The sequence below is a fragment of the Hyaena hyaena genome, unplaced genomic scaffold, assembly GCF_003009895.1.
Source record: "Hyaena hyaena isolate Hyena2069 unplaced genomic scaffold, ASM300989v1 scaffold_1903, whole genome shotgun sequence".
In the NCBI taxonomy this organism is placed as follows: domain Eukaryota; kingdom Metazoa; phylum Chordata; class Mammalia; order Carnivora; family Hyaenidae; genus Hyaena; species Hyaena hyaena.
In genome coordinates, this window is record NW_024082537.1 from 29,748 (window position 1) to 91,797 (window position 62,050).

At 39.4% G+C, this 62,050-nt stretch overlaps 3 protein-coding genes across 5 annotated transcripts; all 3 read right to left on the reverse strand.

The window, feature by feature from the left end:
- Nucleotides 1-30,950: 30,950 nt before the first annotated feature.
- On the reverse strand, nucleotides 30,951-32,695 carry LOC120226921 (melanoma-associated antigen B10-like). 3 transcript variants are annotated; one of them, XM_039225094.1, is made up of 2 exons: nucleotides 32,675-32,695; nucleotides 30,951-32,097 (listed from the first exon to the last, which is right to left on the reverse strand). In XM_039225094.1, the coding sequence occupies exon 2, from the start codon at nucleotides 32,050-32,052 to the stop codon at nucleotides 30,964-30,966; it is 1,089 nt and encodes a 362-aa protein (XP_039081025.1). In that variant the 5' UTR covers nucleotides 32,053-32,097; nucleotides 32,675-32,695; the 3' UTR covers nucleotides 30,951-30,963. The 3 variants fall into 3 exon arrangements, with proteins under 3 accessions (XP_039081025.1, XP_039081021.1, XP_039081022.1); XM_039225090.1 differs by lacking the exon at nucleotides 32,675-32,695 and adding an exon at nucleotides 32,558-32,640; XM_039225091.1 differs by lacking the exon at nucleotides 32,675-32,695 and adding an exon at nucleotides 32,551-32,640.
- An 8,706-nt stretch (nucleotides 32,696-41,401) lies between these two features.
- LOC120226918 (melanoma-associated antigen B10-like) lies at nucleotides 41,402-45,762 on the reverse strand. Its single transcript, XM_039225086.1, has 4 exons — nucleotides 45,644-45,762; nucleotides 44,401-44,721; nucleotides 42,354-42,477; nucleotides 41,402-42,253 (listed from the first exon to the last, which is right to left on the reverse strand). The coding sequence occupies exons 1-4, from the start codon at nucleotides 45,760-45,762 to the stop codon at nucleotides 41,402-41,404; spliced, it is 1,416 nt and encodes a 471-aa protein (XP_039081017.1).
- A 5,584-nt stretch (nucleotides 45,763-51,346) lies between these two features.
- LOC120226922 (melanoma-associated antigen B10-like) lies at nucleotides 51,347-54,618 on the reverse strand. Its single transcript, XM_039225095.1, has 2 exons — nucleotides 54,561-54,618; nucleotides 51,347-52,625 (listed from the first exon to the last, which is right to left on the reverse strand). The coding sequence occupies exon 2, from the start codon at nucleotides 52,565-52,567 to the stop codon at nucleotides 51,521-51,523; it is 1,047 nt and encodes a 348-aa protein (XP_039081026.1). The 5' UTR covers nucleotides 52,568-52,625; nucleotides 54,561-54,618; the 3' UTR covers nucleotides 51,347-51,520.
- Between the last annotated feature and the right edge of the window lie 7,432 nt (nucleotides 54,619-62,050).

Consider the following 62,050-nt stretch of genomic DNA (forward strand, 5'->3'; position numbering starts at 1 on the left):
CTTCAATTTTCTTCATCAATGTATTATAGTTTTCAGAATACCGGTTTTTCACCTCTTTGGCTAAATATAGTCCTATGTATTTTATTCTTTTGGGTGTGATTATAAACAAGATCGTTTTTCTTTATTTCTCTAGTTTATTATTGGTGTATGGAAATTCAACAATTTTCTTTATATTGATTTTGTATCCTACAACTTTACTGAATTAATTTATTCATTCTAAACTTTTTTGGTTGAGTTTTCAGGGTTTTCTATATGTAGCATCCACGACAGTTTTACTTCTTCCTTTCCAATTTGGATACCTTTTGCCCCTTGCCTAACTGCTGTGATTAAGACTTATAATACTATGTGAAATAAAAGCAATAACAGTGAACATCTTAGTCTTGTTCCTGATCTTACAGGAAAGGTTTTCAGTTTTTTACCACTTAAGTATGATGTTACCTGTGGATTTGTTACATATAGCCTTTATTATGTTAAGGTACATTCCCTATACACCTACTTTGTTCAGAGTTTTTACCATAAATGGATTTTGAATTGTCAAATGCCATTTTTGCATCTATTGAGATGATCATATGATTTTTATCTTTCATTTTGTTAATGTGGTATATTCTTTAGGTTTAATATGCTATTCATTATCTTTTTGAACTGTGTAGGTGTTATGAATATTTCTTGCTTCCTAATAGATCTATTTAAGACTATAGTCATCCCTCTTAATGCCATTTGGGCTTATCTCACAGAGAGTGTTACAGAGTTTTAAGTATATTCTTTTTTTTTTTTAGTTTTATTTGTTTTATTTTTTATCTTTTTTAACAGTTTATTATCAAGTTGGTTTCCATATAACACCCAGTGCTATCCCCACAAGTGCCCTCCTCCATGCCCATCACCCCCCTTCCCCTCCCCTCCACCCCCATCTGCCTGTATATTCTTTTAAAATTTACAATTTGAATATATTTTCTATGCCATGTGCTAGAAAAGTAAATATAATTGGCCACATGTAACAGTCAAGACTTGCCCAGAGACACAGAAAATTCTCTCTATATATATTTACAAAAAGAATTTAATGTGATATATTGGTTACTCAAAGGATGAAAAAGTCACATAATGAAGGGACACAAAACCTAATATTCAGCAATTTGAGAATGTCACTCCCAACTTTAGGCTCCTGGAGCCTAGGAGTTTATATCAACAAGATCTGTAACTATAGTGGGCCAGTATGATGCGGACTAGAGCCAAGGAAAAGATGCAGTCATTGAAGGAGAAGCCACCTGATGCAGAAAAGGAGAAAGAAAAAAAAAAAAAAACTTGAATTTCTCCTGCATTTCAAGGCTGAAACCTCTTTTTAGTAACTTTTTTTTTGGCCTGAAATGCGATGACAGCCAAATATTGGAGAGGCTAGGATTTACAGATTCAACCCCTGTATAATAGAGAATAGAGCAGAGGAAGGGTGAGGAACAGTTCTGAGGGCAAATAGATCTAGGACCACCATACCACATTGGCATTTACGGATTAAATGAGAAAAATCGTATCTAAATTGATACAGAAAGATATTTTATTAAAGTCAGCATTCATTTATGATAAAGAGGATATGTTATCAGATTAGATAAAGGATATCTACCAAAGACAAAACAAACAGAAACACAAACAGAAAATGACATACATAATGTAGACATTTTAAAAGCTTTTACTTAGAAACTGAAAAGTAGACAGGTATACCTGCTATTGCGATTTCTACACAACATTTTAATAAAAATTTTACATGACATAGAAATGGGAATAATAAGAAATAAAAGGGATAGGGATTGGAAAATAGGAAACACAGCTTTTATAATTAGCACATAATTAGACTGTGTATGATAAAAATCCAAAGAACTAAAGATAAGATATTCAATCACCTAAGAGAGTTTGTCATTACAAGAAATGCTGAAATCAATCAGGCTGAAATTAAAAGACACTGTACAATAATTAAAAGCCATATGAAAAGATAAAGATTACCAGTAAACACAGGTAAATATAAAAACCAGCATTATTGTATTCTTGATATAATATATATGTAGTAATTACTCTTGTTTCTTATATAATTTAAAAGACAAGTACATAAAATAAAAATTATACATCTTTCTTAATGAGCACACAAATATAATGAATATCCCTTATGAATATAGATGTAAAAATCTTGAACAAAATAATAGTAAATGGAAACAAACAACACATGAAAAGGATTGACTGGGGTTTATTCAACTCTGGTTCAACATAAGAAGATCAGTCAATGTAGTATGACCAAATTATAATAACAAAGGGAAAATAATGGTCATCTCAGCAGCAAAACCATTTGACAGAATTTAACATGCTTTCATATTTTTTAATGTTTTATTTATTTCTCAGAGACAGAGACAGACAGTGTGAGCTGGGGAGGGTCAGATAGAGAGAGGGAGATACAGAATCTAAAACAGGCTCCAGGCTCTGAGCTAGCTGTCAGCACAGAGCCTGACACGGGGCTCGAATCCACAAACTGTGAGATCATGACCTGAGCCAAAGTCAGATGCTTAACCGACTGAGCCACCCAGGCGCCCCTAACACCCTTTCATAATAAAAACACTCAGCAAACTAGGAATATAAGAATATAAGGGAACTTCTTTAACATTATAAATGGAATTTCTGAAAACCCCATAGTTAACATCACATTCATTGGAGAAGGAATGAAAGATTTACCACTAAATCAGGAACAGGGCAAAGATGTTGGCCTTATCAGTGATATTCAACATTATACTAGAAGCCTTGGCCAGAGCAATTAGGAAAGAAAAAGAAAAGAAATACAAGGCATCTAAATTGGGAAAGAGTTAACAAAACTATCTCTATTTGTAGATAACATTATTCCATATATGTAGAAAATCCCCCAAATTTCAAAAAAAAAAAAAAAAGAAAGAAAGAAAAATCACTAAAGCTAATACGTGAATTCAGCAAAGTTGCAGATCAACACACAAAAATAAGTTCACAAGCAATAAAGCTGAAAAAAAAAATTAGGGAAATGATTCCATTTACAATAGCATTAGTAAGAATATAATACCTAGGAATAAGCTTAACCAAAGATAGGAAAGAATGTACACTGAAAAATATGAACCATTCTGAAAAAAAATAAAAGAAAAGAAGGCCTAAATAAATGGAAAAACACTCCATGTTCATGGATTGGAAGCCTTAACTATTGTTGAGATGATAATACTTCCCAAAATGATCCTTACATTCAATGCAATTTTTGCAGAAATGTAAAAGCCAGTCATCACATTTATATGGAACTGCAACTGATACCCACCAGTCAATAAAGTATTGAAAAAGTAAAAAAGTGTTGAAAAAGTATTAAAAAATTGGATAACTCACATTTGTTTATTTGAAAACTTATTAGAAAGCTACAGTAATCAAAACATTGTGGTACAGTCATAAGGACAGACATATAGAACAGTGTATTAGAATTGAGATCCTGGAAATAAATACAAACATCTGTTTACAGTTTATGTTCCATAAGGGTGTCAAAAATATTGAATGTGGAAAAAATAGTGTTTTTTTTTCAACAAATGGTGGCAAGACAACTGGATAACCACGTGCAAAAAAATGAAATGGGACCCATAGCTTACTCCTATATAAAAATTAACTCAAAATGGATCAATGGCCTAAATATAAGATTAAAAACTATAAAACTATTAGAAAAAAACATAGTGGTAAATAATCATGATATCAGATTGCCAGTGGAATCTTAAATTTAACACCAAAGTAAAAGCACCAAAAGAAAAAAATACATCAGACTTATAAAAATTAAAAAAGAAAATCTCCATGCACATAATGTCAAAGAACACTGTAATTTTTTTTTTTTTTTGAGAGAGAGAAAGAGAAACAGTGTGAGCACAGGAGGGTCAGAGAGAGAGGAAGATACAGAATCCAAAGACAGGCTACAAGCTGTGAGCTGTCAGCACAGAGCCCAACGCAGGGCTCGAACCCACGAACCGTGAGATCATGACCTGAACCGAAGTCAGACGCTTAACCGACTGAGCCACCCAGGCACCCCAAAGAACATTATAAAGAATGTGAAAATGTAACCTACAAAATGAAAGAAAACATTTGTAAATCATTTACCTGATAAGGGTTTACTATCTGGAGTATGTAAAGAACTCTTCAACTCAAGGACAAAAAGACAAACAACCCAATTAAATTATGGGCAACAGATTTAAATGGACAGTTCTCCAAAGAAGATATAGAAAAGGCTATCAAGCCCACGAAGAGGTACTCAACATTATTATTGGTATTTAAAACCAAAATGAGTATCACTTCATACTCACTAGAATGGCTTTAATATTTTAAAAAGGAAAATAAAATAACAAGTGTTAAAGAGGATGGGGAGAAATAAGATTCCTCATACATTTCTGGTGGGAATTTAAATTGTGTAACTGGTGTGAAAAACAGTTTGGCAGTTCTTTGAACAGTTAAACTTAGAAATACCATATGACCCAGCAATTCAACTCTTGGGTATATATTCAAGAGAAGTGGTGACATATGTCCACATAGAAACTTGAACACAAATACTGATAACACCATTCTTCATAATAGCCAAAAGGTGGAAAAAATCAAATGTCTATCAATGGATGAATGGACAAGCAGATTATGATATATACACACAATGGAATATTATTCAGCCATAAACAAGGAACAAAGTATTGATACATGCCACAATGTGGATGAACCTCGAAAACATTATGCTAAGTGAAAGAAGTCAGACACAAAAGATCACATATTGTTAAAAATCTATTATATGATGAATCCATAATAGATGAATTTATAAAGACAAAAAGCATGTTAGCAGTTACCAGGGGTTAAGGAAGGGAATAGTGGAATGTTCTTATTTAATGGGTACAGAATATTTTCCTAGGGTAAGGAAAATTTTGAAACTATAAAGTGGTGGTAGTTACACAATATTTTTAATACACTAAATTCCACTGAATTTTATGCTTAAAATGGCTAATTATGTGATATAAATTTTACCTCAATTAAAAGGGCAATTATAATGTTGCCCAATGTGGTTCTCAATGTATATATTAGAAATACATAAGCCAGCTCTCTCATAAAATGGGGAGGATTAAAGGACCTAATAGTAGTAAAGTTTCTATATCCCACATGAAGTGATTAAAGGTTGATACTAGCAGAATGAGATATTACATATTAATATTGTAATCCCTTTAGCATCCATTGAAAACTTTAAAAGAAATATACCAGGGCACCTGGGAGGCTCAGTTCGTTGAGTGTCTGAGTTCGGCTCAGGTCCTGATCTTGCAGTTTGTGAGTTTGAGCCCCGTGTCAGGCTCTGTGCTGACAGCTCAGAGTCAGAAGCCTGCTTCTGTGTCTTCTTCTCTCTCTACCCCTCTGCCTCTCACACTTTGTCTCTGTCTCTCTCTCTCAAAAATAAGTGAACATTTAAAAAAATTAAAAAAAAAATAAAAGAAATATACCTAAACCACTATTTATTTAAATTAAATAAAATTTAATATTTACAATAACTTTATTTAAATTAATATGTTCAAGTAACCCACAAAATGGTAGGAAAGATGAAACAGAAGAGTGTAAAGCATAGAAAACAAAGAGAAAATGGCAGATATATCAATAATTATATTAAATCTAAATGGTCAGATCACAAAAACTAGAAGTTAGTAGAATGAATAAAAATATATGACCTAGTCACTTGCTGTCTACAAAAATCTCACTTCAAATTTTGTGGTATATATAAGTTAAAAGTAAAAGTATGGGAAAAGATGTTATTCAAACTGAAATCAAACCAAAACAGAAATGGCTCTATTGAGAGCAGAAATGAATTCAGAATAAAGAAATTGTCAGGAGAATATTAAATAATAATAAAAAAGACAATTCACCAAAAAGATATAATAATCTTAAGTGTGCAGGTACCTAAAAGTATAATTTCAAAATAGCTAAAAAACTGACAGAACTGAAGGGAGAAAGAGATAAAGCCATGATTATAGTTAGGGTCTTCAATGCCTCTGTCAGAAATCAAAAGAACCACTAGAAGAAAATCATCAAGGGTATGGAAGTGAACAGCACTCACTATCAGACAAAAGGATCTGGTTAACACTTATAAAAAATTTGACCTGACTACAACAGAATGCATGTGTTTTTTTATGCATACATGGAATATTTACAAACAATGTAAAATAATTGAAATTGTATAAATTATGTTCTCTGCACTCAATGGAATTACTCTACAAATCAATACCAGAAACAAAACAGGAAAATTTCCAAACAATGCAAAATGAAGCAATATACTTCTAAATCATATGTAAGCCCATGAGGATTTCTCAATAAAAATTTAAAAATATATAATTGAATGGAAAGGAAAATAAATCATTTAAAAATTAATAGAATGCAGATAAATGAATGCTTTGAGGAAAATGTATATCAGTAAATATTTATATGAAAAACAATAATCCAAGCTTCCCTCTCAGGAAACAAGAAAAGGAGGCAGATGTTAGGAAATATGCCATAGTAAGGTCAGAAATCAATGCAACTGAAAATAGAAGAACAATAGAGAAAATTAATAAAAATCAAACACTTGTTCTTTCTTTTTTAAAATGTTTATTTATTTACTTTGAGAGAGAGTGAGAGCATGGACATGAGCTGGGGAAGGGCAGAGAGAGAGGAGAGAATCCCAAGCAGTCTCCACACTGTCAGTGCAGAATCCGATGTGGTACTCAATCTTATAAACCTGAAATCATGACCTGAGCTGAAATCCAGAGTCAGACACTTAACCAACTGACTCTCCCAGGTGCCCCAGACACTAGTTCTTTCAAAAGACAACATAAAAATGATAAACATCTAACATGACTGACAAGGAAAAGCCTGTGAGGATACAAACAATATCAGAAAACAAAGGGGGATTTTTACCACAAACCCAAGAGACATTAAAAGGAATATAAAGTAATATTATAAACCTCTCTAAAATGTAAATTTGATAACTCAGAAAGAAATGATCTAATTCCTTGAAAGCTACAAGCTGTCTAAACTCTACCAAGTTAAAATAGATAGCCTGAAAAATTCTATAAATATTAAATAAATGCAATTGAAAACCACATACTTGTATCAATTGAAGCAAAAAAATTGACGAAATTCAGCTCTCGTTCATCATAAAACCTTACAGCATACTAAGAATAGAAAGGAATTTTCTCAAGGTAACTCTCTCAAGGTGGTGAAGAGTGTATTAAAAAAAAAAAAAAAACACCATACAGTTCATATTAGACTTAATGGTGGAAGACTGAATGCTTTCCCATTAAGGTTGGGAATAAAGTAAGTATCTCCACCCTCATCACTTCTGTTTGACATAACACTGGGAGTCCTAGCCAGTGCAATAATACAGGAAAAAATAATAAAATTCATGCAGTTTTTAAACAGTGAAATAAAATGTTCCTATTAGCAGATGACTGATTTTAAATACCAAGGAAATAATACCAAGGAAAAAAAAAAAAGAAAGCAAATAATCCTCCCCAAATCCCTTAATAAGTTATCTCAGCAAGATATCAGGACACAAACAAGATCACAGAAAAAAAATCATGTTTTTACATACTAGCAATAAATAATTGGAACCCAAAATTTAAAAACACAGTATATTTACAATAGCTGAAAAATACTTAGGTTTAGATCATAACATGTACCATATTTGTAAGCCTCTAAAATACTAATGGAAGAAATCAAAGGTTTAAAGAAATAGAAGTACTATATCCATATATCAAAAGAATCAACATAGTAAATAAAGAAGGCAGCTCTCTTCAAATTGATCTCCAAGTTTAATAAATCTATGACAATCTCAACTGGATGTTTTATCGATATACACAAGCAGAGTTTAAAATTTATATTAAAAAACAAAGGAACCAGAATAGCTAAAACTTTGGATGAAGAAGAGGTACACACACACACACACACACACACACACACACACACACACACAAAATGGAATATTAGCCATCAAAAAGAATGAAATCTTGTCATTTGCAATGATGTGGATGGAGCTAGAGTATATTATGCTAAGTGAAATAAGTCAGTCAGAATAAGGCAAATACCATATGATTTCACTCACATGTGGTATTTAAGAAACAAAGCAGATGAACATAAGGGAAAAAAAAGAGGCAAAATTAAGGAAATAGACTCTTAACTATAGAGAACAAACTGAAAGTTGATGGAGGGGAAGGGGGCAGGGGATGAGCTAAATATGTGATGGGCATTAAGGAGGGAACTTGTGTTGAGCACTGGGTGTTATATGTAAGTAATTACTGAATTCTACTTCTAAACCAGTATTACACTACATGTTAAGTAATTATAATTTACATAAACATTTGAAAAAAATAAAATAAATTTCATATGGAAAAACAAAGGAACTAGAAAAGCTAAAATAATTTTTAAGAAGGTTAATAGAGTTGTAGGAATTATACCACTGGGTGGTAAAACTAGATGTATAACTATATTAATCAAGACTATAGTATTGACAGAGGGATAGACACACAGATAAATTGAACAAAATACAGTCTGGTGATAAAACCATACCAGAAAAGCCAACTAATTTTGGATTACATAGCAAAAGCAGTTCAATAGATAAATGGTTGTTTATTCAACAAATGATGTTAAACAATGAGACTTCTATAGGATTAAAAAAGTGAACTTTGGCCCAAACCTCATACCATATACTCAAAAAAATTTTTTAATGGATCCTAGTTCTAAATATAAAACTTAGACAAAACACAGAAGACTATCTTACTGACCTAAAAGACCTGTGCCCCAAATCAGGATATATAAGAACAATAATGGACAAATTGAACTTGATCAAAATTTAGAAGTTTGGTCTGGGAATGGCATTGCTAAGAGAACAAGACAAGTCACAGTCTAGAAAAAAAATAGTTGCAAGTCACATATCCAACAAAGGACTTGTATAGGCAAAAACTCCTTAAACTCAACATTAAGCAAGAAAAAGTCAAAATTTTTAAAAAGGCATATAATTTGAACATAAGCATCACCAAAGAGGCTATAAGGATGGCAAATAAGCAGATTAAAAGATCGATGTTCAACCACCACTGTGTGTTACATTTAAGTGATGAATCAAAAATTCTAGTCCTGAAACTAATAATATACTATATGTTAACTAACTGAAATTTAAATAAAAATTTGAGACAAAAGATATTCAACATCATTATGCTTTATGTAAATGTAAATTAGTGGGAATGTAAAATGTTCCAGGCTCTCTGGAAAACAGTCTAGCAGTTTTCCTTAAAATGAAACATGTACTTTTCATATGATTCAGCAGGCCCTTCCCGAGTACTTACCCTAGAGAAATGAAAACTGTTCATAGCAGCTTCATCTGTAATAGGCACAAAACTGGAAACAACCCAGATAGCCTTCAACAAGTGTATGGATAAACAGACTGTTACATACACTCATATTGTAGAATACAACTCAGCAATAAAAAGGAATAGATTATTGATACAAGCAACAACTTGGATGGACGTCAAGGGAATATTTCTGAGTGAAAAACAGCAATATTCAAAGGTTACTGAATGAATCCATTTATATAAACTTCTCAAAATGATAAAATTATGTAATAGAGAAAAAAAAAATCAGTGGTTTCCCGACCTAGGATTGCAGGGAGGGCATTATTATAAACAGACATGCCACGGCATTTCTTTGGAGTGTTGGAACAGTCTGTATTGTGACTGTGATCATAGATAGAAAAATTTATACAAATGGCAAGATTTCCTGAACTATATACCAAACAAAACAAAACAACCTGAAACAAACAACAAAATAGCGATAACAACAAAATCCTCTGGTTGCATGTTAAAACTGGTTAAATGTAAATTAGATTTTAGATTGGTTAATACTGCCCACAGGAACTCGTTGTATTATGTTTGCAATTCCTATATGAGTCTAAAAGAATTTCAAAATAAAGGGCTTAAGGACTTCTGGTTTCGGCTCCAGCATATAAAGAACTTAGAAGTCACCAACTCTGTCATATTTACAATAAGAAATAGCTGGAAAAATGGAAAATCAACAACTCTCCTTGGATCCAACACGGAACTGAGGTCACAGAGGTCACAGAACAACCACATTCTTAGAGATACAGTTGTCTGCTTACCTAGAGCAGAAGCTGCTACAAGCTATACAGATAGAACCAATTACTTCACTATTAACAAGGTTGACAAATAGCTGGAAGCTGAATGCCCACTAGTGTGAGATTACAAAACTCCTGGAGGCTGCATTCATGGAGGGGACTCCAAACTTACAAGCTTTCCCTCCAGGCACCACACTAAATATGCACAGTGAGGATCCCAGGAAAATCCGCTAGTGGCTCTGGCTGGGAAAGGGGAAGGGCAACCATTGTGTAATCTTCCCAGACCCTTGTACATAAACAAAGACCTACTCTCCACTGGTAGTATAAAAACCTTATCCCACTAGGGGAAAGACTTTCCACCCTATTCTATCTTACACCAGCCTTTCTGTCTCACCAAAGGAAAACAAAGCAAAGCAAAGCAAAACGAAACAAAACAAAACAAAACATAATCGGCAAGAGATAGGTCTTCAAAGAAATAACCTGGGAATGATGTAGTGAGGTAACCAAGTGTAGGAGACTGGGGTGCTATATTCCTGGAAGAGAAACAGAAATATTTGTGATGGCTACACTCCCTTGAAGCAGGCAAATTAAAATGCTTAGATTTAATCAGAAGATTATAGAACAATTCTCTTACCCCCACCTTCACCTCCGTACAGTACAACCACAGCAACACACCTCTAGTACAATAACAATGGATTACAGCTGAAAGAGGTGAGAAACACAGATTCTCCCTGAGGACCAATGCAAAGAGAAGCTCTAAAGCAAAGACAGGAGACAGAAATCAGACACTACAGGAATTATAGCTACAATAAACATTAAACATAAGCCAACTCCTAGCCGTGTTAATATACATACTTACACTAAAAGCCTATTTGCTTCAGTACCTACATATCTGTCTTTCAAAAAAAAAGTAAGACATACCATAAAGCAAGAAAGAATGTAGCCTGAAAAGACAAAAGCATCAGAACCAGACACACATGATATAGATTTTGAAATTATTAGATTAAGTTTAAATAAACATGATTAGTATTTTAAAGGTTCAAATTGGACAAATAGACAATATGCAAGGGTAGTTTCATTAGAGGCATGGAATCTAAAGTAAGAATCAAAACTAAATGCTAGAGGGGCAACTGGTGACTCAGACTCTTGATTTTGGCTCAGGTCATGATCTCACAGTCATGGAATCGAGCCCCGCATCAGTCTCCACACTGGGCAGGGAGCCTGCTTGAGATTCTCTCTCTCCCTCTCTCTCTCTCTGTCCCTCCCCTGCTTGCTCTCTCTTTCTCTGGAAAGAAAAAAAAAAAAAAAACTAAACTAAATGCTAAAAATAAAAAATACAGTAAGAGAAATGAAAAATGCCTTTAATATGCTCATTAGGAGCGGTGACACAGTTATGGAAACAATCAGTAAACCTGAAGATAGGTGGAAAGCAGCCTCCCCCAAATGAATCAAAAAAAGAAGCAAAGAACAAAAAAATTAACAAAACACCCAAGAACTATGGGACATTATCAAAATGTGTAATATATAAGTTGTTATAATGCTAAAAGAAGAAAGAATGAGGGTAGAAAATATATTTATATAAAGAAAATATTTATATAAAGAAAATATATTATATAAATCAACAACTTTCTAACGTTGGGGGCAGACAACAAATCATAGATCCAGGCAGCTCAGAGAACACTAAAATAAATACTAAAACACCTAGGCATATCATATTTACACTGCAGAAAACCAAAGACAAGAAGAAAATAGTGAAAAAAGCCAGAGGGGTTGAAAATACCTTGCAATAGAGAAAGAAAAATAAAAATTATAGCAAACTTTAAATCAGAAACATAGAAGCAAGAAGGGAGTGAAATGAAATCCTTTAAGTAATTAAAGAAGAATGCTGATCTATAATTCTACATCCAACAAAATTCTCCTTCAAAGGTGAAAGAGAAATAATAACTTTTTCAGACAAAAAAATGAGTCAATTTATTGTCTCAACAATTACCTTGTTGCTATGCAAGAAATGTTAAAATAAATTCATTATGCAGAAGGAACATGATATAGGTCAGAAACTTGGATGTTCATTAAAAAAAGGAAAATCATCAGAGAAGGAATAAATGGAGGTAAAATAAAACCTTTAACTTTTCTCAGTTTTAATTTTGAAAGATTGCTTGTTTTAAGCAACAATAGTGACAATGGATTAGATGATTAGAGCATATGAAAAATTGAAATGAATGAGAGCAATGTCACAAAAGACAGGAATTGGAAATACTCTGTTATAAGGGATCTGCATTACATGTGAAACAGTATATTGCTTTCTGAACGTGTAGTTAGGTTTTTTTTAAATGTGTATTATAAGCCCTAAGAAAACCACTGAAAAGGCTTAAAAGAGTATAACTGATATATTAAAAGAAGAGATAAAAGGGAATCATATAAAATGCTCAATTAATACCAGAGAGCACAAAAAAAGTGATAAAAAAGAACAAATGCACCAGATGGAAAAGTTACACAAATAGTAGATTTTAGTACAACTATATAAATAATTGCTTTAAATGTAAATACCAGTTAAAAGACAGAACTTATCAGATTGAATAAAAAACTTTAAAAAGATTTAAGTATATGCTGTCTACAAGAAACCTGTTTTGTGTATCAAGACTCCTGATAGTTTAAAAGTAAAAGAATGATGGATTTGGGGGCAGTGAAACTCTTCTGTATGATACTATAATGATGGATACCTGATATTGTGCATCTGTCAAAATCTATAGGGATCTGTCCTACAATACAGAGAATGAATGTTAATTTAAACTATGGACTTTAATTAATGTATTAGTATTAGTTCATTAAGTGTAAAAAATGTACCACACTATCGCAAGATGTCAATAATAGGTGAAACTGTGGGTATGTGTTAGGATGGGAGCATATGGGAACGAGAACTTTAGGCTCTTTTTTTCTGTACACCTAAAACTACTCTAAAAAATAAAGTCTACTTTTTAAAAAACAAATAAAATCCATATATATGGTGAATGTTTAACCAGCTATCACTGAACTAAATCTGTACTGTAATTGAACTAAAGCACTGTTGAATCCACTGCTAATCCTTTAATTTGTCTTATTTTTTCACACATTTGATTCCCATATTCTGGCTATTGCCCACAACCCAATTCAGCAGCTCTAGACTATCGGCCACACACTCCTGTTCAACTTCCAGGGGTTACCTTAGAACATCCATGATCAGACCAGCCACTTGGGGGTGATGGTAGGTAACATCTAGTCAGTATTACACAATGCTGTCTTTTTAAAGGAAATATCTGATGGCCTTTTCAGTTCAAGCATTGGTCGGATGCAGAAAATGAACAAGTCTTTAGATGATATGATAGATTAACTTGTTAGCAACATATCTCTTAACCATCTGGTAGATTTCCTTTATTTTTAGCTGACCAAGTCTCAGAATGCTCAGAACAAAGGTGCAGAGAAGGACAGGACCAACCATGAAGCCTAGCAACCTAAGCACAAAACACATTAAACTTGTCCCTTTCATTAATGCATAGTGCAGACCAGCAGATGACACCTTCTATTATATTGAATGAACCTGCTAGGCAAATCTGAACTGAGGAAGCAGGTAGCTATAAAATGTGACCTCAACTGTGCTCATTTCCAGATGAATAAAGAACTTTAAAGTGTCTACCATTAACAGATAAACTCTGTTGTTTACTTGGCTGGTAAAAAAAGAAAGGCAGATGTGTTACACCCTAGACAGAAATCACTAAAAGTTCAAGTGCACGTATGGTCTCATTCTGTAGCCAGCGTTGCTACTGTTAATATATGATTTTGGTAAATAGGAACATATTAGTGAGGGCTGCCTAGGAACCAGTGTCTGGTCTGATTTTGTCTAAGGAGGTCTCATCAGTCATTTGTCTTATGATACATTTTGTATAACTTTATTTTAGTTTTTCATATCTCATATAGGAATGTCACCTTTGAATTTAATAGAATTCATTTCAGAGTAGGTCAGTAAAAGATGGAGACAGATATATCACGGTAATGAGGGGGGTTTGGAGTGATAGGGCGGAAGACTTCAGAGGTGACGCCCTAGAAAGAATTCTTGAAGACTTTTTGGTGCAAAAAGATGATTTTATTAAAGCACAGAGACAGGGCCCGTGGGCAGAAAGAACTGCAGTGGGGTTGTGAAAAGCGAGAGGTTATATACTATGGAGTTAGGGGAGGTGAAGGCAAAAGGGAGGCCTCCAGAAGGACTTTGATATGCTAAAGAGGACTCTTAAGATACCTGAGGGCTTGCTATTGTCAAGCTAAAGTTGTTTTGCCTCTAGCAAGGTATTAACATTAGGACAGCAGGGGGTTCCTGGAGAAAGGTTTGTATTTGCCTGAAGTATTCATTGTCAATGGGCTTCAGGTTATAAGGAAATTTAATGTTATCTGCCGTTTCCTTCTTGCCTTTGTTCTTCACATTACAATGGAGGGGAGTGTGATGTTGGGGCTCCAGGAAACAGAGTCTATAGGTTTCTGGAGATTAGGCCATTGATAAAATTGCCTTTTTCTTATACTTTACTAAGAAATTTGTAAACTGATGGGGACTCGTGTCTTGTATAACTATGATCTCTATCAGTTAGCCATTTGTTTACATTCCTTTCCTTTGTTTTTGGGCAGCCAGGAATGCCTGAGGAATATCACACATATCCCTTGGGTTTGGGGGTGGGTGCTAGCTTGTGCTTGCCCTCAGTTTACCTTATGGTCCCTCATCAGTAGCACTAAAGTAGCTATACAAATTTCAAAAGTCAAAGAAGATTTCAGAACAAGGAATACTATCAGGGATGGGGACACCTATTACCTAATGATAAAAGGATCAAATATCCAAGAAAGTATTACAATCCTAAACATGTATGCACCCAACAAAGGAGCCTGACAATATACAAGGCAAAAACTGATTGATTTAAAGGAGAAATACATAATCATAGTTGACAGACATCACTATTCCTCTAGCAGTATTTGATAGATGAAGCAATCAGAAAATTAGTAAAGATATAGATGGCATGAGCAATACTAACAACTTAACCTAATTGAGATGATAAAGTATTTCATCTAACAACAGCAGAATACACATTCTTCTCAACCTCACATGTTACATTCACCAAGATAGACCACATTTTCATTCATATTTTCATCCATAAAACACTATTAAACAAATCTTAACAAATTTAAAAGAATAGAAATCAAACAAAATATGTTCTCAGGTCACAACAGGATTACATTAAATCAATAACAGAAACATAGGTGGAAAGTTCACAAATATTTGCAAATTTAAACAACCTCTAGATAACCCATGAATCAAAGAAGAAATCTCAGGATAAATTTCAAAATATTTTGAGATAAATGAAAATACAAATTACAAAATCTGCAGATTGCTACTAAACTAGTGCTTACAGAGAGATTTAGAGGATTAAATTTATATACTAGAGAAAAAAAAAGAAAGATCTAAAGTAAATTACCTAAGTTTCCCCTCAGCAGACTAGAGAAAAGAGCAAATTATACCCAAAATGAGCAGAAAAAAGAGAATAATAATAATAATAATAATAATAATAAATAGACCATAGAAGCACCTGGGTGGCTCAGTTGATTAAGCATTGGACTTTTGATTGCAGGTCAGGTCATGATCTCATGATTTCATGGTTGATGAGTTGGAGCCCTAGGTAGGGCTCTGTGTAACAGTGCAGAGCTTGGGATTCGTACTATCACCCTCTCTCTCTGTCCCTCCTCTCCCCCACCTCAAAATAAAGACAGAAACTTAAAAATGTTTTAAATAGACCATAAATAAATTTAAAACAGGAAAACAAGAAATCAGTGACACAGTAAAACCAATCACAATCAGTGACATCAGTAAAATTGGTAAGTCTCTAGCTAGAATAACCAAGAAAGAAAAGAGACAGAAGATCTAAATTACCAATATCAGGAATGAAAGACAGGTCACCAGTGCTGATTCCAGAGACATTGAAAGGATAAAAATGGAATAGTATAAACAACTCTATCTGTACAAATTTGAGAACAGATCAAATGGATTAATTCCTTGAAAGTCACAAACTAACAAACCCATTTAAGTTGAAACAGATGTGAAAAGCCTTATAAATATTTAAAAAATTAAAATAATAGTTTAAAATCTTCCAAAAAAAAAGGAATGACTAGGCCCATATAGTTTCACTGGTGAATTACATCAAACATGTGAGGACAAAATAATAAAAATAATCTGTCATCTTTTTTCAGAAAATAGAAGAGAGAAGGAAATATTCCCAATTCTTTTTATGAGGCTAACAGCATTCTAAGCCCAAAACCAGATAAATACATTACTAGAAAAGAGAAGTACAGGCAAATAACTCTCATGAACATAGACAAGGAAAAATCCTTAACAAAATAATAGCAAATAGATTCCAGCAGTATGTAAAAAAAATGATACATCATTAACAAGAGGGGCTTATGTCCAAAATTTAAGCTTAATTCAACATTTGTAAATCAATTAGTGTATTTCATCATATAACAGACTGAATAAGAAAATAAATGTGATCATATCAGTAGATGCAAAAAATAATATCACTTTATGGTAAAAACTTTATTTTTTATGTTTATTTGTTTTGAGAGAGAGAGCAGAAGAGGAAGGAAGAGAGAGACAGAGACAGAGAGAGACAGAGAGAGAGAGAGAAAATCCCAAGCAGGCTCCATGCTGTGAGCACAGAGCCTGATGTGTGGCTTAATCTCCCACACCATGAGATCATGACCTAAGCTATATCAAGAGTTGGACCTTTAACGGACTGAGTCAACAGGTGCCCCTATGATAAAAACATTAAAAGTTAGGATTAGAAGGGAACTTTCTTAACCTGATAAAAGGTATGAAAGAAAACCTATAGCTAAAATTATAGCTAATGATCTGAGAGTGAATGCTTTCACCCTAACATTGGAAATGAAACAAAAATATCTTCTTGTTACTCGTATTCAGTATCATAATGCAAGTCATCTTTAGTGTAAGACAAGCAATAACAAATAAATAAAAGGTATACATATAGGAAAGATATAAATAAAAATTTTAATTTTTGCAGAGGAAATGACTGTCTATGTAAAATGAATCTACAAAGAAAATCACCTGGAACTAATAACTGAGTATAATTGCTTTTCTGTATACCAGCAATAAACAATTGAAATTAGAAATTTAAAAAGCAAAACAATTTACAATTAGACAAAAATGAAATGCTTAGATAAAACTAACAAAATATATACCAGATCCATTTGCAGAAAACTATAAAACACTTATCATAGAGGATCTAAATAAATGGAAAAATTATTCCATGTTCATGAATTGGTAGACTCACTATTATTTAGATATCAATTATTTCTACCCATTTCTTCACTGGATTATTTGTTTTTCAGGTATTGAGTTTGGTACGTTCTTTATAGATTTTTTTTTCAAAGAAAGTATGCAGATAGCCAACAGACACATGAAAATATTTTCAACATCCCTCATCATCAGGGAAAACAAATCAAAACCACGTTTAGATACCACCTCACACTGGTCAGAATGGCTAAAATTAACAACTCAGGAAACAACAGATGTTGGTGAGGATGTGGAGAAACAGGAACCCTCTTGCACTGTTGATGGGAATGCAAACTGATGCAGCCTCTCTGGAAAACAGTGTGGAGGTTCCTCAAAAAAAATTAATAGCAATATTAATTGCTATTATTATATTGGCAATAGCACTACTAGGAATGTATCTAAAAGGTACAGGAGTGCTGATTCATAGGGGTACATATACCCCAATGTTTATAGCAGCACTTTCAACAATAGCCAAATTATAGAAACAGCCTAAATGTCCATCAACTGATGAATGGATAAAGAATACATGGTTTTTATATCCAATGGAATACTACTTGGCAATGAGAAAGAATGAAATCCTGCCATTTGCAACAACGTGGATGGAACTGGAAGGATATTATGCTCAGTAAAATAAGTCAGTCAGAGAAAGGCAGATATCATATGGCTTCACTCATATGTGGAACTTGAGAAACTTAACAGAAGACCATGGTGGAAGGGATGGGGAAAAATAGTTTCAAACAGAGAGGGAGACAAACCACAAGAGACTCTTAAATACTACAGAGAACAAACTGAGGGTTGATTGTAGGGAGGGGAAAATGGGTGATGGGCATTGAGGAGGGCACTTGTTGGAATGAGCACTGGGTGTTGTATGTAAGTGATGAATCACGGGAATCTACCCCTGAGACCAAGAGTGCACTGTATACACTGTATGTTAGCTAACTTGACAATAAATTATATTTTTAAAAAACAATGTCAATTATTTCTAAATTGGTCTATAGATTTAATGCAAATCCCAGTCAAAATTTCAGCAACTCTTTGTAGATAGCAGCAAATTGATTCTGACATTTATATGCAGTGGCAAAGGTCCTAGAATAACCAAAACAATATTGAAAAAGAAGGATGAAGTTTGAAGACTCACACTACCCTATATCAAGACTCAATATAAAGCTGTAGCAATCAAGACAGCAGCATAGTTTTGCTGAAAAAATAGCCAAATAGATCATTGGAACAGAGAATTGAGAGCCCCAAAATAGACCCACATAGATTATTAGTAAACTAAATTTTGACAAAGGTGCAAAGGCAAATAAATGAAAAATAATATTTTTTCAGCAAACAGTACTAGAACAATTGGATATCTACATGGGAGAAAAATGAACTTAGATACTAAGACACAAACCTCACACCTTACACAAAAACTATCTCAAAATAGATTATAGGTCTTAACGTAAAATGCAAAACTATGCAACTTCTAGAGGAAAGTGTAAGAGAAAATCTGTGACTCTGGGTGTGATGATTGGTTTTAGACACAGTGCCAAGAGCACAATCAATAAAAGAAAAATGACAAGTTGGACTTCGTTAGAAAGTTTTGCTCTGTGAAAGACCCTGTTAAGAGAGTGAAAAAAACAAGGATAGATATTTGTCTATCACATATCTAATAAATGACTTGTATCTGAATGTACAAAGAACTCTTAAAACTCAACAATAATAAAACAAGCAACCAGTAGTTGTTTGAATAGTGTCTCTAAAAAGATTTGGCTGGGGGGCCTGGTGGCTCAGTTTGTTAGCATCTGACTCTTGATTTCAGCTCAGGTCATGATCTCATGGCTTATGAGTTCGAGCCCCACATCGGGCTCTGTGCTGACATTGAGGAGCTTGCCTGGGAGTCTCTCTCTCCCTACTGTCTCTGCCCCTCCCTGACTCTTTCTCAAAAATAAATAAATAAACTTTTAAAAATGATAATAATAAAAAATTAAAAAGATAAGTCTGTTTCCTAATCCTTGGAACTTGTGAATGTGATCTTATTTGGAAAAAGTCTTTGCAGATGTAATTAAGTGAAAGATCTTAATATGTGATCATCCTGAATTTAGGGTGGGCCATGTTTCCAAAGATAGGTCTTAAAAGAAAAAGACAGAGGGAGAATTGAGACAGAAACATTCACAGGGGAAGGCCATGATAAGACAGGTGTGGACACAAAGACTGAAGCTATGCATTCACTAGCCAAGAAACACCCAAAAACACCATTAGCGAGGATGCAATTGGATCTCTCACATAGTGACGATGAAAATGAAAAATGGTGCAGGCATTTTGGAAACAATGGCAGTTTTTTTGTCAACAGTGCCTTGTTAAATGATCCAGAAATTGTGCTCCTAGATATTTTTCCAACTGACTTGAAAACATCTCAACACAAATAACTGCACATAAGTGCTTATAGTGGTGGCATTATTCATAATCACCAAAAACAAGATGTCTTTAATAGGTGAGTGAATAATCTGTGGCACATGCAATGGAATACTATTCAACAATAAAAAGTAATAAATTGTCAATTTATGAGATAAGATGATTCTTTTTAAATTTTTATTTATTTTTGAGGGGAAGAGAGAGACAGACTGTGAGCAGGGGAGGGAGAGAGAGAAAGAGAGAGAGACAGAAATCTGAAGCAGGCTTCAGACTCTGAACTGTCAGCACAAAGGCTGATGTGGGGCTCAAACTCGCAAACCGTGAGATCTTGACCTGAGCTGAAGCCAGATGCTTAACCAACTGAGCCACCCAAATGTCCCTAACATGGATTACTCTTAAATGCATGTTGCTAAGCAAAAGAAGCAGTCCACATTACTGTTTGATTCCATTTATATGACATGATAGAAAAGACACAACTAAAGAGACAAAAGAAAGATCACTAGTTTCTAGACGTGTTTTGTTCATTGGTTTTTGTTTTTCTTTTTGTTTTGCATGGGGGAGGGAGTGGTTGAAAAAATGGAGCACAGGGGATTTTTTAGGGTGGTGAAACTATCCGGTATGATACTGTAATGATGGATATATGACACTATGCGTTTTTCAAATCTCATAGAACATGATAGCACAAAGAGTGAACCTTAATGTATGCAAATGAAAATCAGTTCAGAGACCTGGGTGTCCCAGGATGGAATACAGACTGTGACCAAATAATTCTAGCTGTATTACAAATGTGTGAAATAATATCAATGAAGAGGATGAGGGAAAAGAGGTGCTGACCTAAGTAACTTTGAAAATCAGTGGATAATGTATGACTAAAGAAAAAGGAACTGTATTCCATCCAGTTACTAAAGTTTCTCGGAAAGGTATGGACTAATAACCTGAAATCAATATACATGTTTCCTGGGATTCAATAAATAAGTATATGAATGGTAGATAGTTGGAGTCAATTTTCTCACAGAGATAAGCAAAGGAGGAAGGCTAGAATGAATAATGTGATACAAAGTTAGAGTTAGAGACATCAGTATGACTCATGTTTAGCTTCATAGGGTACAGATAGAGAAATATAGAAATTATAGATACATGTGCATACCTGGGCTAGTATACAAACATCTTCCTAGCTTTGTCTTCTAAGGAGGCTTAGTAGACTCAATGAAGATTCTAGTGGTAATAGAATAATTTAAGCAGAAAAATAAATAACCTAATATTGAGTTATGATCTAAACATAAAATAAATATCCATGAACCCATACTGCTATAAATAATTGACTGAATGAATAAGTAAATCAGGGATAATAGAGAAACATTATGTATAGAGTAATTCCAAATAATCTATGTAGCTACTTTACCCTCAAGGAAATGGAGCACAGTTCCCCACTTCTTAAGTGTAGGCTAACCACTGTGACTTTTTCCCAGAGTTCTGTATTGAAAGAAGGGGGAAAGAGTAACTTTACAGGAGAGAAACTTGACAAATACTATCTTAGGTAACTGATCAAGGTGGTATCATCGTTAAATCATGTTTATAGTATGTGCCCTTGATGGAATGTAATGAAAATAGCACCTTAAGTCCTGAGAACTTCCTCCCAAGAACCCATAGTGCCAGTCTAATCATGAGAAAAATACCAAACACATCCCAGATGAGGAACACTACAAAATACCTTCCCCAAACTGTCAAGGTCATAAAAAATAATGAAAGCGAGAATCTGTCATAATCTAGAGGAGCCTAGGAGAAATGATGCTCAAATGCAACATGATATCATGAATAGAATCTTCTGCCAGAAAAAGGATGTTAGGGAAAAAATAAAGGAAATCTGAATGAAGTATAGACTTTAATTAATCATAATGTATAAATATTGATTCATTATTTGTGCCAAATGTATCATATTCATATAAGATATTAACAATAGGGGAGTGAGTGCTAGGTATAGGAGAACTCTCTATACTATCTTAGCAACTTGTCTGTAAATATAGTACTATTTTAAATTGTAAGCTTATTTTATTTTATTTTTGTAAGCTAATTTTAAAATAAATGATTTTATATAAACATGAATACTACAATTGTGGGGTACTTACATAGTGTCCATCAATGTCTAATTCTCCCATTCAGCCACCCTGCCTGGGATCCACCAGTACTGACAGCGGCAGGGGGGGCTCTGTGGAGATCCCTCTGTTCTGCTGTGGGTGGTTCCCCTAGACTTTACTTGGAGTTATTGTCTTCACTTGTATTAGGGCCTGAGCCCCCTTCCTTCTGCTGGCCTGAGGTCAATACCCTGCTCTAATACTCGCAGCAGCCAGAAACCCACAGAGACAGTTTAGCGGTGTGAAATCAGGTGGTCCTTGCCTGGGTCTACTAGGGCTGAAAACCCTTGGTACTCTGTAGGATACCCTTTAATCTGGAGTGGGTGGTCCCCTCAAACATCACTCAGGGTCTTTTCCTTACCTCCTGGCAGGGTCTGGGCTCCTTCTCCATCTGCTGACCTGACTCCCCTCTGCTCATAAAACCAGAGGCAGAGATAAAGGGAAGTCAATTCCTGAGATCCCTGCATAGGGCCTGCCGGGCTGACAGCAGGGTTGGGGCTCTAAGCTGGTCCCTCTGTTTTTCAGGAGGAAATATCCTCAGTCCTCAGTCAGATTTCTAAACTTGACTTGTAGATGGACCAGGGACTCCCCATTCTGCTGAGTTGGGCGGCCTTAGATCAAAGCCAAATCCTCACCCCTCCTGTTTCCACCCCAAACCCCAATCTCAAGAGGATGCAGAGAAGTAGTGCTGTACTTAACAACCATACCCAGTGCTCCCAAGGCAGACAGACAGCAGGGGCAAGGCTCTGTGTGAGGCAGTCTGTTCTCTGGTAGGCAATCCCTCCAGACTTTCTTCCTCCTTCTCACTTTCATTTCTATTCGGGCCTGGGATCCTTCTGCTGGCCTGAGATTGACACTTTGGTTCAATGACATCACCTTTCATTGAAAGGTACTAATAAACTGATCATGTGAAAATGTTGAGAATAGCTGATAGAACTTTAGTTTTTTTAATTCAGTCAAGCCAGATTTATTACAATTATAAAGATCTTTGAACATCACATGTGATCATCATCTCGAATCAATTTAACAAGGAACTGCACTATTGGAAATTATTCTCTCCATCCATTCTGTAAAAGATTTACACACCTGGGGTCAGCCCTCTACCCCAGCAAGTATATAGTGGAAACATACACCAGCAAACAGAGCCACAGGACAATTGTGCTATGACTGCGAAGAACTCAGGAAACAGGGGAGGTAGTCTAAGTTGGGTTAGCATCTAGATCATTTTTTAATGATCTAGCCCCAACTTCAGTGCTGGAAGGGCACTATATGCAGGAGAAGAAATAGCCTTCCCCATCGGGCATCAAGACAGCTCTTAGCCCTGGTATATTGGCAAGAATGCATGGAACCACAAAAATAGTGAAGAGATATAGGCTTCCCAAAAATCATTAATATTATCACTGGGTGATGCATAGGAGCTCACTATATTCTGCCTGACAGTGGTCGGCGGGGGGCGGAGGGGGGGGATTCTAAGGTAAAGAGGGGTATCAGGCATGCCTCTGGTCCTTTATCCAATACATCTGCCCACTCAGATTGCTGTGCAACTTTAGACTGGTAATAATGATTCATAGATATTCCAAGCCTTTTCCTATAAGTTGTCCAGGACTCTCCAAGATATCCACATGCTCTCTCCTTCTGGTCCCTTTTCCCTTATATGTTGAGCTCTAAATTCACAACCCAGACTGCTAACCTGGCTTGGGCTGTCTGGGCTTCATTTAGTATGTGGTCTCTCTCATGGACTCTAGAAATTTCTTTGCTCTCCAGATGTCCTGATACTCCTCACTAGCTGAAAGTATCCCATCTAGAATATTTCCTGAGACTCTGTCATTTTGACCAAATTCTTCCTTCTTACAGTAAATGGAAAAAATCTTATTGACATAGAATTTTAAAACACTCCCCCATGGATATCCTAGTACTCAAGGCACCTTGCAAAATTCATGCTTGCTGTGGATGAGGAATTAATGAAGAATTCATTTTTTAATAACATAATTAGAAAACATGGAAATACCAAGTAAAATAACAATGAGAATATATTTTGACACAAAAGATTGATCAGCATATAAAAGTGATCAGTTAAAATGCTTGTAGGAGTTTAGGATATTTACATATATTAATATGTGAGAATATAAATGCCTACAGCATTATTGAAACAGAGTATAACAATACTCATAAAAATTTTCTGTCACCACACTACTTCCACTTTAATCCAATTTTCACTTCTATATCTTTCCTGTAAAAAAACATCCATGTTTACCTAATAATTTATATTTAATGATGTTGATATCAGTTCTTTTAGTTATAACAACAAATGGAGAAGAACTTATGTGTCCATCAGGATGAGAATGATTAAATTAATTGTGATACACCTGCACTTTAGAATTCTTGGCAATAGTTAAGAGTGAGGTGGATCTATATGTGCTTCCACAGAAAGATCCTGCATTCATTTTATTAGGGACAAGGGCAAGAGGCAAAATAGTATGTTCATCATTATTCAAGTACATTAAAAAAAATTATATTTTTCTAAGACATCTATGTAAGAAAAAGCCCAGACTATATTTTAATATAATATATACAACATTTTAAAATTGTGGTTACTTCTGAGGAGGGCTGAATTTTGAAGAATGGAGTAAGGAATGGGATTTTATTTATCCATGTTTTTAGAATTTCGTTAGCATCAAGAATATGTGCCCTATTTCTTTTGTAATTAGTATATTTAAGAAAGGCTACCAACAGAAAAAGTAGCTGTGTATTATTCAGATGAAGTAACTGCTACCTGATGTAATGAAAGAAGGCTGAAATCTGAATGATTTAACACTACGAAAGTTTATTCCTCATGCACATAAAATCTGACAAAGGTAGGCAATACCTCTGCTGTTGGATGACCCTGGGATCCAGGTTGCTCCCTTCCTGGGTCTCGACATCTCAACACAAGCTCTGCATGTTTGCTTTTCATTGAACAGCAAGCATGGAGGTAGCTTACTGACTCTCAAATGTGTTGGTCTGCAGATGACAAACATTGCTTCTGTTCATATTTTGGGGGCAAAAATAATCACCAACCCTTTTCTAATGCAAGTGTATCTGATGATATAATATAGACCATGAGCCCAGGAACGAGGGCAAGACACCTGTGGGAAGAGCACTTACAGTTTCTCTATTAATAGTTACAAAGTAGGTTATCAGTAACGTACAACACTTAGAATTTGTATGACAAAAGCCTTCTTCATTCTTGGAGATGTTTCTGAGAAGGACAAAATTGCCTTGCAACACTCCAAATTTTTCTGAGTGCCTACTAAGTGACAGGTGTTCAAATATAGGAGCACACTAGTTTTCTAAAGAACACTGGAAATCTCTACAGGGAAGCATCACACTTCCTCACACTATAGCACCTTCCTGTACTGACCTTATCAATAACCTCTGTAATCTCAGTACACTGACACTTTGCTTCTTCCTTTTGCTGCATGGTCAAAAATCACAACTTTTGAGTTTCTGCTATGCACCACTTGATGAACACAACTGAACACTTGCACAGATGTCTTTGGGCACACTGAAAACCAGGATTTGTCCCTGCAGCAGATACAGACAAGAGTCAGGAAAATGGTGGTCAGTTAGTTTTTCTTATCAAAGCTGGCACATCTTCCAGGAAGACCTTTCCTACCTCAGTACAAGACTGAATAATTGTTCCACAAAGATACCCATATCTTATCTCTGGGACCTGTGAATATGTTATGTTAAACTTTGCAGATGTCGTAAGGTTAGGAAAACAACTTTAAAATAAAGATCTTACACTGGATTATCAGAATGGACCCAATCTAATGGCATGGGCCCTGATAAGCAGAAAGGGTTTCCTGGGTGGATAGAAAAGAGATACAGCACAGTTGGGCAAGGGACGGTTAGAGAGATTCCAAGCATGAGAAGAACGCGATGTTTTATTGCTGATCCAAAATGTATGGGCTCAGGCGCCCCTGCGTGGTTCAGTTGGTTGAGCATTCAACTCTTGATTTCACCTCAGGTCATGATCCCAGGGTCATGACATAGAGACTCGTGTCAGGGGCGCCTGGGTGGCTTAGTTGGTTAAGCGTCCGACTTTCGCTTAGGTCATGATCTCGCGGTTCATGGGTTCAAGCCCCGCGTCGGGCTCTGTGCTGACAGCTCAGAGCCTGGAGCCTATTTCAGAGTCTGTATCTCCCTCTCTCTCTGACCCTCCCCTGCTCACGCTGTCTCTCTCTCTCTCCTAGAAATAAATAAATTAATTAAAATATTTAAAAAAAATAGAGACTCGTGTCAGGCTCTGTGCTGAGTTTGGAGCCTGCTTAAGTTTCTCTCTCCTTTTGCCCTTCTCCACCCCTCCTACTTCCATGCTCTCCCTCTCTAAAATAAAAAAAAAAAAAATAACGTTTTTAAAAATAAAGTTTAAAAAATATATGTGGGCTCAGATGCAAGAACTGGAGAGAAGCCTGGAGAAACAATGTCAGCTCCAGCTGACAGTCAGCACGAAAACAGGGCCTGAATCTTATTACCACAAAGAACTGAATTGTGCCAATAGCCTGAATGATCTTGGAAGGACATTCTTCCCAGAACTCATGATGAGAGGCCTGTTAACTGAAAGTTTGACTTGGGCCTTGTGAAACCCAGAAGAGAGAATTCAACAGAAGCAACTTGGATTTATCACCCACACAGACTTGTGAGATAATACAGGTGTGCTGTTGTAATCTGCTAAATTTGTGGTAATTTGTTATGGCGATTGTGGAATACTCGTACAGACTCTTGGAAGGAGTACAGGGTCTGTTAGAATTCAGCCTGTGCTGATGGTTGCTGCACAGTGACTTCCCCTGTCCTTCCTCATCTACTGCTTAGGGAGGGAGGCTTTGGTTCTTCACGACTTAGTTAAGCTCACTCATCAGTGTATGGATTCAGTGGCCAGTCTCGGATAAGTTACCAGATTTCTCATCTGCTTTCTAAAATCTCCTCTCTTATTTCAGAGCTATCTTTCAAGAATCCATAGATTCTGTGCCAAATCAGATTCTACCTCAGAAGCTGATTTGGAAAATACTTTGTGAGTGTGCTGGCAACTCCCAGATCAGATGAGCAAACATCTAAATGTCACTGCCAAAGTAAAAGACCACATACACTGGGCTGTTGTTAGCAGAGGGGTTCCATAGTTAGGGATGGGACAGACAGGAATTGTCTGCAGTGAATCTGAATGCTCTAAGTCAGGGAAAAGGAACGTTATTCTGGGCTGTTTTTCCCCCCACTGGGAGCAGAGTGCAGTCTTATGAAAGGATTCACGGGAGAACTGGACAGCAGATCAGGATCTAGACTTGGACACCAGGGCACAATGTAGAAAACCCAGGGCAGGAATCATGTAACTGGGAACGTGATGGTTCTGGCCCCTGTACTAGCAGTAGGCAGAGTCAGCTTTTTTTTTTTAATGTTTTATTTATTTCTGAGAGAAAGAGAGAGAGAGACAGACAGACAGACAGACAGCGTGAGCAGGGGAGGGTCAGAGAGAGAGGGAGACACAGAATCTGAAACAGGCTCCAGGCTCTGATTTAGCTGTCAGCACAGAGCCCAACACGGGGCTCAAACCCACAAACCGTGAGATCATGACCTGAACGGAAGTCGGATGCCTAACCAAATGAGCCACCCAGGCGCCCCGAGGCAGAGTCAGTTTTAAAAGAACCCTGTGGCTAGGGGGCCGTCGCAACTTAGGCAGATGCAGCCCAGAGATAGTCCTCACATGATGTTTAATTCTCATTTCACCTTATTAATCCACCTGAATTTAATGCATTGGCTGCAGCTTGCTTCCTTTTACTTTCTGGGAGACATTGAAGAGTAGGGAGCAGAGAAATGAAGAAACACAAGTCCACCTCAGGCAAGGAGAAGCCTAATAGTATGTGTTCTAGAGGAAACCAGATCAGGGCTCTTAGGCCCAGCCCTGTCACTTACAAGCTAGGTGAACTTAGGAAAATTTCAGTTAAGTAAACCTTCATCTGTGAACTTGGTTTTATAAGCAGTCCTCTTGTTTTTGGCTTACATATATCTTGTAAGGAGGAATGGTAGGGTATATGTAACTTAAGGAAGTGTCTGGCATGTATTAGATTTTGATCTACCACCTTCCCCTCCGGGAATTTATTTATTTATTTATTTATTTATTTTTACAAATAGTTTATTGTCAAATTAGTTTCCACATAACACCCAGTGCTCATCCCCACAAGTGTCCTCCTCCATGCCCATCCCCCCTCCCCCCCACATCCATCAGTCCTCAGTTTTTGTCAGCATTCAAGAGTCTCTCATGGTTTGCCTCTCTCCCTTTCCCCCACCATTTCCGCCCTTCTTCTCCCCCTTATTCCTCAGTTAAGTTCCTCCTAATCCTCCTATACATGCAAACATATGATATTTGTCCTTCTCTGCCTGACTTATTTCGCTCAGCATAACACCCTCAAGGTCCATCCATGTTGCTCCACATGGCCAGATTTCATTCTTTCTCATTGCCATGTAGTATTCCATGGTATAGATAAACCACATCTTCTGGATCCATTTGTCCGTTGATGGACACTTAGGCTCTTTCCATGTTTTAGCTATTGCTGAGAGTGCTGCTATGAACATTGGGGTCCATGTGCTCCTATGCCTCAGCATTTCTGTATCCCTTGGGTAAATTCCTAGCAGTGCTATTGCTGGGTCATAGGGGAGTTCTATTGTTAGTTTCCTGAAGAACCTCCACACTGTGTTCCAGAGGGGCTGTACCAGTTTACATTCCCTCCAACAGTGTAGGAGGATGCCCGTTTCTCCACATCCTCGCCAGCATCTAGAGTTCTCTGATTTGCTCATTTTAGCCACTCTGACTGGCGTGAGGTGGTATCTCAGTGTGGTTTTGATTTGTATTTCCCTGATGAGGAGGGATGCTGAGCATCGTGGGAATTTATTTTTTTTAGTCCAGTAAATTTCAGTGAATTCATAGACCTCTAGGACACGGCATAAGAAATCAGCCACTATGAGTCTAAGCAAGTTAAACTAAGTTGCTTGCTGTATAACTTTTTTGAGGATATGTTACTTATTGTTGTTGTGGGCAAATATTTGTGGGCTCAAAACTTCTGGAATTTGTATTAACATCTGTTTCCATCCCTCCCTTCCATCTGGTCTTCATCCGAAACACTTGTATTTGCAATTATTTCACCCCAATCACAAATATAATTCTAGCTTAGAGGTTACCAAATTACATTCCAGATAACCTAATTAAAATGCCCATTTAGGGTACCTGAGTGGCTCAATAGTTAAGCATGTGACTTTGGCTCAGGTCATGATCTCAAGGTTCATAAGTTTGAGTCCCCCATCAGGTGAGCTCGTGCCCTGCTTTGTGACCACAGGCCCCACTTCAGGTAAACATGAGCCCCGCATCTGGTGAGCACAAGCCTGCATCTGGTGAGCATAAGCCCTGCTTCGGCTGACAGGAGCACTGCTTTGGGTAAAACATGAGTCCCACTTCGTATGAGCCCTGCTTCTCTCTCTCTCTCTCTCTCTCTCTCTCTCTCAAAAAATGCTCATTTAGTGGATGGGCTATGCCTCTCGCATCCCAGGGCAAAGATCGCCATCACAGTGACTTCTGAGCATTCTACCTCCTATGAGTATCACAGCCACTCTTTTAATATGACATGTGCAAATACATTGCCTATTTTGTGCACTGTGTTCTTCTGCACAGGGACCAGAACATAGTACCTCTTCTATTCCTGCCCCAGGTGAAGATTCTTCTCTGCTTTATCTATGATCTTTAAGTACTAAACGCACTTTTCTATTCCAGGCTTCAGTCTCAGTGTGAGACCCATCATTTGAGGTTTTGGACCCTGCTCACCACTCAGACAAACTCATCTGACCCACCACGCAGCTTAGTTCAAAGTACCTCACCCTGCAGGACTTGCAGTTTCCCAAGGTCTCAAATCCCCTTGCCACAGGGCTTTTACGCTTGACTGTTCACACCTAAATCCTCCATGTCCTCACACCATCTTTTGATTTGTCTTTTTTGTGATAAGGAGTATCTCACAATATTCCTTACATCATAGCTGCGCTGAGACTTTAAAATTCTGTGGGCAGGGATAGTTCTTATTCATGTTAGCATTTCCAGTACTAATGTGGAGCTTTATAAAGACTAGATGCTCAATTATTGTTTGAGAAAAGAAAACAGGGCATTAAGAAACAGAATTTATTATGACATGGGGCACCTGGGTGGCTCAGTCAGTTAAGCATCTGACTTCAGCTCAGGTCATGATCTTGAGGTTTCTGGGTTTGAGTCCCACGTCAAGCTCTGTGCCGACAGCTCAAGGCCTGGAGCCTGATTCAGATTCAGTCTACCTCATTCTACCTCTTCCCTGCTCATTCTCTCTCTCTCTCTCTTTCAAAAATAAATACATATTTTTAAAAAATTTTTAAAGAATTTATTATGATATAATTATTTCTCCTACATTCTTGGATAAACTAAATATATCCAGGTGTGTGTATATATATATATAGTTACAAAACAACTGACTAAAACTGATAAATGAAGCTAAGAATTTATCGTTTTTTATCTATTTCTGTATTTCCTGATCCCAACTATTACACTACTGTGTTTTTTCACACCTCCAAGGAAATGCCTCATCTACTGCCATGTTATCTTGTTCCAGATTACTAAGTAAGATGGAAGTTTTCCAATTTTACAAAATAACAAAACTCTTACTCTTGAATCTCATTCACAGCAATAAATATTTGAGCAATATCATTCATAAATTTGTCTTAGAAGCTGCTTAAACCTTCTATTAAAAGGAACAGTATTTTAAAAAATTATCCAGGTCACCACATAGAACAGAAACACAAATACATTATATACTGTGTTTTCCCCAGCCCCACCCTGATCCTGTACTTCTTAACATACAGACGTTTCTTTTTAACAACAAAGTGAAGAATCTTCCTCAGACTTTATTAGTGGTTAGAGGAGCTATTGGCATGGCCTTGGTGTGCACACTGGTTGTGGCCTTGGAATGTGCACTGGTCATGGCCTTGGCACGTGCACTGGCCATGGCAGCGGTATGAGCCCTGGCTGCAGCTCGGGCTTGGGCTCTTTCTTCCTCATCTTGCAAAGCCTCTTCATACCAGGCTGGGAAGGCACTTGGGATGGTATCGTGAACTTTGGCTAGAAACTCCAGGACTTTCATCTTGCTGGTCTCGGCGTGGGCTCGGGGGCCCCACAGGAATTCATAGCGTGGAGGGTCGCTGCCGGGCACCTGGCGGTACTCCAGGTACTTTTCTTTCACAAAATCCTTTGTGATGAGCTTCCTGGGCTCCCCAAAGATGAAGTGCTGCCTCCCCTCATATAATCCTATCACATTCAGTGTTTGCCAGATTTGCTCCTCATTGGCACAGTTGCACTTTGTGAAGATCACACCCAGAATGGTCATTAACAAGCCTGTCTTGGGCACACCACCGTAATCACCCGATACTGCATCATAACTTGGTTCCAGTTTGTTCACAAGGACATAGATGTGCCGGTTGGGATCTACTTCCTTCAAATCAAGACCAAAAACCAGCTCCAAGTGCTCAGAAGTTCTCTTGAGGATCTCATGGAACTGGTTCCTATACATTTGGATTACATTTCTCAGCATTCCTGCCTTGGTAATGAGCTCTTTCTTTTGATACCTTTGCAGCAGGTAATGCACCAACAAAACCACCTTCTCATCTAGTGGGTCTCTCTGAAAGGGCATGGTGGTGGGATGGGCCTGGGAGGATCTTGGCCTTTCCTCCCCTTGGTTGTTGGCACCTTCATTCGATCTTGTGTGTGAAACAGCCACAGCAGGAGTGGTGGTGGCTGTGGCTCTCTGAGGCCCCTGGGGAGTGCAATATGACCCAGCAGCAGCTGAGTTGCTGAAATGAGGAGAGCAAAGGGAGCAGAAAACTTCTCCTACTGCTGTGGTGGCCTGAGCACTTACAAGATCCTGGGGCTTTACTGGAGCCTGGCGGCGTTTCTCACGGGCGCGGAGCTTACTCTTCTGACCCCGAGGCATGATGACCTTTGACTAAGGCAGCAAAAGGGCAGAAGACTCAATGACCTGAAAGGGAAAGGATGACATTGTTAGGCCACTTCACCAAAGAAATACAGCCTTGGCTTTACTGAAGGTCAACCCTGCAGGTTTCTTTGAGGGTACTTCTTGAGGAACCCCCAAGGCTCCTGTTCTCTGCCTTGTCCTGAGGACCCTGTGGACCTTAGCTCCTACCTGCAGGTCCATGTGAAGCTCACTGGGGCTTAGAGCAATTGCTCTGAGTTAGAGAGCATTTCAGTTCACATTAAGGTTCATCAGTTTACTTTAGGAAGGACCTGGGGTCCCCATGCTCTACTTTTCAGAGGCTGACCCCTCATCTCAAAGCCCTTACCACTCTGAGACCTCAGAGGAGGAACTGAGGGAAACTTCATCTTACTGCACCTGCCCAAGAATGCACAGGGAAGAAAGTACAGGCAGAGCCCTGGGGGATTCTTTCCATTCTAGAGTAACTAGGGATCTTACTCCTTACTCAAGCTGGAAGAGTGGGTCCCTCCTTCTAATGACAATAAGACTGCCCGCTCAGATCAGATTTCATCTTCCTGACTGCCCAAGGGTGTGAGGAGGTGCCTCAGCCTCACATCCTTACCAAGGCCTCCCAGGGCTGACCTCAACAGTGGGGCTTTGTGAGGTACTCTTTGTTGGGAGTGAGTTTTTCCCTTAGACCTCATTCAGTGTTTTCCCCACACTGTGGCAGGACCTGGGAGCTCCTCCCTCCCCTAACACCTACCTCCTTCTAGTCTAAAGTATACATTGCCGCTGAGACATCAGATACAGAAGTCAGGATGCTTTACACTAATCCAACCTAACCCACAGCCTCTGGAATAGAAAGTATGAGCAGGGCTCTGCAAGTCCCCTATGTTCTGGAGTGGGTGGTTCCCTCAGATGTCACTCAGAGTTCTTCCCTTTATTCCCTTTAGAGCCTGGGACTGTTCCCCCTGCAGGTCTGAAGTTGACAGCCTGTTCCGATTACCTCACCCACCTCATTCCCGCTCTGGGGAAGTTTAGAAGGTAGTCAGATGTCCATATGTCAAACATTTCCTGGCTAGGTTCTATCAGGGCAGATAGCAGGGGCAGTACTGACTGGAAACCCCTCTAATCTGGAGTGGGCCCATCCACTCACACCTAACCCAAGGTCTTTCCCTTAATTCCAGGTAGGGCCTGGAGCTCCTCCCTTGATTGTTCTGATGCTGCACAATAACATGAAAACTACTGCTTCTCTCAGACACCTAAGGGAGAAGTCAGGGTGCGTCACATTCTTAAATCCCCACGTGGGACTTTCCAGGTCTGATAGTAGGGGTGGTGCTCTGTGAGGACTCCTTTGTTCTGTTGGGGTGGGGTGGCTCCCTCAAATCTCGGAATCCTTATCTTTACTCCTTTTAGGACCTGGGACCTAACTGCTCTGAAGCTGACACCCTTACCCTCATCAGTCCCCTTGGGAAATTTAGTAGTTTCTCAGAGTTTGCTACAACCGTTGATTCCTGCTTGGGTTCTATTAGGGCTGGTGGTAGGGTCTGGACTCTGTGGGAGGAGCTTCCCCAGTCTGGGATGGGCAGTACCATGACACCTAACTCAGGATCCTTACCTTAAGTCCAGGCAGAGCCCACAGGTCCTTCTTCAGTGGATGTGTCACACCACTACCCTTAGACCAATGTGTTCACTTCCCTGAGACCCCAAGGTGGCTATCAGAGTATATCATTTCTGGCCAACTTTGCCTGAGGTCTCCCAATGGTGGCATTTTCTGTCACAAAGGGTTTCAAAAATTTTTTAATTAATTAATTATTTTTACTTCTGACTGATACTAGGTATCCTCCCCATGTTAGTCCTAAACTGAGGCCCTCCCCACATCACTCTCCAGTTTCTAGAGGATGAAGTGAAAGGGCTTCTGAGCCTCATCACCAGTATACCAGGACCTCCCAGGGGCTGACAGCAGAAGCAGGCCACTGTGCTGCCCATCTGTTGGGGTGGGCAGGTCTCACAGAAATCAGACTGAGTCCTTACCTTTTTTACTTCTGTTACTGCCTGGGACTTCATTCTCTGTAGCCTTGACGCCACACCCAGATCCAGATGTCCTCAAGTCCCTGAGTCTCCAGTAGGGAAATTCAGAAGGCACTACTTAGGCAATCCCTGCAAAGAGCTTGCTAGAACTGTAAGCACAGGTGAAACTCTGTCGAGGTCTACTCTCTCTTGGAGTAGGATTCTGTTAAACTCAATCAGGGACCTTGTCTAAACTCCAAGCAGAGATTGGACTCTTTCTTCTGCTAACCTGACACTGCCCACCACAGATCAAGGTGTTCATTTCCCTGAGACACCAGAGACAGAATTCAAGAGAAGCCATTTCTATCCACCTTTTTCTGGAATTTCCCAAGGCTGGCAACAGGAATGGGACTGTGTGTGGCAGCATCTTCCATTCTGGGATGGGTTGTTCCCTCTGGTCTCATTCAGAGTCCTCACCTTTCCTTCTGTTAGGGCCTGGGATTCCTCAGTCTGTTGGCCTGAGTTTGACAGGTCGATCCACTGTCCTCTCTTAAAATTTTTAGATTTTATTATATTTACTACAGATCATGTGATGATTTTGAGAGTGGCTAGCACAGACCTTGGTTATTTTTTTAATTTTAATTCAGTCAAGTGTGAGTTATTACACAAAAAATATAGCTTTGGACTCCACAATATATCTGTCACTATCAGTCAATTTAATAAGGAACTACACCAACTATAGTCCTTCTCCATCCACCTGTAGGTGTTTCCATTGTGGACACACACCCTACTCCAGTCAGCATCTGGTAGCAACAAAGACCACAAGACTCAGCCAGAGTACATCTGCCCTCTGGTGTGCAAAGAAGTCAGGAAGCTGGGGACAACACCTGGGTTGTTTCTCAAGACAGGTCTACACGCAACCCTTTATTCCCGGAGCCACTGGGTAATGAGCCTCAGCAAACTCCCCCTCCAGTTGCCCCTCCTTGCAGCCACACACCTCCTTCCAAGCACTCGTTGGTAATACTTGCCCTCTTTTAAACATTCTGAATCACCAAGGCCAGCCACTTGCAGAGTCTCAATCTCAGTGGCAGGAGGGCCACATGCATAGGGGAAGAATTAGCCTTGTTCATCAGGCATCAAGACCACTCACAGCTCTGGTACACTAGCAAGGATGCATGGAATGATTAGAGTAGTGAAGAGATGTAGCTCTCCCACATCCCATCAGTGAACATTACTTGGTGGGTGACACAGGGGGAGCCAGCTGTTTGCTGCCTGATGGTGGACAGGGGACACTCGGGTGAGGGGGCTTTCGGGCATGCCTGGTGCTTTCATCCAACAGATCTACCCATGACATCACTCTACAATTTCAGGCCGGCAGTGAAGATTCAGATTCCTTAGCCTGTCCAGCTGTCTGGTACCTTCCACCAGATTCTCCATGTCCTCTCCTTCTGGCACCTTTTCTGTTTTTGCTGAAGCCTACATTCAGATCCCCGACTGCCAGCTGCCCTGTGCTCTCTCATGGATTCTGGAAATTGCTCTACTTCCTCCATCCGTGGTCCTCCTGATATTCCTCACTTATCGATGTTTCCCTGTCCAGGCCCATCTCCTGGTACCTGGTCATTCTGACAAATCCTAGGTTCTCACAGGAAAGGGGAAAATCTTCTGGACATAGAATTTTAAACCATGCACCTAGAGGAATCCTACTACTTGATATATCTCAGCAGAAATCCCGATTCATATGAGTGAGGGATTATGTTAATTTTCTGCTCAATTTCATTACAAAACAGAAATACAAATTAAAACAAAACTGAGACCATATAATTGCACCAAAAATATTGCTCAAAATTTAAAATCGATAAAATTAAATGCCAGTGAGTGTAGTTTACTTACATAAATTAATTTGTGAAAATATGAATTGGTGCAGCATTACTGGAATGCAATTTCAGAAATATTTAAAGAGTTCCAATCACCGAAGTCTTTCCACTTTAACGCAGTTTACACAATTTCTACCTTTCCTAGGAGAAAACAGCCACATTTGCCCAAGAACCATGTTCATTGTTTATTTAAGTTCTGTTAATGATGGTAACAAATGAGAAATACCTTCTGTGTTCATTGGAAGGGGAATGGTTACATTAGTTATGGCACATAAACACTTTAAAATCATAGGGAATACTTCAAAAGGTTAGGTGGATCTATATGTGCTCTCATGGAAAGCTTTTGCATTCCTTTTATTCATGAGACTAGTAAGAGGCAGGACATTACACACATTATACACGTATTGTGAAAACTCACAATAGTTATCTTTTAATTCTGCCCTTCTAGTTTGGACAAGTTCTCTATGTCTCAATTTCTCTATGTCTCATCTGAATAAAATGGTGATGATGACTGCCCTTACTTAGGAAGACATCAGAAAGTGATTACAGAATACAGGTCAGAGAAAAGGCTCCAGCATCTAATGAGCACTCAATAAATGTTATATGAATGTATTTCAATGATTATATTCCAGGAAAATGTCCATGTTCATGCTATGAATCTTATGCCTCCTGGTCACCCACTGAGAAGCCCATGGTTCATGTTCTCCAGCGAGACACGTTTTGGTTTTGCTCCTCACCTGAACATTCTTTCTCTGCCTTCCTACCCCCATACCTTGCTCCTTTAACCACACCTCGTCCACATTTGCTGAAAACCTGTTATGTTTTCAGCAAAGATGCAAAGGGGATGCAAGGACGATCCTTCAAGAACTTCTGGTCTGGCAAGAGTGATAGAACCTATTATTTACAAGTGAGGTACAGAAGTAACACAGATAGAAATTTATGGTAAAGTGGAGTGAGAATGGGGTTACCACCCTGCTCTGATCCCTCAGTAGTTTGTCTTGGTGTTCACTGGAGACATTTGAAAAAGGAGTTACCAACAGTGTATTTTTCTGGCACATATATGTAAGTAAAAGTGTAGAATAAACAAAAATTATGCACGTAATTTTTTTTTTTGAGCAGGGCCTGAATTTTTTAAAAACCATGAGAAGGAGGAAGAAGTGTATTTTTAGAATTTTATAACATCAAGAATATATGCACTATTTCTTTTGTCATTAGTATATTTAAGAAAGACTTAACAACAGAAATAGCTGTGTGTAACAGCAAAGTAACCTTAATGGATGTAATGGTGGAAACTGAAATCTGAATGACTTAACACTACAAATGTTGGACTTCTCATACATATAAGGCCTAATGGGCTGGCAGGATGTTTGCTGTCTGGTGACCCAGGAATACAGTCTGGTTACACAGTGTGGATGGACATCTCAACACAGGATCTCCATGATTCTGCTCAATGGGACAGAAAACATAAGAGTGGCATACTGACTCTCAAATGCCTTGGTCTGCAGATGACAAATATTGTTTCTGTTCATATTTCAGTGGGAAGGGTTGTCACAAAACCTTTTCTAACTACAAGTTGACTGGACAATATATATGCCCATGAGCCCAGGAAGGAGAGAAAATGTGATGTGGGTGAGCCCTTGTAGTTTATCCATAAACAGTTACAGAGCAGGTGATCAGGAAAGTTTAACACTTAGAATTTGTGTACAAAGTCCTCTTCATTCTTCGAGAAGTTTCCAAGAAGGCCAATATTGCCTTGCAACACTCCAGATTTATATTTATTTATTTTAAAATGTTATTTTTTGTTTATGTTTATGTTTTTGGACAGGAAGAGGGAGGGAGAGAAAGAGAGAGAGAGAGAGAGAGAGAGAATGCGATCAGGGGAGGGGCAGAGAGAGGAGGACAAAGAATCTGAAGTAGAATCTGCATGGACAGCAGAGAGCCCAATTTGGGACCCAAACTCATGAACCATGAGACCATGACCTGAGCCAAAGTCAGATGCTCACCTGCTCCTGTCCTCCTGCTATAACACTTTCCAGGTCTGACCTTTTCAATAATCTGTATAATTTCAATACAATGAGAATTTACTTCTTCCTTTTCATGCATGGTCAAAAATCACAACTTTTGAGTTTCTGCTATGCACCACTTGATGAACACAACTGAACACTTGCACAGATGTCTTTGGGCACACTGAAAACCAAGATTGCCCCTGCAGCAGATACGGACAAGAGTCAGGGTTAGTTTTTTTCTTTTCTTATCAAAGCTGGCACATCTGCCAGGGAGACCTTTTTTCCCTCGGTAGTAGACTGAATAACTCTTCTACAGAGATACCCATACCTTATCCCTGGAACCTGTGAATATATTATGTTACACTTTGCAGATGTAGTAAGGCCATGAAAATGACTTTAAAATAAAGATATAATCAGAGCAGGCCCAACCTAATGGCATGAGCCCTTATAAGCAGAGAAGTTTTTCTGGGTGGATAGAAAAGAGATACAGCATAGTTGGAGGAGGTGCAGTTAGAGAGAATCCAAGAGTTAGAAGAGATTCCAAGCATGAGAAGAACACATTGTTTTATTGCTGATTCACAATATATGGGCCCAGATGCAAGGACTGGAGAGAGAGGACTAGAGGAGCTATGACAGTAAGAAAACAATGCCTCAGTCTTATTACCACAAAGAACTGGATTTTTCCAACAACCTGAATGATCTTGGAAGGAGACTCTTCCCAGAATTCATGATGAGAGGCCTGCCAGCTCAAAGTTTGACTTGGGCTGCAAAAATCCTAGCACAGAATCTAGCAAAGCCATTCCAGCCTTAATTTGTTAAGGCAGCCATAGAAAACTACTATAACTTCCTGAAAAGACTGCAGGGTCTGTTAGAATCTAGTCTCTGCTGATAGTTTCTACAGTGATTTCCTCTGTCCTTCCTCATCTACCATGTAGGAGCGAGGCTTTGGTTTTTGACTACTTAGTTAAGCTCACTCATCAGTGTATGGATTCAGTGGGCAGTCTCAAATAATTCATCAGCTTAAATTCTCCTTTCTTTGTGATTTTATCTGCTTCCTAACACCTCCTTTCTACCTTCACGATTATATTTTTGCTCCAGGATATTATAGCCACTATATTCTGTATCAAATTATCAGCAGATTTGGTTAAAAAACCTTTTTGGTGAATGTGATGGAGACACCTGGGGTGGGGGATGGAGGTCAGGAGGTGTCTGAAACCTCACTGCCAGAATTACACGGAAAGGCAGTTGCTGTCAGAGTGGGGCCAGGGGGCAGAATGGGGGAGCAGGGAGTTGGAATGCTGTAAATCAGGGGATGGCGCGGCCTGAGGACTGTCTGTTCCCCCAGGAGCAGGGCGCAGCCTCCACAGGAGGACCCAGAAGAGACCTGGCCTGAAGGACAGGTCCCAGTTTGGACATGAGGGCCCACTGGGGAAGATCCAGGGGAGGGAGCAGTCATTCAGGAAAATGCCGGGACTGGACACTTGTGTGGAGACTGGGGCAGAGAGCCAGCTCTCAAGGGACCCTGGGGCGAGGGGCCAGGAGATCCTAGGGAATTGAATAACAGGGACAGTCCCCAAATTGTGCCTGATTCTCACATTTACCTTCCTTCTTTTGGCCTGGTTTTAGTACTTTGGCCACAGGGTGCTTCTTTCATTGCCTGAGAAACATCAGTGTGATAGTGAGAAGAGAAAGTAATTAAGGGACAGAAGGTTGGCCTCAGGCTGGGAGAAGTGGCACTTTGTGGGCTCCAGAGGACTTGGGAACAGGGCTTTGTTCTCAGGCCTGTGTTTTCTGAACCATGTGAACTCATGTGAAAATCACAAGAGTTATGTGTACCTCAGGTTCCTCATCTGCAAAATGGGCTTGATGTAGTCAGCTTGCACTCTGGCTCAATGGTACCTTGTGAAGTCAAACTGTTGGAATATAAGTGGTTTATGTAAGGTACCTGGTACAGTGAATTGCTTTTTTGGGTCTTTGATAATTAACAGATATTACTACTAAAATTCTGACATCAAATATTACCAACCTCCATCTTGGGATTTTAAAGTTTATTTTTATCCTAGAGATGTCAGAGAATGTACAAAACAATAGTACATAACACACCAAATCAGCCAAAATATTTATTACCAAGAAAAAGTAAGTTACCTGCTAAGGAACATTTTGAGGATTTTTAATGTGAGTTGGGAAAACCTTTCCTAGCTGGATGCCTATAAAGCTGCTAGGAAGTGTGTTAAGGACTACCTGGTTCATTCCCATCAAAACATCTATCTCTTGCTTTGAGTTTGCCAATTTACACTCAAGATAACCCAATTTAAATACCCTATTAACGGAATGAGCTCTGTCTTTGACAGCTCAAGTCAAAGATTGCCAGCAAAGTGGCTTCAGATCATCATAGGTCAAAGCTTTATCACTGTTGTTTCTCAAAGACTCGCTGGAGACAATGTATGTAAAATACCTAGTCTGTGCACTGTGTTCCTTGCCCTAAGACAAGATCACGGAGCACTTTTTATTTCTGCCTCAGGTGGAGATTTCTGGTTAATTCATGAACTTAAAGTAACTACTAGACACAGTTTTCCATTCTAGGCTTTAGTCTCTTAACTCTGGACACAACTTCTGAGGGCCTGGCCCCTGTCCACCACTCCCACAGCCTCATCTGATCCACCACCCAGTTTCACATAGAAGTGACTCACACCAAAGGACTTGCAGTTGCCCAAGGCCCCGGACCCACTGGCCTCAGGGCATTTGCACTTGATTTCTCATACTTGGATCCTCGCATGTCCTCTCCTTCTTTTGACTTGTCCTTAAGTCTTAGGGTGTATCCCATCCTCTTCCCTACTTGATGGCTACTCTGACACCAAAATTCTATGGGCACAGTGGGGCTTATTTATCCAGACACTCCCAGTACTAGCACAAAGCCTCTCAAGGAATGTTTGTTTGAGAAATGAATGAGACAGTGTGAAAGAGGTTTAATTTATTATGATGTAATTAATTACATTCTTGGATTATCTATCTCTACAAGCATATATCATTTAATTTTAAACAAACTAAAAGTGAATAGAAAATACAATATTTGGCTATCTTTTCTTTTTTGTCTATTTCTTGACACCAAATATTTTACTGCTGAATTCTTTCACATTTCCAAAGAAATGCCTAATCCACTGACTTGTTATCATGTTCCAAATCAGTAAATAAGATGAGGAATTTCCCAATTTGGTTCACAAAATAACAATCTCCTACTGTTAAATCTCATATATAGCACAAATTTGAAAATGTCATTCATAAACTTGAATTTTTGAAGCTAATAAATCTTCTATCAAAAGGAAAAGTAATAAAAAAATTATCTAAGTTAACATGGAATAAGAATATAAACACATTATACACTGCGTTATCTGTACCTGACCTTCCACTAATGAGAACATGAATTACAAAATAAAAATGGAGAATCTGCCTCAGACTTTACTAGGGGTGGGAGGAGCTGCTTGCCAAGGCCTTGGCACGTGCACTGGCCATGGCAGCGATACGAGCCCTAGTTGTGGCTCGAGCTCGGGCTCGCTCTTCCTCATCTCTCAAAGCCTCTTCATAATAGAGTGGGAAGGCAGTGGGGACGGTATCATGGATCTTGGCCAAAAACTCAAGAACTTTCATCTTGCTGGTTTCAGCATGAGCTCTAGGACCCCACAGGAATTCATAGCGTGGAGGGTCACTGTTAGGCACCTGCTGATACTGCAGGTAATTTTCTTTCACTAAATCTCTTGTGATGAGTTTCCTGGGCTCCCCATAAATGAAGTGTTTCTGCCCAGAATATAACCCCATCATATTCAGCACTTCCCAGACTTGCTCCTCAGTTGCACAGTTGCCCTTTATGAAGATCACGCCCAGGACAGTCATCAGCAGACCAGTCTCAGGCACACTACTATCAACACTCAGTCTGCCATCATAAGTTGGTTCTAGTTTGTTAATGAGGACATAGATGTGCTTATTAGGATCTACTTCCCTCACGTCAAGGCCAAAGACCAGCTCCAGTTTCTCAGAGGCTTTCCCAAGGATCTCATGGAATTGATTCCTATAGATCTGAATTACATTTCTCAGCATATCTGCCTTGGTAATAAACTCTTTCATTTGATATTTGTAAAGCAGGTAGTATACCAATATAAACACCTTTTCTTCTAGAGGGCTTCTATAAAATGGCTGAGTGTCTGTTGGATTCTGGGAGAATCTTGGCCTTTCCTCTACTTCATTAGCACCTTCAATCGATCTCATGAATGAAAGAGCTGCAGCTGTAGTGGTGGTGAATGTTGCTCTCTGAAGACCCTGGGGATTGCAGATTATCCAGCAGGTTAGCTCTGAGGGTATGCCCTTGGAATGAAGGGAGGAAGAGGAGTGGAGGTGAGTAGTGGGGCTGAGTACCTACCAGATTTTGTGAGTCTTCTTGGGCCTGGCGACGTTTCTCACGGGCACGAAGCTTACTCTTCTGACCCCGAGGCATGATGGCTTTGTTCTGGTGCAACAGAGATGTGGGCAGGTGAACCAGTGACCTGGAGGAAAAAGGATAAGATGCTGTGTGCCTATTCACAGTGGGATGCCACCCTGACTTTATTGATGGCTGCCTCTGCAGGTTATCTTGTGTGTACTGCTTAAGGAATTCATAAGGTTCATTTTCTCTTTTCAGCCTGTTTCCTGAGAACCCTGTGAAAGTAACTAGATTTCACCTTAAACTACTACCTGCCAGATCTGTCTGGTGCTCACTGGGGTGACAACAAGGCCTAGAATATCCAGGCTATATTCTAGGCCCCTCTGTTTGGGGTAGAATGCATTTCTCTCATTCACTTTCAGGGCTATCATCATGGCTTCTGATAGCTTCTAGGGTCCCTTTACTAAGCTTTTATCAACCTCATTTCAATTACCTCATATTCCTTTGATTCCAGAGGAGAAATTGAAGGAGACCTCAGTTGACCATATATTCCCAAGGATGACAATAAGGGAAGAGCTCAGCAGAACCCTGTCCATTCTGGGGTAATTAGAGTCCTCACTCCTCACTCAGGGTCCTTACCTTATATTCTGGTAGGGCCTGGTACTCTTCCCTTTCCTGGTTTGAGACATATCTTTTCAAGATAAGGCCCTTGTATTTTTTAAAATTACTGAGTAGGTGGAGGGCCCTGAGCCAAACATATCTACACAGTACTCTCCCTGCAGGGCTTACAGCATGGTTGGCACTCTGTGCAGGCCCACTTTATATGAAGTCACTGATTCCCTCAGAACTTCGTCAAGATCCGTCTCACTACTCTCATTCTCTCCTGGCAGGACCTAGAAGTAGTTCCTCTGATGACCTAAAGCAGCCCCTCTTACAGGAAGTGGCTCAATTGTTTGAAATGCCAGATTTTGGAATTCAGAATGTTTTGCATCCAACCACTATCACTTTGACCCTTCCCCTGGGCTGAAAGCAGTGTCAGGACTCTGTAAAAACCCATCTCTTTTGGGGTGTGAGGTCACTCAGACCTGTTAGTGTCCTAACCTTTACCTATGTTAGGATATGGAACCCTTCCACCTGCTAGCCTAAAGCCAGAAATTCTGGCCCAATGCCATCTCTTCCTTGAATCTCCAAAGAAAGAATTTTTTTATACATTTATTTATCTTTTGAGAGATAGAGTGAGGCAGCGTGAGCGGGGAGGGGCAGAGAGAGAAGGAGACACAGAATCTGAAGCAGGCTCCAGGCTCTAAACAAGCCTTCAGCACAGAGCCTGACGCGGGGCTCGAACCCACGAACTGTGAGATCATGACCTGAGCCGAAGTCGGACGCTTAACCGACTGAGCCACCCAGGCACGCCTAATCTCCAAAGGAAGAATTTCGAAGGTGCTATATCAGATATCCCTTGCCCGAGGCCCGCTGTCGCTGATGGCAGGGCCAGACTCTGTCCAGCTTCCTCTTGTTTGATAGTGGATATTCCCATACCTCACAAAGAGTCCTTACCTCACATCTTGACAGGGTTAGCAGAGGGAGAGTCTTCTCCCTCTCACTTAAGCCATCCTTTTCTGCACCAATTTTTTCACTTCCCTAAGACTCCAGAGGCAGAATTCTGGGTGTATTATAACCAGCCACTCCCATCAGGGGCCTCCCAGGCCTGACAGCAGGGGCCCGGGGTCTGAGTAGCCCTCCTCATCTGTCGTGGAATCTAGGTTCCCTCAGACCTTACGATCCTCAACTTAACTGCTGGAAGGTCTAATGCCAAACCCTGTTCTGATACCGTCAAATCCCTGTCCACAGAGGGGGAATTCAAAGAATACTACATCAGGTGATCCTTGTCCAGGGCCTATCAGGATTCTGTCAGCCCCCTTCAGTCTCTCTCTCTCTCTCTCTCTCTCTCTCTCTCTCTCTGTGCCCGCGGGCGGACGCTCGTGCCCGCGTGCGCACGCGGGTTGGAGTGCCGTCAAGTCTAAGGGTCTTTATCGAGGGTCCTTACCGAAATTCCAGACGGTGTCTGGAATTATTCCTGACAATTCTTTTGCTCAGCTCTCCTGATCCGGCCCGCTGGAACAATGTTTCACTTCGAAGAGTGGTCCGGAGACGGAAGTTGGGGGGAAGCCACTTCCGGCCATTCCTATTTGTGGCGGAGGGAAGGGGTGTGGCTCTTGGAGGTGAGGGATGGACTCTGTTTTGTGGGCGTAGAGGACTCTGGCAAAACTCACATATAGATCTTATTGACTCCTTGGAGGTCTGGGACTCCTCCGTCTCCTGATCTGAGTCAGCTAGCCTTAAAGTCTCCTGATCTGAGGCAGACAGCCTAAAACGAAGGCTTTGTCTTACGGCATCCCAACCTCCAACCCTCCATCATCAGGCGCCAGAGGGTGAAGTGAATAGTGCTCGGATCTAACACCCAGTCGCAGGCTTAGAATTGCTTACATAGCAGGGACAGGTTTGTGTGGATCCATTCTGTTATGGATTGAGTGGCTCCCAAAGAGCTCCCTCAGGGTCTCCACTTTTACTTCTTAGAGTCTGGGACTCCTCCCTCTACTGGCTTGAGGATGGTGATACAAAATTTACTGTAGATCCTGTGATAATTTGGGGAATGGTTAGTCCAGGATCCTTTTTAAACTTTTTAATTAAATATTTTTAAGTTTTCAATTCAGTAGAGTCAGGGTTATAGCAACAATAGTTTTGGACTCCACATAACCCATTATTCCCAGCTTAACAAGGAAGTTCACCATCTTCAGTGGCTCTCCAACCACCTGTAGGTGTTTCCATTGTGGACACACACCCTACTCCAGTCAGCATCTGGTAGCAACAAAGACCACAAGACTCAGCCAGAGTACATCTGCCCTCTGGTGTGCAAAGAAGTCAGGAAGCTGGGGACAACACCTGGGTTGTTTCTCAAGACAGGTCTACACGCAGCCCTTTATTCCCGGAGCCACTGGGTAATGAGCCTCAGCAAACTCCCCCTCCAGTTGCCCCTGCTTGCAGCCACACACCTCCTTCCAGCACTCGTTGGTAATACTTGCCCTCTTTTAAACATTCTGAATCACCAAGGCCAGCCACTTGCAGAGTCTCAATCTCAGTGGCAGGAGGGCCACATGCATAGGGGAAGAATTAGCCTTGTTCATCAGGCATCAAGACCACTCACAGCTCTGGTACACTGGCAAGGATGCATGGAATGATTAGAGTAGTGAAGAGATGTAGCTCTCCCACATCCCATCAGTGAACATTACTTGGTGGGTGACACAGGGGGAGCCAGCTGTTTGCTGCCTGATGGTGGACAGGGGACACTCGGGTGAGGGGGCTTTCGGGCATGCCTGGTGCTTTCATCCAACAGATCTACCCATGACATCACTCTACAATTTCAGGCCGGCAGTGAAGATTCAGCTTCCTTAGCCTGTCCAGCTGTCTGGTACCTTCCACCAGATTCTCCATGTCCTCTCCTTCTGGCACCTTTTCTGTTTTTGCTGAAGCCTACATTCAGATCCCCGACTGCCAGCTGCCCTGTGCTCTCTCATGGATTCTGGAAATTGCTCTACTTCCTCCATCCGTGGTCCTCCTGATATTCCTCACTTATCGATGTTTCCCTGTCCAGGCCCATCTCCTGGTACCTGGTCATTCTGACAAATCCTAGGTTCTCACAGGAAAGGGGAAAATCTTCTGGACATAGAATTTTAAACTATGCACCCAGAAGAATCCTAGTACTAAATCTACACTGCAGAAATCCTGCTTTTATGGGTAAATGATTAAATTAATTTTCTGCTTAATCTGTTTATAAAATAGGGAAATACAAATTAAACTAGCAGTGACATAATATTTTTTTGATCAAAAGTTGACTGGAATTTAAAAATGGATAAAGTAAAATGTCAATGAGAGCCCAATTTATTCACATACATAAATATATGAAAAGTAATTTGGTATAGCTTTATAAGAACAGAATATCAACAATATTTGTAAAAACTTACTGTCATTAGATTCTTTCCACTTTAATTGCACTGGTCTACATCTCTCCATAAGAAAACATCCACATTTGCCCTGTAATTGATGTTCAATGATGTTGATATCAATTCTCTTAATCTTAGCAACACATGAGAAACAACTTGTGTGTCCATCAGGCAGAGAATGGTTAAATTAATTATGGTACATACACATTTTAGAATTCTAGGGAGTAGTTAACAGTGTGAAGTGGATCTATTTGTGTTATCGTGGAAAGATTCTGCATTTATTTTATTCAGTGACATGGGCAAGAAGAAAATGATATGTACACTGTGATACATGTATTTTTTAAAACTCCCAGTGTATTTTTCTAACACATGTATGTAAAAATAAGCCTGGAATAAATCTTAAAATACTACACACAAGGTTTTTTAAAGCAGTTACCTCTGAGATGGGATAAAATTTGGAGGAACATAGTAAGGAAGTAGAATTATAATCTCTCCCTATTATTAGAATTTTTTGGCAACAAGATATATGCCCTATTTTCTTTGTAATTAAAATATTTTAATAAGAGAGCAGAAATAGTGTCTGTGTATTATTCAGATAAAGTATTTATGAGGTATAATGGGAAAATGTGATTTAGAATTGCTTCACATGAAACATTTTATTTCTTAGGTACATAATATTTGATGAGCATTGGCAGGGTGTCTCCATTGTCGGGCAAGCCCAACATAAACTTCCACAGGTCAACACAGGCTCTGTATGTTTGCTGCTCAATGAAACAAAAAGCATGCAGGTGGCATACTAGTTCTCAAATACCTTTGTCTGGAGGTGAGAGGCATGCTTCTGCTCTATTTCAGTGTCACAGATAGTCACTTGACCCTTCCTATCTTCTAGTAGACTGGCAAGTAGCCTCCAAGGATAGAGAACAAGACATGAAGTAACTGAGCATCTGCAGACCTTCTCATTAACTGTTACATAATAGGTTCTCAGAAAATAGCACTATTGCAATTTGCTATGGCATTACCCCTCTTTATTCCTGGAGGATTTCTGAGATCAAATTTCATTGCAGTTCAACAACTTTTTCTAGTGCCCATGTGTGACCATTGTTTTCAAACACAGGATCACACCATTTTTTCTAACAGACACTGGAAATAATGTCAGCTGGCAGATGTCACCCTTTTTCACTGTATAGCCCCTACACTGACCACAGATTATAGTAATGTTATAATCTCAATACACTAAGAATTTTCTGCTTCCTTTTGCTGCATGAAAAACTTCTAACTTTTGAGTCTCTGCTATCCACTACCTGAAAAATGTGGCTGAACACTTGTTCAGGTATCTTCAAGCACAGTGAAAAATTGGGATTTTCCTCTGAGGCAGAAAGAGACAAGAGTCAGGAGTATGCTCGTGAAGTTTTTTTTCTTTTCTTATAAAAACTAGTGTGTCTGCCAGGGAGATATTTTGTCTTGGTGATGGACTGAATAATTATTCCACAAAGATGCCCATACCTTTATCCTTGAAACTTGTGAGTATGTGATGTTACATATTCAAAGGCACTTTGCAGCATATGTCATTAAAATTAAGGAATGGACCTTCAAAGAGGGGGGTTATACTGTATTACCTGAGTGGGCTCAATCTAATGACATGAGCCCTTATAAGCAGAGGACTTTTGTTTGGCCAGAGGCAGAAGAGATATGCAGCACAGTGGGAGTAGGAGAGTTTCCACATGAGACAGAGTCAACGTGCTGTTTCTGAAATAGGGGCCCATTTGCAAGGAGTGGAGGGAGGCCTTGAGGAGCTATGGTAGCTCCAGCTAACAGTCAGCAAGGAAACCGGGCCTAGGTCTTACCGTTACAAGGAACTGAATTCCTCATAAAACTGGATTCTGAAAGCAACCTATGCAAGTGTGTAATGAGATTCTTCGCAGTATCTCCCAATAAGAACTCAGACTGACAGCTTGATTTGGGCTTTGTGTAACCCTGAACAAAGAAAACAGCACAACCAAGTCCTATTTATTACTTACAGAAATGTGAGGTAATAAATGTGTGTTGTTTTAAGTGCCTTAATTTATGGCAATTTGTTTGTTGGCAAGAGAAAATTACTACATCCCCCCTGGAAGGACACCTGGGTTTTTAGGAATCCAGCCTCTGCCAATGGTTTCTATGTTATATAGTGATTTCTTCAGGCCTTTCTCATCTACCACTTAGGAGGGAGGCTTTGGTTCCTGACCACTCAGTTAAGTATATGGATTCACTGGCCAGTCTCACATATTTATCAGATTAAGTTCTTTTGTCTTACTAATCTCATCTCTTCTCTAGGGTTACCTGGGTGGTTCATTTGGTAGGGCATCTGACTCTTGGTTTTGGCTCAGGTCATGATCTTGCAGTTTCATGGGTTTGAGTCCAGCATCAGGTTCTGTGCTGACACCACAGAGCCTGCATAAGATTCTCTCTGCCCCTCCCCTGGTCACGTTGTCTTTGTCTGTCTCAAAACTAAATAAATAAATAAACGTAAAAAAATAAAAAAATTATTCCATCACTTCAGGGTTATGTTTCAAGAATCAGTAGATCCTGTGCCAAATCAGACTGCTCACAAGCTAATTTGGAAAAAACTTAGAGAAGCACCCAGAGCAGATGTGCAGTCTAAACTTCACTGACAAAATAAACAACCAAGTGCATGGGATTCCTGTTATCTCAGAGGGTTTTCAGGGATGGGACAGACAGGGGACAACTTCAGGGGTTTGGAATGCTCTAAGTTAGGGGAAAGGCACGTGATTCTGGGCTTTCTTGTTTCACTGGGAACAGAGTGTGGCCTTAATGAAAGGAAGTTGGACAGCTGGTCAGGATACAGATTTTGACATGAGGACATACTGGGAAGGCCCAGGGAAAGAATGGTGTAATTCAGAAACTCTGGAACTGGTCCCAAGTGCTAGGACCTGGGTGGAGTCAGCTCTCAAGGAACCCTGGGGGTACAAGCAGGGGAAGCCTAGGTAAATTAAGCCCACAGCCTCTCCTGAAACTGTTTTTAATTCCCATTTTCTTTCTTTCTTTCTTTCTTTTCTTTTTTTTTTTTTTTATTACACCTAGGCTTCATACATCGGCAACGGGGTCCTTTATTTCAATTTCCTGAGAGACCTTGTGGAGTAGTGAGAGTGGAAATGAATTAAGAGACAAAGCATTTGCTTTTTTCAAGAAGGAGTGGAACAGTGAGGGACCTTAAATGAAGTCAGACTAGAAGTCTAGTCCCACTTCTGACATTTATGAGCCAGGCGAAGTCAGGAAAATTGCAAAACTCCGTAAGGCTTTTCTGTGGAATGAGCTAGAGAGGCCTGGCTCTGTAGAACCCTGGGATGTGTATGATGTATGAAAGCACTTGGCACATGTCTGCATGTATTCCATTTTTAATAATTTGTAGTTTTGATAATTACTGTTTTGACCTGACTTCATTAAAATCTGCTCTGTGATTCTTTTTTTAATCCAAGAGTATCAGAGAATATACAACACCCTATGAGACAGCACAACAAATCAGCCACCATGATGCATAGCAAGTAAAACTAAATTACTTACTATGCATGCTTTTCAGGATATGTTATTTATTGCATGTTAGGGAGAGTCTTCCCCATTTAGGTGGAACTTAAGGGTCCTTTGCATCAAGAACCAACTCCCTCCAACTGTCCTTCCATCCAAACCACTTCTTTTCATTTATTTCAGTTCCATTCAAAATCTAGCCCTCACTTGGAGTTTGCCAAATTACACAAAACTTAAAAAAATGAACTTGAATGTAGTGGGTGGTCTCTATTCAAGGCCAGAGCAAAGATTGCTAGCACAGTGGTTTCCGAGCATACCCAGGTTGTGTGTCATTTCTATCTCTCAGAAACTCCCTGTGGATGATGTGCTAAAAGCACAATTTGTGTGTTGTGTTCAATTGCACTGGGAAAAGAACCATGGAGAAGGATGCACCTTACATTCTTGTCCCAGAAGGAGATTTCTCTCTGGTTAAATCATGATCTTTTCTTTTTCTTTTTTTTTTAAATAGTTTGTCAAGTTGGTTTCCGTATAACACCCAGTGCTCATCCCCACAAGTGCCTTCCTCCATGCCCATCACCCCCCATCCCCTCCCCCCACCCCCACCAGTCCTCAGTTTGTTCTCAGCATTCAAGAGTATCTCATGGTTTGCCGCCCTCCCTCTTCCCCACTATTTCCCCCCTTCTTCTCCCCCACGATCCTCCGTTAAGCTAATTCATGATCTTAAAGTAGCTGCTAAAAATAGTTTTCCATTCCAGGCTTTACATCTTTTAACTCTGGACACAATTTCTGAGAGTCTGTCCCCTGCCTACCACTCCCACAGACTCATCTGACCCACTGCCCAAGCTTCATGTAAAACTGACTCACACCAAAGGACTTGCAGTTGCCCAAGGCCCCAAACCCACTGGCCTCAGGGCACTTACACTTGAGTGGATCCTCCACGTGGGAGGATGTGAGAAGTCAAGTGTAAGTGCCCTGAGGCCAGTGGGTGTATCCCATCCTCTGCTCTACTTGACAGCTATTTCTGCACTCTAAAATTCTATGGGCACAGTGGGTGTTGATTATCCTGACACTCCCAGCACTAGCACAGACTCCCAAAGAGTAGATGCCCGAGGAATGTTTGAGAAATAAATGAGACAGTGTGCAAGAGGTCTAATTTATTATGCTATAATTAATTCTACATTGTTGAATAAACAAAACACATCTATTTGTCTCATATATATATATGTGAGAGATCAGACCAAACAGCAATAAAGGAAATGTAAAAGATTCATCTTCTTTTGCTTTCTCTATTTCTTCATCCCAGCATTTTACTGCTGAGTTCTTTCATGGAAATGCTATGATGTTGTGTTTCAATAACTTAATAAAATGGAAAATTTCCCAATTTATTCTATAAAATTGTAAAACTCTTACTCATAAAACTCATAAACATCAGTAAATGAGTGGCTTATATCATTCACAAACTCATATACTCTGAAGCTAGTTAAACCTTCTGTTAGAAGGAGCAACATTTAGACAAATATCCAGGTTACTACATAGAACACAAACATGTTAATATATTCTCTGGTCTCCAGCCCCACCCTGACTTTCCACTAATGAGAACATTAGCTGTTCTCCAAACAGATAGTAAATAACCTTCCTTAGCCTTCACTTGGGGCAGGAAAAGCTGCTGGGCTTGGCCCTGCCATGTGCACTGGCCGTGGCAGCGGTACCAGCCTTGGCTAGAACTCTGGCTCGGGCTCGCTCTTCTTCATCTCTCAAAGCCTCTTCATACCAGCCTGGGAAGGCAGTGGGGACGGTATCATGTATCTTGGCCACAAACTCCAGGACTTTCATCTTGCTGGTCTCGGCGTGGGCTCGGGGGCCCCACAGGAATTCATAGCTTGGAGGGTCGCTGCCGGGCACCTGGCGGTACTCCAGGTACTTTTCTTTCACCCAATCTTTGGTGATGAGCTTCGTGGGATCCCCATAGATGAAATTCTTCTTTCCATCATATAACCCCATCATATTCAGCACTTCCCAGATTTCCTCCTTGGTGGCACGGTTGCCTTTCGTGAAGATCACACCCAGGACAGTCATCAACAGGCCTGTCTTGGGCACACCTCCATGATCATTCTCTCTTGCATCACAGCTCGGTTCCAGCTTGTTGATAAGGACGTAGGTGTTTCTGTGGGGATCCACTTCCTTCACATCAAGGCCAAAGACCAGCTCCAAGTGCTCAGAGGCTTTTCTTAGGATCTCTTGGAAGTGATTCTTATAAATCTGGATTACATTTCTCAGCATATCTGACTTAGTAATAGGCTCTTTCACTTGATACTTGTACAGCAGGTAGTATACCAGCATAGCAACTTTCTTCTCTATAGGGTCTCTGTGCCATTCGTCAGTGGTACCTCCAGCTTTTGAGACATTTGGCTTTTCCTCCACTTGATTGTTGGCACCTTCATTAAATCTTGTGTTTGAAGCAGCTGCAGCAGTAGTGCTGGTGGGGCTGACTCTCCCAGGAACTTGAGGATTCCTGGGTGTTCCCATGGCAGGGGGGCTCTGGGGAGCATCTTTGAAATGAGAAGATGGGGAAGAGAGAGACTTTCCTTCCTCTGGGTGAGTGGCCTGAGCAGCCACCAGACGCTCTGACCCTTCTCGAGCCTGGCGGCGTTTTTCACGGGCACGAAGCTTACTCTTCTGGCCCCGAGGCATGATTCTGATCAGGGACAGTAGGCAGGAATGTGGAAAAGAGTATAGATGATTCAGTGACCTATAGAAAAAAGGATTAAATAGTGTGATATCCTTTGGCAGGGAGATACCAACTTGGGCTTTGTTAATAGTCATTTCTCCAGGTTTCTTGAGGGCACTGCTCTAGGATCCCACAAGGCTCCTCTTCTTGGAGCCCTACCTGAGTCTACTGGAGCTGATAGGGGTTTGGCAGGTCCAGGGTCTATGGGGCCTTCCCTGTTGTGGATTAGGGGTGTTTACATTCACATTCAACACCATTACATTGATTTCCAATAGGACCTGTGGTCCTCTGCTTAACTGATTTGATCATGACTCCTCATTCCAAAGCCCTCATCACAAATGACATCTTGGAGGAGGAACTAAAGGAGAACCACATTTGAGCACATCTGCCCAACGCTGCCCTAAGATGACAGCAATGGCAAAGCTATGTGGGACCTTCTCCATCCTGGGATAATTATGGTTCTCAATTCTCATTTAGATCCTCACCTTGGCTTCTTGCAGGGCCTAGAACTGCTCTCTTGGCTGACCTTAGACCTATCCTCCAGAGCAAGAATCTCACATTTTTGAAAAATTTGAGGAGTTTGAGTAGGACTCAGTCTAAGGTATCTTCCCCAGGGACCCTTTCAAGGAATGATATCACATGGAGGGCTCTGTGAAAGGCCTTGGTCCGGTGATGAGTGGTCTGCTCAATGCTCAGGTTCCTTGCTATGGCTCCTCCCCCTGACTGCGAGGTATCCTCCCTTCTGCAGACTTGAGGGCTATAATAATCAGACCAAGGCTGTCATCCACCTGCTATCCTGGAATATGCAGTGCAGGAGTGAGCAGCAGGAATGGGAGGAGACTCAAAATGATAGATGCCCCCAGATTTTCCAGGGCTGATCACAGAGGACGGTCCTGACTTTGCATCTCCCTCTGTTCTCACTTTTTTTAAAAAAAATTTTAAAATGTTTTATTTATTTCAAGGCGCGAGAGAGAGACAGCGTGAGCAGGAAAGGGTCAGAGAGAGAGGGAGACACAGACTCTGAAACAGGCTCCAGGCCCTAAGCTGGCAGTCAGCACAGAGCCCGAAGCGGGGCTCGAACCCATGAACCGTGAGATCATGACCTAAACGAAAGTCGGACGCTTAACCGACTAAGCCACCCAGGGGCCCCTCACTTTTGACCTCTTGAAGTGACTGAGTTATCTCCGTCTAATACAGCTCTTGTCTCCCTGGAACCAGTGAGGATAAATAAAGAGACATTTTAGCCTCGCAACCCTGAGGATCCATCAGGGCTTATAGAGGGGAAGTATTCTTTGGGACCCCTTTTGTCTTGAGGAAGAAATTCCTCTCAGTCTTTGTTCAAGGTTCTGAACTTCACTCAAAATCACCTCTAGGACTCCCTCTGCTAATCTGAATCGAATAACCTTAGACGAACGCTCTTATGCACACCTCTTCCCGCTAACCAAAAGGTGAAGCGAGGGGACACTCGAGCCTTATGACGGCCACCAGGAGCCTCCAAGGGCACATAGCGGCGGTGAGGCTCTTTAGAGCTCCGCTTTCTCTTAGAACATAAATACGGGCATTCTTCTTCAACTCCAGACAGAGCCTGGGACTCCATCCTCTGGTGGCCTGAGGCGCACATACGGGAGTCAAATATCCTCACCACTTGGGGTCTCCTAAGGCTGACAGCAGGGGCACGGCTCAGCGGGGATGCCTCTGTTATGGGGGAGGGGAAGTTCTACTGAGTTCACTCCAGATTCTCCGCTTACTCCTCTGACACTAACACCCTGGTCCAGTGCTATTATTTCTCTGAGTTCTCCGAACGAGAATTCACCGAGCCGTACATCGGGTAATCCCTGCATGGAACCATCTTGGGCTAACTGCAAAGGCAGGACTGACTGTGGAGTCTTAACTCTGTAGGGCCGGTGGCAGGAGGGGGGGCGTCCCCTCAAACCTTACTTAATATTCTTATCTTACCGTGGTTGAGTTTGGATTCCTCCCTCTGCTTATCCGCTAATCCGACGACGCGACCCCCTCACAACAGGCGCTCTCCCCCGATGGACCCCAAAAACGGAAGTCAGTATGTGCATCCGGCTCCTCCTGACTGCTTGGGGCCTCACAAGGGGGGACTGCAGAAGTTGGGCGATTAAGAGTTGACTCTGTGGTGCCCCCTCAGTTATAGCATGAGTAGTACTCAGTCTTATCAAAGTAGGTCCTCATTTTGGCTTCTGGTGCATTGACTAAAGCCTCCGTGGGAAATAACCCCCTCTTCACCACCCCATTCTTCCCCCGACCTCGTCCCTCACCTTTCTCTTCCCCCACCCTCCCCCTCCCCCACACCCTTCCCCACACCCTTCCCCTCCGCCACCCCTCCCCTCCCCAGCCTCTCCCCCTCCCCCCCTTTCCCACTCCCGTAAACTCTGGACAGTTTTTCAACTTAACACCCTTGCAGATGGCAGTCTCTGTCGTGCAGATGGCAGTCTGAGTCCCAGGCGCGGTGTGAGACGGAGAAGCTGCAGCACAGGTAGGGAGGGCCAGAACAGGTTCTGAGGTGTCAGAGAAAATGCATAGTGACGATGGGATCTCTTCACTAGTCAAACAGATTTTTGGGAACTTCTGTTCGAAAAGATCTACTTCCTATAGGCAAGAGGCAGATCTATATAATTTTGTGAGACCCGGGTATTTTGATCTTATCTAACACTGAACAGTGTAGTGAAATTCATTTTAATTTTGATTCTCGTTTTTAATACATATATACATGTTCTAACAATTATTGATTCATATGGCAAGGCTCCCGATTTTACTGTAGATATCTACACACCAGTTTTTTGTAGTCATGCATTTACTTAAATAATCTATAGCCTTTTGCTTTGGATTTTCGAAATGATGCTCATATTTACAGCAAATAATTTCTATTCCTTTTTAGTATTCCCAGTATTTATTTGTGTATGCTTATCCTCGGGTTATGCATTCTGATCCAGTTTTGAACAGTTAGAGTTGGTAGCATACTGCTATGTGCTGTTTGTACATTGACGGTAATGCTGCAGACATTTCACATTTAAGTTTGTTTCCTAAAGCTTTGAGGAAATGGCAATTCTCTTCTAATGTTAGTTTGCTAAATGGTATTATCATGCATTCACGTTGAATTTTTTTCATAAGTTTTTTCTGATCTTCAGTACATGATCAAATGCCTTTTTAAATCTTATCTGTTAGTGTAATATTTTAGGCAGTTTTTTCAAATGTTATAGCATCATTACATTTCTTGGAGTCAGCTTCTTTATTTTTTCTTTTCATTCACTGCTATATTTAAACTTCTATGAGTTTATTTAGGATCTTTGCTTCTAGGTGAGTGAGCTTGGCTCAAGTGTTCTGTTTTCAGTATCCTCAGCTGGTTTTCTTATCGAAGAGAGCTAGACTAGGAAAATAAGTTGGAAAATTCCCCATTTTGGGATGCGTTGGATGTGCTTGAGATGAGATGGCCATTAATTTTTTGCTTATTTGGTAAAACTGGTCTCTGACTGCCCTTGTCCTGAAACATTTGAAGGTGACTGAAGCTTTGAGTATGGTTTCCTTTGTATTTCTCAGTAACAGTTTTCTATTTGTTTGAACCTCTTGAGTAATTAATATTTTTTATGAATAATATTCTATTATCATTTGGGGTTTCAAATTTAGTGGCTGCATATATATTCTATTTATTGTAGACATTTTCATCCATACACCGCAGGACAGAGAATAGCATAATAAAACTGATACACCTGACATCAGAATTAACAACCATCAACACATGGCCTACCTGTTTACATTTATACCCATATCTACCCCCATCTCTGCCACTGAAATAATAAGAAATAAGTCCTAGATATCATGCCATTTCATCTTTAAATATTTAAGTATCTATTTCTAAAACATAAGTTTCCTTTGTGAAACAAATGTTCAATTACACATATCCTACCTTAAAAGATTAATGTAGTTAAATACCCAGTTATTTTTCCAATTTAACTGGCTGACATTCTTTTAATGTTTTTATTTAATTTGGGTCAAATAAAGTCTGTTCAATGTCCTTGCTTTTTATGCCCATTACTTTATAGATCTGACACCCCTCCACACATATGTACATTACCTATTTTCCTTGCCATTTTTTGTTGAAAAAAAAAAACCTCGTGTTTGTCCAGTTTCATATGACATGGATTTTTGCTAACCACAACACTGGTATCCTTCTCCCTCTGTATTTCTTTAAATCAGTAGAAGTTTCACCAGATTAAGTGTAACTTTTTACTGCCTTTTTTTTTTTGTTTGAAAAGACATTCATGGTGACATTGTCAATTTTTATTGCAAGGAACCTAATGTCTGTCACTATTTGCATTGACATTTGCAATCTTTTAAGATTACCATATTTATCCATTAATTAATTAAGGGTTACACAATGTTAATTTTGTGTTTCTATCATTTTCTCTGAGTTTATTAGATGAAATATATTTTAATGCAAAAATGTGTCCTTGTTCACACCATTTGGTAATGATATTTATAGTGTTCTCTTAAAATATTTAAATTCCTTTTGCACCCATATTTTGTACAATATTATTTAACTAATATCACTTACTTCTATTTTTTTGTTAAGTGATGATACTTATAAAACTGTCAGTTATATAGTCTTTTCAAAGAACAGGTTTTGTTAGTTAGCTCTATTGTCTTCTAATTCATCATTTCTGCACTTTATTATTTTCTACATTCTATTTCTTTGGTATTTCTCTAGTTTCTTGAAATTTTTGCATGTTATAAATATTTCCATTTTTTGTCTACTGGGATTTTAATTTCAATGACTGTATTTTTATTTCTAGATATTATTTTAATTATTTTTCACTTTTTTCCCATTTCTTGTTCTTATGGTCTCCATACTTCTTTTTTCTTTTTAATGGACTTTATTTTTTATTGAGATATAATTAATATACAACATTATATTAGTTTTAGGTGTACAACATAATGGTTTGATAGTTGTATATATTGTGAAATGATCACCACAGTAAGTCTAATTAACATCCATCACTACACATAGTTACAATCTTTTTTTTTCTTGTGATGAGAACTCTTAAGATCTATCCTCTTAGGGGGCACCTAGGTGGCTCAGTTGGTTAAGGTCCAACTCTTGATTTGGGCTCAGGTCATGATCTGATGCTGGTGAGATTGAGCCCTACATCAGGCTCAATGCTGATGGCATGAAGCCTGCTTAGGATTCTCTCTCTACTCTCACTCTATCAAAATAAATAAAGTTTAAAAATATCTGAATAAAAAAGACCTATCCGCTTAGCAACTTTCAAATATACAGTACAGTATTATTAACTACAGTCACCATGGTGTACATTACATCCTCAAGACTTACTTATTTTATAACTAGAGATTTGTACCTTTTGACCTTTGCCCATTTCACTCACCCTCCACCCCTGCTTCTGGCAACCACTAGTCAGTTCTCTGTATTTATGAACTCTTTTTTTTTTTTTTTTTTAGATTCCACATATAAATGAGACCATATACTATTTGTCTTTCTCTGACTTATTTCACTTAGTGTAATGTCCTCAAGGTCCATCTATGTTGTTGCAAATGGCAAGATTTTATTCATTCTTATGGCTGAATAATATTCTACTGTGAATGTGTATATACATGTTTGTGTGTGGGTATGTGTATGTGTATATCACGTCTTTGTTCCTTCATCCACTAAAGGACACTTAGGTTGTTTCTGTATGTTGCCTATTGTAAATGATGCTGCAGTGAACATAGGGCATCTATATTTTTTGAGTTATTTTTGTGTTTTCTTACAATATATACCCCGAAGTGGAATTGCTGGACCATATGGTAGTTCTATTTTGAATTTTTCCAGTAATCTCCATACTGTTTTCCATAGTGGCTGTGCTATTTTCTTAATAAATCTACTTAAGACTATAAATATCCTTTTAAGTACCCTTGGGCTGTTTCCCACAAATAATTCTATAGAGTTTTATGTGTAGTGCTGGAATTTTTTATAAGCTGAATGAATATGTTCTTATATTCCTTATCTTCTTAGAATTTTTTGAATACACACAGACACAAACAAATATTAGTAAGTGCAGAAAATTATTTTTGATAAGGATGTGAAGAAGGGGAGAGAAACAGAATGATTTAGAGGAAGTATCAGAGTCCCAGGGGTGTTTTTGCTTTTTTCGTTTTGGTTATATGTGATATAAGGGACTTGAACTCATTTGATTGCTTGTGACTGAGTTGAGTTTTTCCTAGGAATGAAAAGGGGGATTCACAACTAGAAAATCAAATAATATAACTAGATAAGTGCAACTGTCAGAGATTATTGAGGAAAACAAAAATTACTCTAATTCTAGAACTCAGACAGAACTTAATGCAAATAATTATTTATATGATGGAGAACCAAACCAAGTAGAGTCAGGCAAACCAATATTTAGCAACTTGAGGAAGTCACTCTAATCTCTAGTGTACAGGGACAAAGAGAAGAAGTGGGTAGTATTACTAGAGATTGGGAATTTGAGTCAGCAGAATCTAAAACCACAGTTAACCAATATGATGGGAGCTAGAGCCATGGAGAAGAAATAGCCATTGAAGGAGAAGCCACCTGATGCAGAGGCAGAAGGAGAAAAATCATGGCTATTCCTGCCCTCTTGGGCAATAATCTGTTGGTGTCCTTGTTGCCTGAACAATAAGAATAGCCAAATATTGGAGAACCTAGGAATTTGACCCTTCAGGAGTTATCTCCTGAACACTAGAGAGCAGAGCAAGGAGAGAGTATAAATAATGGATCTGAGGAAGAAATTAAGTACAGGACAGACATACCACATTGACAAATTAAATGAGAAAAATATCCAAGATGGCAAACGTCTGCTCTATAAAAATCAGTATTAATGCATGATAAAACAAAAGATGTTATCAAAGTAGATAATGGCTAGCCACAAAACAAACAAACAAACAAACCCTATATCAAGCACCATATTTAGTGGAGAAAGAATGGAAATTGGGAATTAGATAAGAATACCTACTATCACTATTTTTATTCCACATTGTAATACAGGTACCTGCCAGCACATAAAATGAAACAAATGAAGTAAGAGTTAGAGATTGGAAAGTAAGATGCATTAGTTGTCAGTTCTCCCTAAAATGATCTATGGGTTTAGTAAAATTCCCATTAAAATCCCAACAGGACTTTTTGAAAAGAAATTTATACATTGTAAAATTTATATGGAAATACAGTGGACCAATAATAGCCAAAATAATTTTGAAAAAGAAAAAGAAATATGGAGGACTAACACTACCTGATTTCAAGACTTAGTATAAACTACAATAATCCAGACAGTGACATTTTTAAAAATATAGACAAATAGATCAATGGAGCAGAATAAAAAGACCAGCAATAGACCTTAATATATAAGAGCACCTGATTATCAACAGTGGTCCATAGGCACTTGAGTGAAAAAAAGTTTTTTTTTTTAAAATGATACTGAAACAATTGGAAACACACATATACACACACACGCACACACATATACACCAACTTTGATCCATTCCTTTCACTATGTAAAAAAATTAACAGAAAAACCATCACAGATGTAAATGTAAAATCCAAAATTATACAATTGCTAGAGGCAAAAAGGAGAAAATCTTTGGGTTCTCATGCTAGACAAAGATTTCTTAGCAACAACTCCAAAAGGACAATTCAAAAAAGAACAAATTGATAAACTGAATTTCACTAAGATTAAAAACATATGCTATTCGGGGCGCCTGAGTGGCTTAGTCGGTTAAGCGTCCGACTTTCACTTAGGTCATGATCTCGCGGTTCGTGGGTTCGAGCCCCGCATCAGGCTCTGTGCTGACTGCCAGCTCAGAGCCTGGAGCCTGTTTCGGATTCTGTGTCTCCCTCTCTCTCTGACCCTCCCCTGCTCACGCTGTCTCTCTCTCTCTCCTAGAAATAAATAAAAAATAAAAAAAAAAAAAAAAAAAAAAAAAAAAAAAAAACATATGCTATTCAAAAGACAGTGCTAAGAGAATGAAAAGACAACTAATAGAGTGGAATAAAATATTTCCAAAACATACGTGTGGTAAAAGACTTGTATACCACATGTATAAAGAACTTTCAAAACTCAGTAGTAAGGGATGCCTGGGTGGCTCAGTCGGTTGAGTGTCTGACTCTTGATTTACGTTTAGGTCATGATCCCAGGGTTCTGCACTGAGCGTGGAGCCTGCTTAAGACTCTCTCTCTCTCTCTCTCTCTCTCCCTCTGCCCCTCTCCTCTACTCATGCTCTCTCTCTCTCTAAAAATAATGAAACAAAAACAAAACAACAACACATCAATAATAAGAAAACAACCCAATATAAAATGTCCAAAATTTTGAATAGACATTTCACCAGAAGACAGTTATGAGTGACAAAGAAGCACATGAAGAGAAGCTCAACATCATTAATCAATAGGGAAATAAAAAAATTAAAATTCCAGTCAGATACGACTCCACACATACTAGAATATACACAGTAAAAAGACAGATCATATGGAATACTGCCAAGGATGTGAAGGAACTCCTATATTGTTGGTGGGTATGTAAATTGGTACATCCATTTTGGAAAACAGTTTAGCAGTTTTTAAAAAAGTAAACCATACACCTGCAATATGACCTACCTATTATACTACCAGGCATTTACCTGAGGGAAATGAAAGCTTATACCTGTGCAACAAAGATGTATATGCAAAAGTTCATAACATCTTGATCTGTAATAACGGAAAAGTTGGAAATACCTCAAAACATCCACCATCAAGTGAACAGATATACAAACTGTAGTATATACATATGATAGAATATCATTCAGCAGTAAAAGGAATTAACTGTTGATACATGCTACAACATGCATGAAACTCTAAATAATTACTCTGAATAAAAGAAGTCAGGCTATAGAGCACATACTTCATGATTCCATTTATATAAGATTCTAGGAAATGAAACACATTATACTGATATAAAGAATATTGTTTATTCCCTTCCCCTGTGTTCATCTGTTGTGTTTCTCAAATTCCACATGTGAGTAAAATCATATATCTGTCTTTCTCTGACTTATTTTGTTTAGTAGAATACCCTCTAGTTCCATCCATGTTGTTGCAAATGGCAAGATCTTGTTCTTTTTCATTGCTGGGTAATATTCCATTGTATATAACGGAAAGAAAAATAAGAGAAAAAAAGAGTGGGAGGCAAAACATAAGAGACTCTTAAATACAGAGAAGAGAGGCACCTGGGTGGATTAGTCGGTTAAGTGTCTGACTTTGGCTCAGGTCATGATCTCAGTTTGTGGGCTTGAGCCCCGCGTCAGGCTCTGTGCTGGCAGCTAGCTCAGAGCCTGGAGCCTGCTTCTGATTCTGTGTCTTCTTCTCTCTCTGACCCTCCCTTGCTCATGCTGTCTGTCTCTCTCTCAAAAAAAAAAAAAAAACA

Bases quoted from the DNA above. Each gene is read 5' to 3' on its own strand.
- LOC120226921 (XM_039225094.1), bottom strand. From the start codon at position 32,052: ATGCCTCGGGGTCAGAAGAGTAAGCTCCGCGCCCGTGAGAAACGCCGC.
- LOC120226922 (XM_039225095.1), bottom strand. From the start codon at position 52,567: ATGCCTCGGGGCCAGAAGAGTAAGCTTCGTGCCCGTGAAAAACGCCGC.
- LOC120226918 (XM_039225086.1), bottom strand. From the start codon at position 45,762: ATGTCATGGGTAGATCTGTTGGATGAAAGCACCAGGCATGCCCGAAAG. The intron at 44,722-45,643 runs GTAATGTTCACT...CCTTCGTTTTAG, and splicing joins CCCCCTGTGTCACCCACCAA to GCTGTCTGCCTCAGATCAGG. The intron at 42,254-42,353 runs GTAGGTACTCAG...TGCAATCCCCAG, and splicing joins AAGAAGACTCACAAAATCTG to GGTCTTCAGAGAGCAACATT.